Raw genomic sequence first — 70,537 nt, 5'->3', positions numbered from 1 at the left:
AGTACAGGGATGATGCTGCGAGTTTTCATGTGGTGTCCTGGGACCCCCTTCCAAGCTGTACCCCACAATAGGGGATGGCCTTGATGGTCCCTGGAAGCCAGTGCTGCCCTTGCATGGTAAGCACATTGCTGAATGGTCCCTTCCCTCCAGCAAGCACGACAGCAGTGAGAAGACAGGAATGAGCATCTCACAGGCAATCAAAGTAAACAGAGGCTCCATGTACAAGTAGGGGCAGAAGCTAGACTCGCTCTTATCGGCCTGGTACCCACCCAGTGGAGGACCTATGACTGTTCCCTGTTATATGAGCTCAGGAGGTAAAGTCACCCACCCCAGCCACCCAGCTGGTAAGTGAAGGCATCCTACTTTGCATTTGGACTGGATATGATGGCTGGAGCCTAGCACCTCCACTGAAAGGAGGCAGCCTTTGGTCTGCATGTGCTGAGCTGAGAGAGGGGACCTTCTGTGAATGTCCTAGGGGGAGAGATGGCCCCTCCCCCACATGGGATGTGTCATCCTCATAGGGTCAGCCAAGAGTGAAGGGTAAGCTATAAGGGCTGTGGGAAGAGAGAAAGATGACGTCATCACAGCTTAGTAATTCTTTGGCAGAGCCTGGGATCCCACCTTGGGAGGGGGAGGGAGGAGGAGGGGCAGTTTGTAAGCTTCAGCCAGGAGGCTGCCAAGTCCGAGTCCTCAGACATGGCTGGGCACCCAGCCAGGACTACCTCAGACCCTAGGGACGTCCTAGTGAGGGAGTGAAGCGGTGCTCCAGAGAGGACAGTCCCCCTGGTGTCTTGGGAGGGGACTCTGGGGAAAGGTGACAAGATCATACAATGTAGAGAGTGATACTCAGACTGTCTGACTGCCTGACTGGCAAGGCTAGTGGCCAGCCATGTCCTAATCGATGCCCGACTGACTGTCTGACTGTCTGACAGTCTGTTAGTTCATTCCCTCATGGCCTCAAACACTGTCTCACTGAGTTACGTGATTGACACATGGAGATGCCAGAAAGGATGGGTTGAAAGCTTGTTCTGTCTGAGATCTTGGGCTTCTCCTGACCCTCAAGCTATCTCCTCAGAAAATCCAGGGTCAAGTGGAAGGCAGGGAGATCATGAATCTGGCCCTGGTCCCTAGGAAAGCACACTCTGGCTGTTAAGACACTCACATGCCATCACTGAGTTGGGTTGTGTTGGGTAAGCTGGACGTGCAAGCAGCTGGGGAAAGTCACACTGCTTTCCAGTGTCACTTTACAAGTCCACCTCGGGAAGCTTTCACCCTTGCTCAGGTCGGAAGTCAGCAGTCCCAAGACATTTCTAACCCATCACTGTGAGATGACCAAACATCTTAGGTGGCTCTCAGTTGCAAACACTGGCTGACGATGAAAAGTGTCTGACTGGTCCCAGAGGATGGGTACAGCGCCAGCACTTGCTGCCTCTGCTGTCCTCTTTAGGCACCCATCTGGAAGTGATGGCCCTGGTAGTGATGGATGGTCTTTGCTCCTCTTCCTGAGGTCACTAGTTTCATGGGGAAGGCTGCCTCAGTTCTTCTGGGTCTAGAAATATTGGGCTATATTCGTCCCTCTGAGGACCATGTGTGACTCCCCCAGGAGCTGCTCCCCCACCCCTGGGCTTCCCACAGCCACCCTGCAAATATGCTGTCATGGTGCCCTCATGTATGCTTCATGATGGAACTCTAGGGGTATGGGGGAAGTAGAGAGAAAGGAAAAGGGAGAGGAAAAAGGAAAAGGATGAAGAGGAGGAGGAAGATGAGAAGGAGGGGCTGTGTTTGGGGAAACAACATGGCTCATCTTTGAGCCACAGAAAACCATCCATGTCTTGTACTCTAATGAGCCCCTGGGGTCCTAGTCCACCCTCCCTTTGGAGCCACTTTCTGGTCCTGCGTCTGTTATGGGTCTGATGTTGCAAACAGGTACCATATCTGTCCATTCCACCATGTCCTCAACCTGCTGACACCACATGCTGTCATCTCCTATGGTTCATGGGAAAACTTGGCCAAATCCAACAGCAGGACAGGCACTCAGGTGACTCCCTCTTAATGGGGCTGGACACTACTCACTTCCTGGGGTACCGCAGTTCCCCCCTCATAAATATCCTTCTGACCAACCTTCCTTTCCTCTTCACAAGCCACTGGCCCCATACACGTGCCCCCAGAGCTCACTACACAGCCTCTCAACCCAGCTTCTCTGGGCTCCTGTGTCACATGGTCTCCTATCTGCCAGCAGCTGTGCTCTTCCTTAAGGGTCGGCCAAGCCTAAAGGAGTCCAAACACTGCTCCAACTGGAACCTGGAAGCATCCTCAGACCCCTGCTCTCTCACCCATGACCCTCCTTCCTTGATAGATTCGTTTAGTTAGCATCCCCATCCCATCGCATGAATCAGGTTTTAGTGGTGACACAGGATAAGGAATCCCTGTTCCCAGCAGGGGCATAGCTTGCTGTCCTACTCCGTCTCCTCAGCAGCAACTGTGCCATGTGTGCTGGCCTTGAAACTAAACTCCCTGCCCTGACTCAAGCCCCTCCAGTAATCACGACACAAAGACGCTAACTGTCCCCCTCGCCCATGCCTGCCCACACTCACCCACACCTCTGAGCTCTTTTCCTCCGCAACTAGCTTCTATTCCTCCTGCTTTGGGCGCACTTGCAGGAATGGGTCCCAGAATTCTCTTCACCTCCAGGGTCTCCTGATACTGCTCCTTACCCTCGGGAACCCTGGTCAGTGCAGAGCAGCTGTGGTCACCTTCCTCTCTGATCGTGAGCTAGGGGTAAGCGTGGTTCAGTGCAGAGCCCTGAGGCTCTCGGTGAGTCCTCAAGACCCAGGAGTCAGACAGTTCTGTGCGATGCACTGGAATTCACTCAGCATCTACTTTAAGTTGGGGCTCTGACAGGCACTCATCACACAGAAGTATCAACTTTCTACATAGATTAAAGAGTCCTGTAACACACAGTCTCGGGCTCATGAGTACAACACACACACACACACACACACACACACACACACACACGAGACTCTACTTTGGAGATGTTTTCCTAGATGCTCTGCTTTGTGACACCCAGGTTGACAAGGGATATCTAACTCTCCAACACTTCTCCCACTTCCACATAGGCAGCCTCTTTCCTTTCTGGGGTCTCAAGGGACCTTCACTGAATTATAGCTCTAAGCCTGGCCTGTAACCCCATCTGTGGCTTAGCCGAACAGCTGTCTCGCTAGACCTCAGAGGCCTCCTACATGGCAGACCCGGGCTGCTCACAGGTCATGACTCTGCCCTAAGCTGCGTTATTTTGGAAAGAGTTGCCCTCTGCTGTCCAAGAGCAGGGCAGACCTAGGGTCTGGTTTAGGGTTCCCCTTGGGCCACCCCAATACACAAGACCCTAAACCTCCCTCTCCTCCATCTCTTCACTCCTAGCAGACTGACACCTCTCCTCAAGGCTGACCCCATGACAATCCTTGAGAAAATCTCCAGGTCTCTCTCCTGGCCTCCCATTCAGGCAGGAGGGCGTGTGGGCACCAAGCCTAGATAGTGGACAGAGCCCAGGGCCTCTCACATGTCAGGCAACTGTTCTACCACTGAGCTACCTACACCCTTGGCCATTTAAACATTTTATATATATATAATTTTGAGATACTCTGACCAAGTCCTATAACCCCCCTGCCTTAGCCTCTAAGTAGGTTAGCTGAGTTTACAGGCTTAAGCCACCAGATCTATATGGTGGCATGTCTTATGTTACCTGTGTGCCTATACTGACAGATGCTTATTAAAGGCTAGATTCTTTGAACCCTTCAGTCAAGGACCCAGGTCTCTAAGAAGAGGCTGAAGGGTGACTAGGCCAAGTACAGGACTGTCCACAAGAATTCCCTGTGCCTTTGCTCTTTCTGAAGCACCTTATTTCCCTCTGAAACACAGTTCCTCCCTCCTCCCTCCCTCTCTCCCTCCCTCCCTCCCTCCCTCCCTCCCTCCCTCCCTCCCTCCCTCTCTCCGTCCCTTAACTCTACAATGTATATTAAATGCTCACTACATGTCAGTCCCTGTGCTACAAGCTCGGTCAGGGCATAATGAAAAGCACAAGCCCTTTTAGCCTCCAGGGAATCTAGATTCCAGCAGAGGGTACAATCTCCAGGGCAAGGCAGGAGGCGAGCATGATTGGCTGGTTCTGCCCTGAGCGGCTCTTCTGGACCTCTCTTAGCCAGGAAGCTCGGGAACTCACAGTGTCCTGTGGTAGCTCCGAAGAACAGGGCCAGCACTAGGCCCAGTTTTGAGAGGAGAAACCAACAAGCAGAGCAGAGCTTGTATTTGAACCCGTGGCCCACTGGGCAGACAGACTGAAGGCACTCACCATAGGGAGGCCAGGCCAGGCTGCTTGCATATTCAGGGGTAGACAGGAGTTCCTCAAGGCTAACCTGTAAGAAGGAAACTGAGGAAGATTTCTATGGAGCCAGTGCTTGACATGTGGCCCAGGACAGCAGGAAGCAAGGCAGACTTGAGCACTGGCTGCCCATTTACAAATGTGGCCCATTGGGGACGGGAGGCTGGCAGGTACAGGGTTTAGACACTGAAGGGGGTCAGGATGGAGGAGTCCAGAGTCTGAGGGTATGAACTGAGCTGTGAAACCTTGCTCTCTCACCCGGAAGAAGTGAAGGTTGTCCAGAACCATGCAGGAGCAGATGAAGCTGTCATGGGGGAGGAGCTATGGTAGTGTGCACAGTGCACACTGGTAGTGCCTGCTGTGTACCAGGAGTGGGAGTTTAAAGATAAGCTAGCTGGGTGGGGTGGCTCACATCTCTAAGCCAGCATTCAAAGGCAGAAGGAGGAAGACTGGTATGGAGGATTTGAGGGCAGCCTAGATGTATAACAAAGTACTAAGCCAGCCTGGGCTACACAGTAAGAGCCTGGTGGTGGAGCTATTTCTTACTCTTGCTCAGCCATGGAACTCTTCTGCAGCACCCTGCAAGTCAGCAGTTTGATAGATCTCCAGCGGCACATGAGGTCAGAAGACCCTGTCCAACAATGTGTTCTCTCAGCCTACCAGCCCGCTTTCTGCAACACACACAGAACCTGGGGAAGTTTCTCTCTCTCTCTCTCTCTCTCTCTCTCTCTCTCTCTCTCTCTCTCTCTCTCTCTCTCTCTCTCTCTCTCTGACATAGGGTTTCATGTAGCCCAGGCTAGCCTTGAACTTGCTATTGTAGGCAAGCTTAACTTTAACTATCTGATTTTCCTGCCTCTATTTCCCACAGGTATGCTATCATGCCATCATGCCCAGCTTATACAGTTCTGGGGATCACACCTGGGGCTAGGTAAGCCATTTACCATATGAGCTACATCTGAGGTACAATTTAAAAACCACAACTATGATGGCCAGGGGGAAAGATACCTGCCTGAACTCAACCAAGCTGGAGGTAGAGCGTGGAATAGCCACTCTTTTTTATTGGATATTTTATGTATTTACATTTCAAATGTTATCCCCTTTCCTGGTTTCCCCTCCGGAACCCCCTCTCCCATCCCCATCTCCCTGCTTCTATGAGGATGCTCCCTCTCCAACCCACCCACTCCCACCTCACTTCCCTGGCATTCCCCTATACTGGGGAATTGAGCCTTCACAGGACCAAGGATCTCCCCTCCTATTGACAATGCCATTCTCTGCTACATATGTATCTGGAGCTATGGAGCCCTCCATGTGTACTCCTTGGTTGGTGGTTTAGTCCCTGGGAACTCTAGGGGATCTGGTTGGTTGATACTGTTTTCTTCCTATGGGGTTGCAATCCCCTTCAGCTCCTTTAATCCTTTCTCTAACTCCTCCATTGGGGACCCCGTGCTAAGTTCAATGGTTGGCTGTGAGGCAATGATACGTTCTGTACCTCTCTGGAGCATCCCTTTTCTTATATGTAGAGTGATCCTAGCCCACCCAGCCTGGCTGGGAGGACTTCAGGGATGAGAGAGGGCTTGGCACATAATAGGAACACAGAAAACCCATCACTAAAGAAGGAGTTGAGATTGCTCCAGTCTCAACTGGGCCTAGTGCTCCATCCTACAATTCTGTAGCTGGTGGAGGTGGAGGCAGGATAATCACCACCAGTGTGAGGTCAGCCTGGATTACATAGTTTCAGGCCAGCCAGGGCTACATAGTTAAGACCTTGTCTCAACTCTCCTCCTCCACCTTCCCCCTCCCCTAGAAAAATTAAAAGATAAAATAAAAGCCATTCTAGCAATGAGCCTTTAGGAGCCCATGGATAAATATCTGCTGATCAAATAGAAAGGAAGCAAATGCCCTATGTCAGCCAAGCTTCCCCATGACATTAGAGGCCCAGGCTGGCCACTGGAGTGCTGAAGGAGACTCGGAGTGGCTGGGGAGCGGGAGACTGAGAACATTCCAAATGACGTCAGCTCCCGTGTCCAGAATGCATCCACTCCCACAGCGCTGACATTAAGTCTTGTCAGGCAGGAGACAGACAGTGAGTCTGTAAGGATGGGTGTCTCAGTTCCACGCTGCCTCCAGCTGTCCCTCAGTCTTGCCCTGGACCACTGTCTGCTGCCTCAGTCCTGCCTTTCTGATGATTAACTGAGAGGATGTGCCTGCAAAGCTGAGATGAGGTCCCATCTGTCAAGGGCTCAAAAGCAACTGTCAGTACTGTTATATGTTGTATGAGGTCACCGTCAGATTGGCTAGTGACCAAGGTGGAGTAATTGACATTCAGGTTCTAGGCACAAAAGAACTACGGTTTATGCAAATCAGCTACAGGCTTTGCTGGCTTTCACTTGCTCCTGTGGCTGGCACAAGCGGCTATGAGAGAGCATGAGTGGGTAGCTCTGCTGGGGTGGGATGTTGCTGCCTGGATCGGGTGATGGGTACCCTACCTCTAATCTTCCTTCATGATGACCTGGGCTTCATATTAAAGTGCCTGGTGTGTGTGTGTGTGTGTGTGTGTGTGTGTGTGTGTGTAATATCTTTCTGTCTGTCACTGTGTCTCTGACTCTGTCTCTGTGTGTGTGTGCATGCGTGTGCGTGAGTGCATGTGTTCACAACCACTTGAAACTCTGGCTTAGGGTTGGCATACTGTCTCTTCCCCATATCCTGCTAGCCAAATCAAGTAACAGACCCAGCGAAGTCCCTGAGGAGCTGGCCAGAGTCATCATGTTGATCGGAAATGCAGAACAGTGTAATTTTTCCCAACAGCTGAGCACAGTACCCAGACACAGGGTAAAACCCTGCAGTCTACCCTGAAACTACCCTCTGCCCCTCCTCTCCACCTCCAGTAGAGCCCTTCTAGTGCCTTCCTCCATAGGAGATGGAAAGCAGATAATGTCACAGGGCAGGCACAAACATCCCCAGTGCAGTCGTGGGGACAGGGTGACCTCATCCCTCATCAGTCAACCCGAGCTCAAATCCTCAGAAGCAGGATGTCCTCACAGCACACCTGGATGACCCTTGTCCCTAGGTGCTGGATAAGTAAACCATTAACCCATCCTGAACTAAGCAGTTCTGCCCATCTAAGCTGCAGACAGTTCCCCTGGCCTCTTGAGGAAGGTCTTCCTGCCAGGTGCACAGAGGGGAAGCCCAAATCGGGACCCAGCTGGGGCATGGGAGCAGGGAGCTGGGGGAAGCAGTAGGAAGTTTCTCATTTGCATTCGCGTTCTGATTGGTGCACGCTCCCCCTCTCCCCATCTTGATAAAGTAGCCTGTAATGTCCTAGGCCATGGGGCAGTCAGGTGAGAGCAGCCAGTCCAGGGACTGGCTTCTTCCATTTATCATGTGCACTTACAGTCAGGGAAAGATGGGAGTTCTAATTCCCAATGCTGCCTTATGTGTCCTGAACACATAGGCATTTCCCAGTTTGTGTTTGCACTCCTCCTCCTATCCCTGGCCCCACAGACTGGGCCTGGGCTCCCTCCAGGCTGGATATAAGTAGGCACGTGACAATAGTTACTGCAGGAGTCCATGCTTCCATGGACCTTACTGGGTGTGCTGCCTCAGAAATGGCCTAGCTTCTCCATCCTTTTTCTGAATGAGGTCTTTAATTCTTGCTGGACTTGAGGACTCATGGAAAGGGCACTGACCCTGAGTCAGTCCCCCGGAGTCAGTCTAGCTTCGATGGTGGGTATGGTGCTATCACATACCGAATTATGGCTCCTCCGGTCCCCATCTTCCACCCACCCTGCTCCTGGGCTTCAGACTTTAGCTGCTCTTTCTCCCTGGTGTCTTGCAGAAAGGTCTATCCTGCTCCAGACATAGGCTGTTGCCTGAGGCATTTGAGGTGACATGGGAAGGAGGACTCTGTTCCATCAGATTCCTTTGTCTCTGGGACCAGAGCTTCGTCTCCTGAAGGTCCACAGCTCCATCTTCTTCCTGTAGACCTTGTTCAGTCATGGGAGGGCCACTTGCAGACGATGAGCCGCTGGTGCTGAGGTCACCATGGGGCTCTTAGGAAGCATGCATGGGACCTCATGTGCTCCCCCAGTCACAATGGGTTACAGCTGCTTTCCTTACAAGACCTAAGCAAAATGTTTATCCTGAGAGCTCTGGGAACAGGGGCACTTTGGACCCAACCGACTTGATTTCAGTGCAGGGACAGCAGAACTCCTGCTTCCTGCTTGCAGCTATTCCCCATTCTTCTATTTCCTTCCCCAGGATGCCCTGGGGTGTCCCACTGTGCACTTGGCTTAGCTTGTGCTCACAGCAGTTGGCCGTTGCATGCTGAGGTGTGACATGTGTGCATGTGCTTGCCTAGGTGTGCATGTCACGCTCCTGTGGTCAGGACAGGCCATGTGGGCTGGAGTAGGACTTTTTGCGTCTGTGGTTTGTTATTTTGTGGAGTGCTGGGAGTGGAGCCCAGAGCCTCCTGCAAGGCAAGTGCTATCACTCTACAGCCCCTGTCTCATCTCATAGCACAGTTTTAAAATTATTTTATTAGTTTTTCATGTGTCTTGCCTGCATGTATGTCTCTGCATCTTATACGTGCAGTGCCCTCAGAGGCCAGAAGGTGGCACTGGATCCCTTTGCTACTAGAACTGCGGACAGACTGAGCCACCATGTGGATCTAGACAAGCAGCCGGTGCTTCCCCCATCCCCCAACACATTTTTATTGATTATTTGAGAATCTTACATCATGCACCCAGATCACACTCACTTCCCAGTGCTCCCAGGTCTGCTCCCAACCTTATGACCCACAAAAAGGAGAAAAAACAAACAAGTCTAATTTATGTTGCCCACACACTCACTGGAGCATGGTCAAACTCCCAGTGGCCAGCCACTTAAAGACAACTGAGCCTTTCCCTGTCTGCACTCGCCCTCAGAAGCCGTAAGTTACAGAGAGTTATACTCCAGCATCCTTATCACAGGTTTTAAGAGACCTCTTCAATGGCTTCCTGTCTAGGCTGTTACTTTGGTGGGGGAGGAAGGGAGGGGTTGTCACAGAAGCCTTCAATGTCCCTTTCTCAACTCTGAGTCTACAGTGACCAATACCACTGCATAAGTAGCTTCATTGCCTTTTACAGTCAGCAGGAGCAGGGATCATGGTCCCAGGTGGCAGCTCGGCCCATGGCCATCAACATGACCGGCAGCTGCACAGAGCACAGGCACGGGTCCCCCGTGACATCACAGGCCATGGACATCAATATGGCTTCCAGCAGCAGCACAGACTATAGACACCTGCATGAGCAGCCAGTTTTGTTAACCACTGAGCCATCTCTCCAACTCTTGTCGTTTTTTGTTTTTTTTTTTTTTTAATGTATTATCAGTGTGTGGGGCATGCACACAAGGTAGCGTACATGAGGCCAGAGTTCACCTTTATGGAGGGATTTTATGCTTTCTACTTTTGTGCGAGTTTCCAGGGATCAAACACAGGACAGAGTATTTGTTCAGAAACAGCATTTATGTGCTGAGACTTCTTGCTATTCCCATGGCTGTATTCTTAAGAGACTCGAAATTCTATTAGTTTCCAGAAAGCACTCATGGGATGAATGGATTCGCCTTAGTTCGTGGGTTTGGAAAACCTCCAAAGAACAGCCAGACACTCCTGAGGCAGGAAGAGGTGCCAGCTTTAGCCAGGAGATGACCTAGGACCTATGTCCCACACACACCCTGTCATCTCTCTGTGGCAGTGACTGCCTGCCTGAAGGATCCCCAATCTAGAAGAGTCTGGGAACAGACTCAGTATCTGGAATACTCCTCTTTGATGGGGCCCTCCCGCCACAGTTCACAGCCTGCAAGGTCGGCGGCTGTGACTTCACCTAGCCGAGAAAAAAACTGAGCTCTTGGGGGAATCCAAGGGTCTGGCATCCAAGTGTGGTGTGTGTGCACGCACATACCCTGGCCTGATATTTTGAACAACTCTTCCCCACTGACCACAGCAGTTAGTCAAACTGAAATAACCTAACACTGGCCACTGAAATCCCCCAACACCCTCTCTCAGCCCCTGCATCTCTCTCCCTGTATATGGGTTATATACAAGACCCAATCCTAGCTTAAGCCTTCCCTTCCCATTGGTCATCGTCTATGCCTATCATCATCTTCCTGCACTGTCATTGGCTTCCTCAGGGGCTGAAAGGCACAATCCTGCCTGGCCCAGACACTACTGGGCACTACCAAGGACACCTTTCTTCCTTCAGCCCATGTGACAATCTTCTGCCCAGCATGTTCCTAGCCTGCACCATGGCGGGAGGGACAGCAGCCGGTAGGTGGCGCTGGTGCCCACTGAAGACCCCACAGGAGCAGCCCAGTGCCCTAGGAAGGGAGCAACTCAGGATTTAGGGGTTCAAGGCCAGGTCCTTCCTGACAGATTTTCACAGACCTGGAAGGAAGGGAAGAAGGTGGGGCAGGGAAGGGAGTTCACTGTGTCCCCCTCACACCTGAGAGGCTCATATAGCTCAACAGCATGACATAGTCTGAAGGGTTTTCCAGGCTCAGAACAACCCAAGATTTCCTCCTGGGAGGCAGAGCTGTGGGGCTGAGGTGGATGGAAAGAGAGCCAGTATCTGTCTGGAGCCTGCTCAAGCCACTTATACCCACTTTCCTATTTCCAGGGTCCTCTATGGAGTCATTCCCCCAGAGTACAGCAGAGTATACAGAAAACATATGGCCCTGGGTCTCCAACTACCAACCAGGTCATCTCTTGGACTGTCACCTCCTTCCCTGACAGGGGCAGAGGCCCAAGTGGCCTTTGAAGCCGGAAGTATGGGCTTCAGTCCTTGCTCTGGTGTCCTCTAGTCACCAGGCTTTAGGTAAAGGAGGCAGGTAAGAGCTACCAGCCTGGACTGAACCCCATCCTGTGACCTTAGCATATTCTTTAGTGTTTTTCAGTGTGTATAATCTACAGTGGCTCTCAGTTCCATGCTAGCTAACAGTGGCCACTCCTGTGTATGCTTGAGTGGGCAGGTATGGGTATAGGGTTGTCTTGCCTCCCTAGTCCCATTCTTATACTTTCTCTACACTCTACACTCGGGCTAAGAAGAAATTACAGCAGGGAGCAAGAGACCCACCCAGTGTACCCAGTGTAACCTCAGGGGACCAAGGGAGCCCTGGCAAAGACCCCGACATGGAAGTCTTTCCTTCCCACAGGCACTGTGAGTACAAAACTCTGCCTACCTGGCAGCCACCTTCTAGTCACCCCCACAGACCCCAGCAACTGCTGCGCCCTGCCTCCCACAGACTGGACTGGTCTGTTCAGTCTGCGGCACTGCAGGATGGGGGGAGCCAAGAGAAATGGGTACATCCTCTGACTGGGGTTGCCAAGTGACAAGCACCCCACTGAGGGCCTCACACCACCCTGCTAAATCCAAAGCTTCAGGGGGAAAAGGAGAAAACCCCCAAGAACCGTGCCAGGGTCCTGTAGCCTCCCCTGAGTTCAGTCAGCCATTTGTCACGTTAGCAGTGGCTCTTTCTCTGAGGGGGGACGGGCTACCTCCAGCCTCCCAGAGACCTCTAAGTGGATCGGACCCTTTCCAGGCCCCACACAGACCTGAGATCAGCTTAACCCTCAGTTCTGCACATGTGATGCAGGTCCCTGATGCATGCAGCTCAGGACTAACCGTGTGTAGCTGGAACTCCCATCATGCCCTGCATGCTCACTTACAGAATGGCCAGTGGACAGGAGCCAGGCCCCAGCCACTTTGTGATTAGCCTTCTCTCACCGCTTACAAGGGACAAGGCTAGGTGTCCTTGGCATAACTTCACCATTCATCAATGCCATCAAAAGCTCCTGCTCCGTGCTCAGGCAGGAGGCTGAGCTACTCCCCTCAAGCTCCCCAGTATCTGTGAAGCAGGGCTCCAGGCTCGTGCTCTTTCAATACTAACTGCTGAGTAAAACTGGGACCCCATTGCATCAGCCACTGGCCTTCCTTGCATCCTTTCATCCTTGGCAAAGAGCAACGCTCTTGTGCCTGCTGCCAGTGGGGCGCGCACAGGCTCCTTGTTTGCTTTTTTTGGCCCGGTGACAGAAAAGTTGTCCCCGGTTGGGGATTAGCAGGGAGTAGCCTTGAGTTCTGGAGTCCAGGAAGTCACCTTTCCTATCACTAAGGACAGGGTCAAGAAGGGTTATCCCTGAAATTGACAAAGCCTCCCCTTTAGCTTTCCACTGAGAAGCATAGAGGTAGAGCTTCATGGTTTGTCACAACCCTGAGAGCTTAAAAGATGATGACTGTTTTCACTGAGTTCCAACAGATTGATTCAGAGTGCTGAGTTGAGAAATCTAAGGTCACAATGAGTAATGAAGACCATTAAGTCCATCCAAAGAGCAGCTAGGCCAAGAAAATGCGATTGGTGATTGATTGGTGATGTCTGCTGAGGACGGAGCTATGTAGAGTGGTCTAGGTATGCTGTATGCATTTGCTACCTGATGAGCCACTTAGGCTGTTTATTTCACTCCAGTGCACACTTCCTCAAGATTTATTTTTCTTGTAATGTTTTATGGTTTCTGTTTGTTTTGTTTTTGAGACAGGGTCCTACTATGTAGCCCTAGCTGTCTTGGAACTTGCTACGTAGATCAGTCTGCTTTCAAGCTCAGAGATTCTCTTGCCTCTGCCTCTAGAGTGCTGGAATTAAAGGTGTGCAACGATGCCCAACTTTATATTTTAGTATGACACTTTCTAGGGCAGCCAAGGTTATCAGTGGAAAAAGCTGGGCCAGTATTACTTCGAGACACCAGCCCTGGAACAGGGCAAGTGCTCACTTCAGGTCTCTGACAGGGCCTCACGCTGCCTGGCTAAACCCCTAGCTTGAAGGAGGAGGAGGAGGAAGGGGAAGAAAAAGGAGGAGGGGGAGGGAGAAGGGGAAAGAAGAGGAAGAAAAGGAGGAGAGGAGAGGGGAGGGAGGGAGAGGGAGAGGAGTCCTAGTGGTTGATATTGTCAGGGAACCCAGGCTTCCTGGGGCCCCAGTCTGGCACAGGGTGCTATGGTGGGTCTAGCAGTGAGCTTGCATGGATGGCCTCTGACCACAGAAAGTCTCTTGACCTTCTGTCCCAGGACTAGGCTTTCTGGCTGAGTCCTATTCATTCTTCTCTCTTTGGCTCACACCCTGGCTCAGTGTCACCAAATCCTGTTAATCTAAGTCAACTCAATTCAGGAATCACTCCCTGGTTTGCACGAATGCAGATTCCTGGTCCCCTCCAGCTCTGCAGCTTCAGCCCCAGCCCCAGCCCCTACCATGCTCTTGACCTCTGGAGTTTGCATCCTCTGAAGTGTCCCCCCTGACTGAGACTTGCAGCAGGCCAGGTACCTGCAGGAAACAGGAACCATTGGTTCCCTGAGCTCCTACAATGGGGCAGCAGTGCCCCCTGGTGGGTACTGCCTGAAGCATTTCTCTTCCACAGCCGAGCCACTCACTAGGAGGGAAGAGAAGGGAGGTCTTCCCAGTCTTCCAGGGCCCTACAAGTGAATGGGAGAAGTCCCCACCAGGCCATCCCTCCCAGCTTCCGCCTGCTCCTGTGTGGGCACTCCTCATCATGTTGTTTGGCTCTGCGTTTGTCTGGGCTGAGTGTGCAGAGGCTGCGAGGGATGATCCATTTCAAAAGCCCTCAGGCTGCACAGTCTACCTGCCTGGCTTCTTATGAAAAGGTTTCCTCCTGTGAGTCTTAACGGAAGCTTGATGTTCCAGGAAGAGGCCACAAGCACTGTGGCTTCCTGGCTCTCTACAGCCCCCTTCCAAGCACCTGTACCCAGGTGTTTGAGGAGGAAGGACAGCGAGAATGAACTGGTGTCAGCTGTGACACTGTGACACAGGAACCCCACGTCATGCTTTCAGGTTCATCCCATGGCTCCCTCCTGTCACCGCCACATCCTCTTCACACCATAGTTCAGGATACTGCCTCCTCAGGCTGGATCATTATAAACCCTCCTTTAATAATTGATTCCAGAGATGAGTGTATGGAACCCCTCCCCCACCCTGCAAGGCACAGCCTCACCCACCCTTAGCCCAGAGGACAGGGGACAGCTGCCAAGAAACACCAGTCCAGATCCTCCTCTCATCCAGGGTCTTGTGCCAGACCTGAGGGACCCACACCCCTAAGTTTTCAGGTCCCTCACCAAGAGGAGCGCACCAGAGGCTACCTGGGCCAGTCCTCCAGGAGGTCCCTCAGTTCAGTTCCCTGCTGAACTGATCTTGGGGGTGGGGTGGGGGGAGAGTGCTCCAAGTGTGTGGAAGACCGCCTACCCTGTCTCCCACAGAAACATGGAAAACCCATGAAGAAAGTGTGACAGTGGGGAAAACCCCACCAACCTTTCCTGTGGCCTTTCCCTGGGCAGCTACGGGTGCTACACCCACCCTCCCTGGTTTTTAATACAATACAATATGACTTCAGGGTGGAGACCCAGCTATCCTGTGTACAGTAATACTGGGAGCCATTTCGAGCTGTTAAAATATCCCAGGCAGTAGGAAGAAAGGCCACAGAATAGCCAGGGCCCCATATTGGTGGCAGAAGGACAGGGAGAAGGGCCCAGGCCCAGAAAGCTCCCAATACAACCTTTCCAGGATGGGCCAGAGGCCTCAGTGGTGGATGGAGCAGGGCCCATGTGAGAAAAAGCTAGAGAGGCCCCGTGGGTGGAGAAATAGGACGGTGGGGACATCAGCAGCCTCAGTACTTGGGGACCTTGCTGTAGTCTTCAGAATGAATGTACCGGCACAAACATATGGACAGGAACAACCCCAGCAGCTGTGAAGGACAGAGCAAAGTCAGGAAGGCCCGCCAGGGTCCCAGGACCCTGCCCTCCAGCTCCATACTGGGTTCCAGTCACAACCACCCTGAGGCAGACAGGCAAGCTGCTGAAGGAGGCCCAGAGAGGGATAGTACCCAATCTGACGTCACACAGACAGATGGGCTGGGGTCAGGGCAGCTCTAGAAGCACATGGACCACTCAGTTCACAGGAAGCAGCAATGCAAGGGCACGGGGGCAGGGGGGCTTATTCGAGACAGAACCCAGGGCACAGCTGCATGGGAGAGAGGGACAGACCTCAATGACAGCAACACCAGCACACACGCCCAGAAGGATGCCGAAGTTCTCCTGAAGCCACGCCTGTGCCTTCTCCATGCAGCCCTGTGGAAAGACTCATGTCAGCCTCTGCACACAGCTGCAGCAGGCCTGCCCAGGACCGGCTCGTGAGCAGGTCCCTCATGGCACCTGTATACTATGGTGTGAGCAGATTGGGAGGAGGGGACTAACGAGGGAAGGAGGCTGAGTGACGGCCCTGGGCACGTCCAGGAGCTGGGATACCTGTCCCTCAGGGTGGCAGAGTCCAGCCCCTGGCTGCCAGCCCCACACATACCTCAGTGTTCACAGGCCAATCCTCAGGGTTGTTTTCGCTCACAGTGCTGTTGTCAGCCTCGCAGAATCCTTTCTTCACAATGAGCTGGTTGTCCTCTTCCTTGATCTTCTCGCAGGAGCATGGGTAAGTGGTCTTGGTAAAGCCCATGAGCTCCTCGTTCTCTGTCCAGTTGTAGTAGCTGACCCAGCCACAGCACTTGACCTGCGCAGTGGTGACACAACAGGTTGCTTGATTGGCCACTCAGCCCATCCTAAGCAGCCCACCTCCAGATGGAGACTCAGACTGGCCACTTCTGTGCCTCCTGGGGTGGCAGCTGTGTCCCACTCCCAGGGTGCTGGAGATGCATAGCACCCAAGGGCTGAACTTCAGTGCTGTGCATCAGAAGAGACTTCAAGAGGCCTCCGAGAAACAGTACAAACTACCAACACAGTGGAGAGCCACAGTCGGAAGCTGTTAGCATATGCATGGAGCAGAGGAGGTGAGTTCAAGTGAAACACCAGTCAGCACAAGTGGAATGCGTGCAAGGCTGTCAGTCAGGTGGCAAAGGTTGAACATGGGGCTCTCGGGTCATGGGTTCAAACCCCAGTTCTGTCATTTCAAGCTGAGCTGAGCTTTCCACAATGAAGACTAAGAACTAAGGTCGCTAATGGAGTGAGGGGTGAGGCAGACAATGTGCCACATGCTTCCAGAGAGCCCAGTGACAGACCAGTCAAGGCCAAGGCTACCTGCCAGTGTTAAACACAGGCACTTGAGATCTGGGGCGGAGCTTCCTGGTCACTAACATGAGAAAAGAGACAAGATCAATTCCATTGTTTCCAAAGACAAAATGCTCTATCCAGAGGGCAAGGCTTTCTGGGATGGAAGCTAACACTGTTCTCAGTGGATTCCTTGGAAATCAAATCCCAGGTGGGAGGGAGGATAAGCTATCTCCTGTGCCCAAGCTCTCATCTGAAACAGCCAGAAGGGGGCACTCCAAGCAAGTGTAGGGAAGCTGAGCTCTAGGCTATTCCCAAGCTGGCAAGAGTTCTGACAGAAAGGCAGAAGGGTAGGTACCACCGGCTCTGCCTCAGTGAGCGGACAGGCAGGCCTCACTTGTTCTATGACACCAGGAAGGGACAACCTTTCCAGGGTCAACAAAGAAGAGGCAGATCTGTGAACCCAGGAGCCGTCTCCAAGACTTAGGGGCCAAGAGCACTTGTGTCCTCTCTCCAAGAGTAACACAGTCACACCACATCACTGTCACTAAGACTCATCCTCACCTGCGCCTGCACGTAGTCCCAGGCCTCTTCGCGGCTGCTGGTGGCATTGGCAGTGTAGTTGCGAATGATGTCCATCACTGTGTTCCCCATCTCCTTCTTCAGCTGCAGAGGGAGTGTGAGCGTCAGGGCTGGACTTGAACCTGGGCCTCGGGGATGCTCACGCTCACACCCTGCCTCCTCCACCACAGCAATCCCAGGCCACGCTCATGGCTGCAGAACATCCACTGTCCTGGTAATCCCTAGTGCCCATTCGCTCAGTGCCAACCCTGTCAGCCACGGCCTACCCTTCAGCAGGCATTTTTCCTTTTGACGCTGAAAAGCCTCCCGTGGCCTCCCACAACTTTCCAGAGACATATCAATGCCCTTCAATGTCCTCTCAGAATTTACAAAGTCCCACGCCGTTTGCCCAGGCCTCCCCAGCCCTGGTTCCCTGCTCTTCTGTGCTGTGTGCCATTACACGAGGCCTCGTGCTGCCTCTGTGCTTCCCCTGCTGCTCAGAATGCTGTCCCCTGGATGTGAACATGGTGAGCTCCCCTGGCAAACTGCATCTCCTCAGACAGGCTCTACAGAACAGTGTGTCTCCTACCCCTCTGTCACCTTTCCCTGGCCATCCTTGTCCAGGGCTAAATGATGGTGTCACAGCTCATTCTCTATTTGGGCTTAGGGCAACTTTTCCCAGCTGCGGTGTGGGTGTCGGCTGGGGGCAGCTAGGTGTGGGTACAGATAATAAACCCACTTGCCCCATGGTTAGTCGTCACAGGGGCTGGGCAGAAGACCCGTCTCCTAGGAACAGTGAAAGTAAGAGGCACAGCATGTCCAATTTCTTGCTTTTGTGGAATGGGCTGCAGTCTCTCAGGAAAGGCCTGAGACTGCAGGCAAGCAGCCCAGGAACCCCAACCAGAAGACCCCCTAAGCCTCAGCCAGAGCCTCAGCCATGTGACCAAGCTGGCCTTCCCTACAGCCAGTGGCACCACGTGAGGCTGAGGTACTCACAACTGATAGAGGGGGCAGGGCGAGGATCTGTGGGGCCCTTCCATGGCTGCCCTCCCTGGGACTTCACAGTCCATATCCTGACTAGTAGTAGTAGTCCCCACCAGCTAGGGAATCCTAAATCCTGTGCTATCTGAGGGCTTCAGAGATAAGAGGCCATGGCCTCCTAGCTTCTCACCAACAGCCAGCTGTGAGGAGGGGAAAGATCTGCAGCTAGCTCCAGAGCGAGGTGAAACCCACAAAGGTGGGAATGTGGCCTCCAAGGCACTTAGTTCCTGCTGACCTCCCTCTAACACACAGCCCAGACAAGCAGGCTGCCATCTCCTGCTTACCCATGAGAGAACCAGAAAGATCACTGTGTAGTGCAACCCAGTACCTCTTGACTCAGCAGGTGGAGGAAAAGTTCAATGTCATCTTTGACTATCTAGGCATCACGAGACCCTGACTGAAAAACAAACCCAAAACACCTAAGCCAACAAAAACCAAGAAAAGATAAAGCAAAGAAAAGACATCGTAGAATTCTACAGCTTCCAGATCTTTCCAATCCACAGCTCAGCAGTGGCTGACTTTCACAGAATGCCCTTACTGAGATCTTTCAACTGACCCTCCCACCTGACCTGCGGCCCAGGGACTGGCCCTGTTTCCCCACCACAGGCCTAGAGAGACTTGTGAACTTAGGCAAGCCACACAACCATGTGCAAGAACTGAAGTTTGGACTTGAGCTTGTCTGCTCAAAGAACCCAGACCGCCAACCACCTGCAACGCTCCCGCTGCATTCAACCACATGCCAGAGAAGCTCCTGTGGTTTGTGCACCCCACAACTGGGCTGTCTGCCTGCAGGTCTTGAGTCTGGCTGTCCTGACCATCTGGGCCTAGCTTCTAGTCTCTAGTAACCAGGTAATCCCCAGGCCTAGTCACATCTCCCCATCACTTCCACATCCGCCCCTGTTAGTAGGTCCCCCCTTCGTAGCCACAGGGTTCTGTATTTTACCAGTGTGATTGTCATGGCAGCCGGACTTCCCTACCTCCTCCACAACTCTGCCACAGATGCTAACAGGTGATAGAGGCCCTGGGTGATTTCCACCAGGGTGGGTGATTTCCATGGAAATCACTCAGCATCCTGTAGTCCAGGATGTGGCTAACACAGCTAGGGTCAGAGCCCCAGGCTGCTACCTGGTGCTGTACAGCCATGTATGGGGGCCTCTGTGTTAGTGCAGTGGGTTGACAAGCTCCCTAAGAGACAAGCCACCTGAGGGGGAAAACCAACAGAGGAGTGGAGCTGAATTCGGTCAGAGCTTTAGAGACTGAGATTCATGACTGAGTCTCTTTGTCCCCTTGGTCGGTCTCTGGGATGGTGTCAACCCCTCTACCCTCCCGAACTTGTCAAATTATCCTTCCTTAGAGACCTCAAAGGGCAATGTCCCTGGCTCACATCTTCCCAGGGCATCAGACCAACCACAGGCCATCTAAGGTCAGAGCCTGTATGACTCCACAGGTTCCCCACGTCTTAGGAGAGCAAGCCTCCTGGTCACACAGCCAGCAGCAGATTCCAGAATCCAGTTCTGTGCAGTCCCCAGGGTCCTGGAGGCCTCCTGCTCTGTCCCCACCTCACCAGAGACTGTCTTCCCCCAAAGCCTACACTGTTATTTTCTATGGCTGAATGCTGTTTCAGAGTGTGAACGGCCCAGGACCTTCAAGGACAACACTGCACCCAACTTAAGACTTTCCCACACTTTCTTGTCCTCTGCTTAGATGCTACCTGTCATGGGGAGTGCAGAACCCCACAAAAGCATTCCACAGGGTGGAGTCTCTCAATGCAAGTAGCTTACCATAGCTTATTAGTCCCCACTGTCTCACTGGCATTGGTCCCCTGAAGTCCAAGCTTGGACTACACAGGAGCAATTAAGTCCTTTCCTGGGCCAAAGATTGCTGATGCCCTCTGCCCTCCTTCCCGAGGTCCTTCTGCAGGTTCCGCAGGACATGCACCGTCTTCTCTAAAGTGTCAAAACAGCCAAGCACTGCTCCCATTCAAGATGCTGCCTCTGATCCTCTAAGAGCTTTCTAGAAATGAGGCCCTCTACTTGGGGCCATGGGCAGGGCATGTCACCTCTCATCACCACCCCAAGTGATTCTAGAAGTCCACTGCTCCACAGTCTGCAGGAGTGTGTCATGCACCCAGCCACCACAGGCTGACAGTAAGTTTGTATCCCTATGCAGAGCACAGGGGCTCTAGGACTCTTGGATCTCTGGTGAGACTCCACCCACATTTCTATGACCCTGGGCAACCAACAGCCAGATGCTTTCTCTGTTCACAGCTGGGAAGAAAGGGCCATCTGTCCTAGGACTGAGACATTCCCTCCCAGAAGAGCGGACCATTCACAGGGAAGGTTTTGTCTCTGGGAACCTGGCCTACCACCTCTGCCACACACGACTGAGCACACTCGTGACTTCAGGCTTTCTGGAGTTGGGAGGGGTCCAGCTCCCTTAACGCCATCTTTGGAGCAATGTGCTCTCACCCTACCCCCACACGAAGCCCTTCTGCTTCAGGTTGTAGCTCCAGGCCCTGCACTCCAACCCAATCCAGGTTCTTAATACTTCTGTATCTGTTAATGGGAAGCTATCACTTGGCTGTCATTTGGCAGCCAAACCAGCCTGTCAACAGGGAAGCAGGAGACCTCATTTCTTTCCTGGCCCCCTCACTCTCTGCTGCCTTAGGAAGTATCAGCAGAATCCTTCCTAGACATCTACACAGCTCGGAGGGTGTGCATAACTTCACCTAGGCCACACAGCAGCCAACACAAGAGCTTACCAAGGAGCAGGACCCCAGAACGTCAGACCTGGTCTCTGCTCCCACACTGGCTGGGTGACTGCAGCCAGCAGCCCATAGATGAAGCCCCTGTGACTTCACCCTGAGTCCTGCTCACTCAGCCTGGCCTATCTTAACACTGGCCACGGTGGGTGCAGCTACCCACCATGCTTACCTGTTCGCCCAGACCCAGCAAAGTCTCCACAGCAGTGATGCCACGATGCCTGCTGACCAGCCAAGGGCCCTGGGCCTTGCAGCCTCTACCCTACCACTCTCCACCCGGCAGTGGGAGGAGGCCTTTGGGGGTTCTGACCCCTAGAAGCATTCAGATCTTACAGAGGGACTGGGAAGGTTGTGGATGTGGCTTGGTGAATCAGTGCTTTCCTGACACCCAAAACCCCTTATTCCAACTGAATAAAACTTGGGGCTGGGGGTTGGGAAATGAGGGGTGGTAATGGCTGTACTCCGAGCACTTGGGAGGGGCAGTACGGAGTATCCTAAGTTCCAGATCATCCTTGGTGACATCATAACTCCAAGGCCAGCCTGGAGTACATGAAACCTAGTCTCAGAACAACCAGAAAAGGTTGGTGACATCACAGCCCAGAAGGGTCTGGGGTGTGATTATACGCACTGACTTCCCCAGGGACACTGTCTGTGGGGCACAGGGGGCCTGATGTCTTGCTTGTAGCCTACACTGTCACTGAATGGCTGCAGCTGCTGTCTCAGAGGACATTTCTGCTACAGAGACCCACAAGGGAGAGAGGTCTGAAGTATCACTCCAGAAGAGGAAGCTGAGGCAGAAAGAGACTGCCTGCCCCGGGCCTCAGAACCAATGCTGAGTGGGCCTTTGACGAGCCGCCAGCCATCTTTTAGAAGGCCTCTTCCTCTGCCCTGAGAAGCCCTGCCCACCCCTGCCCCACTCCAAGCTGCACAGGAATAAATACCAGCAAGGGGTGTTTAATCTCCTGCTGTGATTTACAAAGTGGCTGGGGGGGTCGTTATGCTCCTTCCAATTTAGGGGTGAAGGTGCAGAACTTCACCCACCACAGGGGATTCCCCATTCTGTGCAGGAAGGAGTGGGGTGTGGAGCCTGAGGTAGTAGGGTGGCAGAGGGAAGCCCTGCGGGGCACACAGCATTGCAAAGAGCCCGACTCTTCAGACAGTCCTGAGGCACCCAGAGGCTGGACTCCTGAGCTTCTACCACAGATGAGCAGCAGCAAGCAGAACGACCGTGGGGAAATCGCTCTGAGGCTGCTCTGAATGTGTGATTGTGGCCAAAGTCACTTGGCTCTTGTGAGTTTCTGTTTCTTGAGTGGAAAAATGTACATCTCAAACAGGTTATGTTTAAGCTTGGCCTCTAATATGGGGTTGAAGTCAATCCAGAGGGTGCCGCTGTCCTCACCAAGGGATGGTGGCTCCACTAGGGGTGGGGGCGGGGTGACTCAGACCCCCTGCGAAGGCCACCAGCTTCCTACCTAATGACATTGCCAGGTACCCTGACTCAGTCAGTCCCCAGAAAAGTCACCAGGGAGAAATGAGTACCTGACCCTAGACCAGGCTAGGTAAGGAGTTTCCCTCCCCTAACCACAGGCTTCCTGCCGACATCCAGGCGAGCCTCCTTTCATCTAGCAACTCCACCATTTCCTCTCGCCTTGGCCACCTGGAGGCTCAGGCTCAGGTCAGCCCTCAGTTGTCAGGGTTCAGCTGTTATGGCCACCCTGCTCCTGGCACAGGCTCTCTTCTCATTTGGATTGCAGCTGCCCTATGCTCTCGGGCTGGGAGCCAGCCCAGCTCACCTGGAGAACAGGCTGGGTGTGCATTACAAAACCAAAGCAGCCTCAGGCAAGGGACCACTACATCGAAAGAACGTCTTATCAGCATGACCACTAAGCCAGGATGCCTGGGTTCCCATTCTGCCTCTGCTGCTCATTGGCTGTGTGAACACGAGTAAGCTGTTCAACCTCTCTGTGCTTCAGCGCCCACATCAGAAAATGAGACTCCTCCCCTCTCCCATCTCCAGCATGGTTTCAAGAAATGACCAGACTCGGTGTGTGACTAGCACAGCACCAGGCTCCTCAGTTCTTCCGAGGGCTAGCTGATGTTAGACCAAAGTTCTCTGCTTCCAAGAGGGACCGCTAGCTGATGTTAGACCAAAGTTCTCTGCTTCCAAGAGGGACCTATGGCTACACGGCAAGTCCTTGCCCCATGCTGCACAGCAGGATGGGAGAGAGGCCCCAGGGCTCAGCTGGTTCCCAGTGGGGCCTCTGAGGGCAGCAGGGGAGCCTGGGCCTCCCTGATTCCTCCACCAGCAAGATGAAGGCCTGGGTATGATCCTGCCTCTCACATGACACCGCTGGTGACAGGGTGAGCATGGAGCTTGGTCTGTGGCCTGTGTGGACCCAGCAACAGAGACGCTGGGGTCCAGGTGACAGTGACCGATGCTCTTCCTCAGCATCTACTTCTTCAGACATGCTGGCACACGCCTCTAATCCCAGCACTCAGGAAGCAGAGGCGGGTGGATCTCTGAGTTTTCGGCCAGCCAGGGCTACATAATGAGCCCGTCTCAATAACAAGCATTTGCCTTCCCCTGTCCACAGGGGACTCACCCTACAAGGCTAGTCTACATGAAGCTTCTAGACGGTGCCGATAGCATTTGACACACACTCAAGAGCTTTAATGACAAAAAAAATGCCTCAAGTGGATCAGCTGCTCACCTAGCGATGCACTGGTGGGTCCCAGAGTCCTCCTCGTTTACCGAGGGTAAGGCAGGTTCAGAGAGGGAAGTGGTCAGTCTAAGGCCACACAGCAATCCGAGTTCCATCTCAAGCTCTAGCCCTTTCTCTATTGGTCCCATTTTCAATTACAAGTGCCACAAGGGTCACCCCCCTCCCCCAGCCTGCCCCTCACTAGGGAGGACAACTCTGGCTGGCCACTCTCCAAACCTTGGACACCTTGGTGTCCTTGTGCAGGGGGCTTCCCATGACCTCCTGGGCCACCTGTGACAACCAAATGGATTCCTGCCAAAGGAACCTGTCTCAGCAGCCCTCACCTGCCGGAAGCAGGAGAAAGGGTGCTTACCTTGTCAGCGTTGAAGTAGAAGAGGACCCCTACGGTCACCTGTGCGATGAGGATCAGCAGAAGGAAGACGAAGTACTGGGGACAAAGGCTCAGAGTCAGCTATATCCCATGGGTATCTGCCCCATCCCAGGAAGAACTCCCTACCCTGGGGACCTGGGCCAGCACAGGTTCAGGGCCCTGACTCACCAGACCCAGCAGGCAGCGGACCTCATTGACAGCACCGATACAGCCCAGGAAGCCCATCACTATGGTGATGGCGCCCACACCAATGAAGACGTAAGCCCCCACCTGCAGTGAGCTGGATGAGGTTTCTAAAGGAGAAGAGCACACACCCAGTGAGACATGAACCACAGGGCAAAGGCAGTCTGGGTCCAGGTCTACTGTCTGGCTCCCCACGGCTGGGGTTGGGGCAGCCATGTTCCTACCCTCACCCGTCCTGCTGTTCCACTCCCGTGCAGCCAAGAGTTCTTATTACTCCTTTTGTTCTCAGCACCTCTCATCTGATTTTCCCTGAGATTGAATGCAGGAGGGTGGGGCTGGGTTGAATTTCCTAGGGGACCCTGCAAACCAGGCCTGGGTCAGGAGGCAGACACCATACAGGTTCTGTTGAGGACCCTGAAGACCTACAGGTGCCTATGCAGGCCAGGACATGGGCTAGGGGGAGGCTGTAGCGTGAGAAAACATCAGCTAGTGCAGGGTCTGGCTTGCTTTTAGGAAGCAGAAGCTACAGTGGGTACAAAGGCAAGAGAAGGAGGAAGGTCTAGAAGGCTGGGCCGGTGGGGGAAATTTGGACCTACCAGGGAATGGCTCTGGGGTGAGGGAGATGGGCAGACCTCATAAGGGAAGGTGGGGTCTGTGGTCAGAGGGTGGAGGGCAACGGTAATAGAGGATTTTTGTTTTTGAGATGGAGTCTTTCTTATATAGCCCTGGCTATCCTGGAACACACCATGTAGACCAGGCTGGCCTCCAACTCAGAGCTCAGCCTGCCTCTGCTGGGATTAAAGGTGTGCCACCCTGCTCACCAAAACAGAGGGTACTCTTAGTTTTGTTTTCTGAGAGAAGGTCTTACTAAAGCCTAGGCTAGCTTAACCTTATCATTCTAGTGCTGGCACACGCTAGAACCTCTCAGAGATCTCAGAGACCAGGGCCTTTGGGGCCAAGCTCTGCTGGAGGGAAAGTGAATCCTTCATTTGTTCCCCAGGGACGAGGCCAGCCAGGGCCAACTTGGGCCCTTCAGGTGGGGTGACACAGGCCTGCTTGCTCATTCCCACTGCTTGCTCACCAAGGTGGTGGCTGTGGGGTGGGGTGGGTGGGCTGTGTCTTTGAATAGACACAGAAGGGAGGTGGATGGCAGGAGGCCCTGTTCCAGAACTCAGAGAGACTCAGGCCTACAGTCCTTGCTGCCAGGCTCCCAGGAACTTTCCTGCTCTGCTCAGAATCTCCGGGAAAGTGCCCTGAGATGAGTGCCCTGAGCTCCTCACAATGGCCTCACATTCTGGGGGTTGAGGCAAGGCCAGACGCTCCAGTCTGGGCTCCAGAAGACACAAAGGGCCCTAGACAAAAAGGGTGCCATATACCAGCCCTGATTGAGGCCCTTGGACTAAAGCCTTTTGCACACCCTGACACTCTCTGGATTCATAGCCAGGTCTCCCTAGGGGTTTTCCTGAGACTTAGGGAGGCTGTGGTGCAGGGAGCCTGCCCTGTGAGACCCCAAGACCAGCTGTCCCCACTCAGCCTCAGGGTGCCTGACTCTGCCACTGAATAGTGCCTGTCCTAGGGTGTCCCCTGCACTGTCCACAGCAGCAGAGTGTGTCTGACTCAGCTAGCAGGGGAGCCAGGAGGTAGAAAGCAGCCCACAGGTACTGAAGGGACCCCAGTCAGGTGACCAAGCTCTATCAGCCTGCCACAACCAGTGGCAAGCCACTTCCTCCTTCCTCCTCTGGAAAATAGGACTTTGTGCAGTGGCTCATGGTCAAAGGGATTAAACTGTAATTCACCCAGAGCGGTCCTAAAAGCCTCACTAAGAAATGAGAGTTTCTGTCTGGTATGCTTGTTTGAGACAGGGTCTCATGTAGCTCAGGCTGGCCCCAAACTTTCTCTGTAGCAGTGGATGGTCTTGAACTTCCGGTCCTCCTGCTTCTAACTCCTAAATGGCTGCGATGACAGGTGTGTAACCTCTGTGCCTCACACAGAAGTGGGCCTCTCTGGTCTCAGTCTCCTGAGGTACACAGTACAGAGACCGAAAGTAACATCCTGAGGACCACACAGCTGGCAAGCAGCAGACCCGTGACCACTGACACCCCTCCCCCAAGCTCCCAGACCCAGAGCTCCCTCTTAACCAAGCTTGTCTGTTTTCTCTTCTTCTGAAGATCCCACCTTGAGGGACACAGGAGCCACGTGGTGCAAGAGCCAGGACTCGGGATCCCACCTCCCCCTCCCTTACCTTCTGTGTGCCCTCGGGCAGGTTACCCCACCTCCTTATGCCTGGGGGTTTCTCCTCTGTAAAGGGGGATGATGATGGAGGGAAGAGTGGAGCCCAGTACCAGGGACTCAAAGGTGCCTATCTAGTAAGGGGCAGTTACAGCATACAGCAGGTCCTGGGTCCCACTCTGACCCTCCCTTGCAAACAGTACCTCAATCAGCCTCAGTTTTCCAAGTGCCTAGGGAAGGTTTCTTTTCTTTGTATTATGACCTAGATTTCTGTTTTGCTGGTATGAAATCAAGTTTCACCCTGTATCCCATGCTGGCCTAGATGTCATAGCAGTTCACCTGCTCTAGCCTCCTGGATCCATGTTTCTGGGCCCTGGCTGCCTGGGAGCTCCTAGAGGCTGCTGTAAACAGAGAACAACCACTGGGTGTGTGATGGGTGCGACCTGGGCCTGGAATTTACAGAGCTCCTAAGAGTCAGAGCCTTTACAGCTTGCCTGCACAGGGCAGGGTACGGGCAGGAATGAGGTGTCCGGCAGACTTTGTGCCCAGGCATGGTGCCTGCTGGATGTCGGCTGGACTCATCAAGCCAGAGATAGTCCTAAGGAGGGCATGTCCCTGTTGGAGGGCACTGGAGTGTCAGGATGGGCACAGAAAACCCACCCAACCATGACTGGGACACTGAGAGCTCATGGCAGGGTCATCCCTGCTTTACCTGCCCTGGAGCCTGGCCCTGGGGACCTGGACAACAGCTGTAGACCCTCTCTCTATGTCCCAGCCAGGTTCTGTCTTATTTAAATTGAGCAGCTGTCAAAATGGCCAGAGTCCAATCCAGCTGCTTGGGACAGCTGCTGGAAATGAAGAGGGCCAGGGCCTGCCACTCACTGGGGGATGGCTGGCACAGAGTGCTCCTGGCATGTTACTATACTCCTCCCCACCCAGAACAGGGATGGGAGGCCAGTCAGGGAGGAGGCAAGGAGGTTAGGCCCTATGCCCTCCCTCAGACCATGCTGGTCACCTCTTCTTCTGAAGAACAGAAGAGGTCTTAAATGGAAGCTCATCCCACCCTGTGCTGCAGCCAGGACCAGACCTCCTGAGGATGGGTCTTACAATTTAGAATCGAGGAACTGTGTGAACTACAACCAGCATCTTAATGGCTCTGTTCCTTCACTGGTACAAGAGGAACCGAACAGGGCTACTGGGATCAGGGCCCGATGTGCACCTGACTGTCCATCATCCCTGGCTCCCTCCTATGGCCCTCTGACGTGGGAAGCAGCTTCAGCCTGCATTTCACTGCACACTCAAATGCGGGAACAGAGGATGTGAGACATTTTTCTATGTGTGAAGAGAATGAGTCCCTCCACCCCCATCTCAGTCACCCAAGGATCTGCAGACAATGGTGGCTTTGTCTCTGGGCAAGAATGTGTCCTGGAACCCTGTCAAGGGCCCCCGGTGCAGCAGTCAGCAAGGGGAGCTGGCCATGTCCCTTCCTTCAAGAGCAGGCTATCTGTGGGGCAGGGGGTGCCTTACGTAGGACGGAAATGAAGCTGTTCTTGTCTGCAAGAATCCACACCCCGAAGCCCAGGATCACAGCACCCAGGATCTGCAAGGAAAGAGGTGGTCAGCGGGAGCCCAGGAACAGGTGGGTCAGAAAGCTACCTGGGGCCCAAGCAACCGAGGGAAGGGTAGGAGGACACATAGGTGTTACCTCTGTCTAGAGAATGTCCAGTGAAACCCCACTGCTACACACACACACACACACACACACAGCTTACTGCCCCCATTAGTACCCTTCTTTCTGTGAGTACACTGGGCTAAAGTGCCTCCAAGTTTAGTTAAGCATCGAGAACTGTGGTCGTGGAGAGTTGGAATGTTACAGGTTAAGAGTCAATTACTGTGTTGTCTTTAGACCTCTATAAACATCCCTTTATTGCATACCTTGTGTGTCACCTAACATTCTTGTGACTTTTAGGAAAATCTCTTTGGAGCATATAAAGACTAGTTTCCACCAACGCAAACACTAAGAATGTATCAGATAGCATCTGAGGCCTACAACAGAGATCCCCACCTCTGATTTGCTGTAACCCACCTACCAGATGTTTCTACCAATGTATTTGAAAAGTTTCCTGAGACTGCCTCATGTCTGCTGCTCCAGGCTCCCCGCCCCGCCCCCCTGCCAATCAGCACTCTAAAAGCTCTTTGTATAGAAGTCTCTGAATACCAAACCTGGACTGACCTTGGGTACTGTGGTCTTTCTGACCTCAAACTGACCTCTTGACGATGTTTTAGAATGTAAAGGAAGGAATGGATTGGGATGAGTTTGGACATGTGTCCTAGCTGTGTCCTAGTTAGTGCTGTCAGCGTGACACAGCCTAGACTCATCTGAAAGGAAAGCCCTACTGGAGGAATGGCCTAGATCAGATTGGTCTGTGGTCACGTGGGCGAGGTTGTCTTGGTTGTTAACTGATGCAGGAGCGCTCTGCCCACTGTGGGCAGCCCCATTCCCCAGGCAGAGTATAAGAACGCTCAATGAGCACGGTCCTATGAGTAAGCTCGCAAGCGGTATTCCTCTATGGCATCTGTTTTCCATTCTTTCCTTGAGTTTGTGTCCTGGATTCCTTCAGTGATGGATGTGACCTGAAGGTGTAAGGAATAAGAACCCGGTCCTCTCCTGGGTTGCTTTTTGTTTGGTCACAGTGTTTATTAGCAAACTTGTTCCTCATTCTAATGTGCCCATGCATAATTGCAATATGGCCACTGTGTGCACAGAATTTCCCACGTCAAGGGTCAAGCATGACAGGCCATCTAGGGGTGATTTAAAGTGTAGGGGTGCCTGGGGTCACTGTGTGCATGCGCCACATGGTGACCACAGCTGCTCATCTGGACCTGCTAGTCTTTTGCTGTGAATATTCCAGAAAACTTCTATATTAGGTCAGAATTTGCTTTTTATATCATTAAATGAAGAAATAAAAATACTTGGGATTTCTTTTAAAAAATATGCTTAAATGTATGATTTTCTTTGATCTTTTACTACAAGAACCTCCTGAGGGTTTGGGAGGACGAATCAGTGGGTAGGTGAGCTTGTTCTGTAAGGCGAGGACCTGAGTTCAAATCCTCAGCACACACATAAAATAAATCTGTGCTGCAAGCCCAGCATTTGGAGGCAGTCATAGGGAGATCACGAAAGCTTTCCAGCACAGCGGAAACTAAGCTTTTCGGTCCATTAGAGACCCTCTCTATCCAGCTACACGTGCCCACAGCCTGGCTCACCTTCCCTTTCCTTTTGGCCTGCTCTTTTGTGGTTAGGACCCGGCACTCTACCAACCAAGCCCAACCCCAGCCTCAACCCTACACCCTCAGCGGCCTCTGGATACCCTGTAATGCTTGACCCTTGACATGGGAATGCTGTGCACATGCCATATTGCAGTATCTAGGGGACAGTGAGAAACAGTGGCCTGCACATGCTCAGTAAGGACACAGCATTTTGGAGGTATTTTTTTACCTGCCCTGGGTGAAGGTCACCAACACAGAACCCCGTGGCCCTGTGCTGGAGAAGGAACGAATAAACACAGTCTCCATCCACTTCCCCTGTCTGTCTGTCTGTCTGGCTACCTGGACCAATAAACAGGCAGTGAGCCTCTGCTGGGTCAGGTCCCTGGCCTCTGGTTCTATGAGTCAGCCGAGAGAAGCACAGGAGAGATACCCAGGCCAAGCCATCCACCCTCTTCTCATTTCTACGAGCTCATGGCCCTTTTCCATTGTTACCTCCCCGACTGCATAGAAGGTTCTGCCACCTCACTAAGCATGAACCCTGGCTCCTTTTCTAGTGTCCAAGGCTTGCTTGGGATATGGCAATGGCATGCTGGACTTAGCCTGCAGTCCCTTTCAGCTGGGCCTTGGCCCAGGAGCCCGGGCTCCTCCTGCTATGTCTACCTGGGCAGTTGTTCCCTAGAAGCCAGAAAGGAGGGATTTACATGCCAGGCTGGGGAGGGCTGCACCATGCTCTGTGTGCTCAGCACAGGTGGGCTCTGAGGCCGATGCCCTCATTGCAGGGCCTCAGGTCTGGTGGAACCAGCATGGTGGTCCTAGGTCCTTGCAGAGACCTAGGGTGGGGCATGCCAGGACGATCCACTTGTGTGTGCACACATATATGTGTTTGTATCATGAATTCTTCTGTAAGTACCATGTTCTGGGCTAAAGTTTTGAATGGGAATTTAGAATTATTCTTTTCAAATATTCCAAGTTCCTATAATCCTACGCACTTATGTGAAACTCCCCCCTATAAGCAACTTGTTTATACTTCAGAGAGACCCCAACACAAGCAGTGAGAGGATTATCCCTTGCCTCTCAGAGATACTCGTGTCTAGACACTATAAAACATGAAACGCAGTTGTGCCAAGTCCCTGCTATATAATCTATGTCTTAAAACTATTTAGGGTGAATCAGAACAGAGAAGCCACAGCCCTAATAGCACTCTGGGACAATGGAAACCCATTCAGGCTGCTCACACCCCTATCATATACAAGCATGCACACACACAAGCATACACCCATGCACATACTCTCAAGCACACACTCATGTATACATGAGCACACCAGGGGTTTGGCAACACCAAGGCAGGATTGTCAGTTCCAGGCCAGAGGGGAAGCCTGGGGCCCCAGGAAAACCAGCTGCAGATGTGCCACGGAGCTCACATCTGGGCAGCCCTGGGGTGGGGGAAAGACTTAGTCTGTAGGGGGTTGTGGGGGAAGAATGTCCCCTGTGGCCTCTGAGAGTTCATAGTAGGGTGTTGGGGGCCTGTTCAAACTGGAGGGGGGTGTGGCAAGGGGAACAAAGTAGAGACACGGAGGGGCTGTCCTTGGCCACACCCAGCCAGGCAGAGGGCTCTGGGGAGGAACTTTTGCTTTGTCACAGAACCTGCTGGGAGAGGTGACTTCATTCCACTAGCCCTGGTCCTTTTAGGGTCTGTGGCAGCCACAGCTAGAGCCTCTGAGCTAGAGAGGCTGGAGCCCTGGGGGTCGCATACTTACAAAGAACAGCAAGTTGAAGAGGAAGAGGAAGTACTTGGTGACTTTGACACAGCCTGCCCCCATTCTGCAGATCCTGGAGCAACCTGGGGAGAGAGGGAAGGGAGAACAGATGAGGGAGACAGGGACTGGTGGAGGGCACAGCGGGTTGAGAGCCAGGGCCCACTCACAAGGAGCAGCTGGCACTGTGCCTGTCTTCCATGGTGCTGAGGCACCGGGAGGTTGCAGGCCTAGCACAAAGTCTCAGTCAGGAGGTGTGATTCTCTGGTCCAGAGAGATGTTACTACACAGGACAGGCAGCCTTCACCTCCATACTCCCAGGATCGAGGTCTCACACGGGAAGCAATGGCAGAAGTTACAGGGCCAAGAAATCAGGGAGTGGCTGACAGACCAGACTAAGATTGGGGCTAGCTCCCCAACTTGGTGCACCTCTCTAGGACCAAGGTTGGGACTTTTAGGGACCAAGGCTGAAACTTTTAAAAACACTGAAGCTGAAAAGGTCTTGGCTTCTCACAAATGTAAAAAATATACATCACTAAGTATCAAACAAATGCAGACTAGCACAAATATCAACCATAGATCTTTCTCCTGTTGCCCCATAGCAACTGCCACCATCTTAAACAGCTACTTCCTGTGTGTGCTTTGTAGCAAAACTGTGTTCATGCCAGGGAGGGGGTTGTTGCATAATCTCTGCAAGACAGCATTCGTCCAAAACACAAAGACAACTGAAGATGTCTCGTAGGAGTCCATGCTAGTGAGCAGTACCTATTCATATTTGGGGGTTATACATCCCTCCTGAGAATTCATTTATGTGTAGGTAGTATTTTTAGAATTTGTTTGGGGGAGGTTTATGGATCCCAGGAAAATCAAGAGTTCCCTTGATACTTCATTGCAAGCCCTAGCCCATGAAGCACATGGTTGGCAGGCCACACTGGGATGCCCAGGTTGTTGCCTACTGTTCACAGTGGTCACTCTGACCCAAGCCACACTTCTGAAGTGCAGAAGCCAGTGCAAGGTACCATGTCTCTCCACAGCAGAGCCCCCCAACTCCTTGAGAGCTGGAGGGCTCAGCTAGAGGCAGGAAGCTGGCTTCTCCCCAATCTCCCCCCCCCCCCGCCATCACCAAGCAGGTGATGCAGGGAGCCATCACCAAGCAGCTGGGCCAGGACAGCTGGGCCGGGACAACTGCATGGGTAGAGCCAGGCTGGGGGGCGGCAGTATAGGTCGACTGTGCTCCTGTGGTCCTGGGGAGGGAGAGGAGGCAGACCCAGGGTAGAAGGAAAGAGGGAGTAGAGGCTGCTCACACCCTTTCTCCTCGGAATCTCCACGTGCACACACAGGTCCCGATTCTTTTCTGGACATTTTCACACTCTACCCTCCTTGCTGAGTGGAGCCCCACTTCTTCCCTGCACAGTTACAGAGACTGGAGATGGGACTGGCGCGTGGTCTCCCAAGAGAACCCCGTCAGCCTTGTGACAGCTCTGTTAAGAGAAGGTTTAGATGCCCTTTTGATTTTTTTGTTTGTTTGGTTTGGTTTGGTTTGGTTTGGGTTTTGGTTTTGGTTGTTTTGTTTGGTTTTGTTTTGTTTTGAGAAAGGGTTTCTCTGTATAGCTCTGGCTGTCCTGGAACTCACTTTGTAGACCAGGCTGGCCTTGAACTCAGAAATCTACCTGCCTCTGCCTCCCAAGTGCTGGGATTAAAGGCATGTGCCACCACTGCACAGCTAGATGCCCTTTTGAAAGGGCAACTTTGGGCACAACTTGAAGCAACACCATCCAAGGCTGCTTGAGGGTGGTGGTCTCCCATCTCAGGTGGCCCGCAAACAGTGGAAATTCATGCTCACAGGGACTTAGGGACTGACTATAGGGAAGATGACAGGAAATGGTTGTCCCTGACTACAATGTCAGGCCTGGGTGTGAGAACTACAGAGGAGCAGGAACCTTCCACTGTGAGGTGCTTCTGGTCTCAGCAGCTCCCACACAGTCTCCACAAGAGGAAAAACAAACTTTGCACGCATCAGAGAGCTGGAGTCTGCAATGCCCCAGCCCAGGCCTGGCCCAGGGAAGGTCTGCGCGGACACTACAAGGGCAGTTATTGTTTCTCCTTCCCCCAGGCCTCAGGACAGCCTGCCACCTCCACAAACACGCTATAAATTGCAGGATAAACAGCCCAAGAGGAAAGCTAGCTCCCACCAGAGCAAGGAGCTGTTCTCATGGATCTGGGAACTGCTTTTTGCTCAGGCCTGCCTATGTTTCCTTCCCGGCACATTCCTAGCAACAGCTAGACCCAGGCAGGCCAGAGGCAGTCCTTCCGCAACAGGAAAAAATGTAATGCAATTGTGTGCAGAAAGCTAAGTGTCAGGAGCTGGTACCCACTGCCTGTTAGGACATTCCCAGCGGGCACCCCTGAGGTGGGTCTGCAGTGCAATTCAAGAGTCTAGATTGGCTTCTGTACTGTTTGGCTCTAACATGGTGTAAGTAGGTGGGGTCTCCAAGACAGGCTTCCAGGGAGCAAGAGTGGGATCCAAACAAAGGGGCCTGCTAAGGGACTAGGCGTGGCCACAGTACATAGCACCTGCTATGGACAGTCACCCTCGGTTCTCATACCCTTTAATCCTCCCAACAAGCCCTGGAGAACCTGGGTCAGGCAAGCTGTGACTGGCCCAATGCCCAGGACTGAGTGAGAAGTGAGCTCCTCCCACCCAGAAGCGCTCCCTTGGGGAGGAGCTCACTAAAGAATTAGTTCTCACACTCAAAGCATTCACCTGCCCCTACCTCCGGGCATTAAAGATAAAAGTCTATACAGCAATTCCCAAGCTAGTCAGAAGTGCATTCTTCCCCCAAAACAACCAAATAAAAATAAGAACACTCAAGACAAAAAAAAAATACACAGTTTCATGTGTGACAGACTTCACACAAGCAAAGACTGGAATCTGTGGGCAGACAGGGCAGCTGGGCTGAGTCCAATGACTGTCATGATAGTGGCAAGCCTGGCTGAGAACCACCCGGTGCCCCATTAGCCTGTCGTGGAACCACATCACCATAGGAAGCTCGCTCCAGGCCCAGGCAGAGCTAGGACAAAAACACTGGCACTTTTGAGTTCCATGCAGAGTAGAAAGCTCTGGAGCTCTGAGAGCCTCCTCCCTCTCCAAACGTTCACCCAGAGGAGATGGCCTCTACCCTCAGGTGTCTGCCTCTGCCACCCACCACGTGGGCACATTTGCTTGGCCTCTTTTTCAATGGCCTCTGCCTTTAGAGCTGGTCCAGGTCTGACTGCTCCTTATGGGATCATCCAGGTGGTGACAGGTGGTGACAATCCAGGGTAGCTGCTCGAAGGAGTTCTGGTTGAGAGACCAGGAAGAGACCTCAGACTTGGAAGCACAGGACCACCCGAGGCAGGAGGCTGGCTGGCATTCCCCTGACATCGAGGCCTTAGAAACTGTGGCTGGTCTCTTGGGTCCTCACCCAGATCCTATCACACACTGGGCTAAGTCTTTCAGTTCTCTTCAAATAAACTGAGACCCAAAGAAGCAAAGTGCCACGGCCAAGGTCTCCAAGAGCACACAGGCAAGGACAGAATTCACCTGGAGGCAGGGGCTTCCTATCCTGAAACAAGAGCCAGGCAGTGCCTGAGTGGCAGGCAGCTCAAACAATTGGGATTTGGGAATCACCTTAGGAAGTATAGAAACTGAGAAGCAGCTTTGGAGCAGAGGGTGTTGGGTGGCCCCAGCATAGCTGTCCCAGGTCCAGGCCACAGGTCTTTGTGCCTGTGTAGCCGGCAGTAAGCAAGATCATTTTCATTCTGTGCACAAGACAGTGAGTCTCCATGAGAACACACAAGCCGGTCGGCTCTGGCTGGGGACTTGAGCAGGTGGCCCCGTGATGGGAAGTGGCTAGCAGCTTTAGAGAACTCACAATCACCATCAGACCGAAAGGAGGCCCAGTGTCTCAATGGTGGCACAGGGTTCTGTCTGGAACGGCCTTGCCATCTGAAAGGGAAAGATGCAGTTCTTGCCCATTAGACAGAAATGAGGGCTGGTGGCAGGCAAGGCCTGAGCAATCCCTGCCTATCCCCCTCACAGCTGGGTGCTAAGTACAGACTGACTTCCTTAGAATAGTTAAAAGAAAAAACAAACTGGGATATAGTTTACCTGGTAGAGTGCTTGCTCAGAACATCAGCAACACAGGAGGTTTGAGGCTAGCCTGAACTTGAGGAGACCATGTCTCAACAGAACAAAAAGAAAAACAAAACAAAACAACACACACATACACACACACACACACACACACACACACACACACACAGACAGACATTTTGCAGTACACAAAAATGACATGAAATTCAAATTCACACCCACCAGCCCAGAACACAATTTCTGGCCCAGCCTGGCCAGAAGATCAAAGCAAGGGTCTGCAGGAGGCAGCAAGGGAGCATGGCTGGCCTTAGCTGAGATCTTAGATAGAAAGGCAGCAGTGGGCTGGGGCCAGGGTCAGATCCTGGCTCTGCCAGCAGTCATCGGGAGGGGCTTCCTGGGGGTGGGCTTCCCTCTGTGCAGTGGGCCCTTCAGGGCATGTCTGACAGGAAAAGAGGAAATAGGGGCCTGGCGGCCCTGAGGCTGGCACTCTGGATACCAGGAATGGACTCTGTGTGAAGAAGTCAACGTGAAAGTCACTTCCCAAATGGACTGGGCTCATAGCTCACCCCCTGGATTAGATGCGCTTCCAAATCCTTCTTATAAACACCTTCCCACCTGGGTGTGTTAAACAGGAGTGACCAAGCTGTGAGCGAGCACACCTTACAAGAAAGTTCTGGAATGGTTGTGGGAAGCCATGCCAAGACCAGTGGCAGGCCCGTTGGCCATTTCTAAGCAGGTATAATTTAAACTGATGGAATGCACGGTTTTCTATCAAGTCAGTTTATACAACAAAATGAACACACCAATATTTTTTCCCTTCTGCTGTCTTGTGGTACTCATTTAGGCCTGTCCAAGACACTCCTGCAAACATCCCCTCACCACCTCCAACCCTCAGCCTAAGACTCATCTCGGCTGGGGACATCATTCCTGAAGAACTGGATAATAGAGAAGCTCCCAGAAGGGGGGTTGTAGCATCAGACCATCTAGGTTTGAATTCAGTTCTATCATCTCCTAGCTGTGTGCCCCTGGATAAGTGATTTAACCTCTCTGGCTTCACTCTACTCCTGTGAAATGGGGAAGATAAAACCTGTTTGGGGGGTTGTTTATTTGCTTTTGTTTTTTAATTTGTTTCCCAGAAGCTAATGTAGATAAAATGGTTGGTATGTGTGGGCTCTCAAACAAAGCTGCTGTCACGTAGTGGTCTGTCTCCCTGTGAAGTATGACGACCTGAGGAGAAGACCCAGTTTTCTTTATGAGTAGGCACCCCAGAGATGTACCTGGAAGGCAGTGAGACTGGATATACAGATGAATGATGAAGGGGGTGGTTTTGGATGGATGATGGATGGGAGGGAGGGAGGGAGGGGAGGAGGAAGGGATGAGTATATGGGTGGATAGATGGATGGGTAGATGATGGATGGATGATGGGTGGTTATGAATAGATGATGGATGAAATTGATGGACAGACAGACAGACGGACTATGAAGAAGAAAGGACTGCCACAAAGAGTACACAACCTCAAGTGGCCAACCACCTGGAAAGTGTCTGAGATCTACTCTGCCAGAGTCACCTACTTTCACACACAGCCTGTGTCTTTGCCCCTGATGTACGGGAAGGCATGCCTGATGGGCAGTCTGAGCCTGCTCTGAGTATGTGCCATGCTGCCCATCCTCTCTACCTTCCCTGGAACCCCTAGTGTAGTAGTGGGGCAAGGGAAGGATAGTGTCTCCAAGAGGACATTTCTGGGGAGGGAGGGGTGTTGTCACACACTGGGGCACAGGAATGTTGCCCTCCAGCCTGACCCCGGGCCCATATCCGTGTTCCTGAGTAGTTCTGGGGAGACCAAGGGTATAGGAACCACAGAGCTTTCTGGTCCAGTGCTGGGAGACTGAGTTCCAGGGTTCCACAGGCCAGGTCATGCATGACCTGCATAGGAGGCTGCCCAACCCCCCACTTCCTCCTCACCTGTTCAGTGTCCAGCCTGGAGCAGAGAAGCAATTCCTGTGGCAGTTTTTCAGATGAGTTCTGGACAATGGACACACTGTGAAGAACAAACAGCTCTGCTGTTACCTGGCCTGACATCACAGAGTCTCCTCCCAAGACTCACCGTGCACTCACAACCCATCTCAGTTCCCACGATGCACAGCGATAAACACCTCCAGCTGAATCACTCTCAACTTCCATGAAACCCCTTCCATTTAATGGCTCTGTATGCCATGTGCACACCTCTCGGGAGTACTGAGCTGTAATCTCAGCTTTCCTTTCCCAGGTCCCTTTGGGGGCACACTCCTGGCTGTAAGTGCTGTGGAATGGAGAGAAGAGGAAATGGCCCCTCATGGAACGCCTAAGAGACACACAGTCTCCTGCTACCCTGCAGCTTCCCACTGTCCCCAACCCTCCTGCCCGGGCCAGTCCAGAACTGAGCTGGGACCAGCCCCACTCAGCGTGAGCTTATCCACACTGCAGAGCGACTGATAGCAGAGAAACACAGCAAGAACACTGTCCTGTGCAGCCAGCACTCCCACTGACACACTGGCTAGAAAATCCAGATGATGTGCATGTCCTGTCCCTGTTCGGTTGCTCTGCCTTCCTCTTGTCACCCTGATCTTTCCCACATGCTTCTCTGATCTCTTTACTGTTGCCCCTGTACTCTCAGGCCCTGTCTACACTAGGGCCTTTGCACATATAGTTTCTGTTAAAATTCCTCTTTTCAGAAATTCCTAATGTGGATTTCTGAGACTTTCCCTCTGTAGTCTCTTTTCTAGTGCACTGCACAGCCAGCCATAGCCAATGCCCATGCCCAGCACTGCCCAGTTTGCACCAACAGAGGCTCGAGGGTGAGCTTGGGCCCCCAGCTTACTCAGGAACAGCCAAGTTCTACACCCAAGTATGTCACAGGCTCTCCCCACCACAGCTTCCCCCCTCACATCCTCCCTAAAACGCAGGGTCCTTCAGGGTTATCCTGAAGTTAACATTTTCTGTCCATGACTCTAGAAATGCCCAGGACGCAGTGAGCTCGTGGCACATGATCATGAGAACAAGGTAAGAGCTGGGTGTCTGCAGAGCTCAGGAAGGTCCCTTAGAGAGACACTGGTTCTGCAGAGGAGGCCACTGAACACCAGAAATGATGTCACTGAAGCTAGCTAGGATTGGACACAAGCCAGAGATCCTGATGAGTTGCTCAGAGGGAAGCCAGGAACTAGGATTTTAGGCTCTCGGGATGGAACATGTTGAGATGTACGCCAGGGTCCAGCACAGATGCTCTGCTTCTTGTGATTCAGCCCTGACTTTCCAGTGCCTCAGTGCTCAGACAGGAGCAGGTGACCAGAAACCAGTGTCATGTGATCCTCCCACTCCTTGACTATTCCATACCCTTCCAGAAATTCATTCCCCTCCTGTTACCTACCCCAGAGCACTGTCATGAGGGTCACCTAAGAGATCACTGTCTTCAGAGAGGCCAGACAGAGTAAGAGGCAACCATACAAACACAAGTCTACACCTGAATAGGCCGCATGGACCACCTCCAGCCAGCTATGTAGCCTGGAGCCATGCCTTGCTTCTGCTGTAGCTTTCCCTGTGAAATTAGCCGACTAGTGGGTTCCCAGGAAGGAGCTAGGTGAGGTGCCTGACACCTGGCAGGATTCTGCCCAGTGGTCCTGGCCTACACTGAAGCAAGGTGATGGGGGAAAGGCTGGCCTCTGGGGAGGGGCACCTCTGTCAATGAGGCCAGGCCATGAGTGTCACCTTGAGGCAGGAGGCACCTGGAGGCTGGGAAGTCTGGCAGCCATGGCAGGTAAGAGTGGCTTGTCACACATGGCAGGATGTGGAGAGAGAACTTCAAGGCTCTGGAGACCACCTGGCCCAGCCTGGTCCAACGGGCTGGCGTATGACACAGATCTCCAGCTTCTGGACTTTGCCCTGAACATCCATAAAAGGAGGCTGGTCATGGTGGCTGCTTGTACTCTCCTGTGTTGTAACCTTCTGTGACAGCTGACTTGGGGACTGCTGGATTCTTGACCTCACACTATCTTATTTTCAATCTCGGCTTGTACTTTCAGTTTGTTGTCACTGTTGTTAAAATAAGAGAGGGAAAAACAAGCAAACAAACACACATTCCCCTGGCAACAGGAGAAGCGTGGGGCCATGGAGCAGCCTGGGAGTTCAAGGTTCCCTGGGAGACCTCTTGGGAGTCCTGCTCTGCTTCTAGCTGTGGTGTGACCTTGAGCAAGAGAGTTAGCTAATGTCTCTGAGCCCCCACGGGCCTCACCTCCAGCACAGCAGGGCTGGTGGGAGCCTGTCCATTGAACCGCTGGAGGACTGACACAGCCGGAGCCTGAACACAAGCTGCTGCCCCACTCTAGCATCCCACATGTTTAGTCACAGGATTTCAAAGCACAGTCACATGACCCCATGAGCTGGGTCGACAGGTTCTCACTCTCTTGCACCTCAACACTGTAGCTAGGAGGTGACAAGCTTTAGCCTGTCATCTTTCATCACCCACAAAATTTCTCTTCTCATTGAGGCTCTTAAACAAGCTCCTAGATAAAGCACTGTCCCCATTGAGCAGATGGAAAAACTGAGGCTCAGAGGTTCAGTGACTTGCCTAAAACCAATCCAGTAAATAACCAGTGTTCTTTCCTTACCTCATGCTAAGCAACACCTTAGTGGAGGCTACCCACCCAATCTCCCTCACCAGGCTTCCTCACTAGACCCTTTTTGTCCTGACCCAGCTCTCAAGATGTGACTCTTGGCTTCCTGTCAGGGAAGGAGACCAGATCCTCTGGTCCTGGCCAGGATCTCCCTTCAATCCCTTTAATTTAGCCGATGTGGCTTAGATAGGTTTCCCTTCTTACATTCTGCTCTGAAGCCCAAGGGACATCACTGGAGGGCCATTGACTGAACAAGAGGCCACCGTGTAAGAAGTACCAGATGAGCAGCACAGACACCGGGGCCCGCCTTCCCGCCTGCCCCAGGCACCACAGAAGCTGAGCTATGGCCCCTGAGCTCCCAGCCTTCTGCAGCTCCCACACTCAGATGCACTGTGCTAGGGACACCCCAGACATCCTACCTCAGTCTCCATCTCCCAGTGAAGAGCCTGAGGCCCAGATGTTGTGAATGTTGAGGTGTATGCTGGGGCTGGGGCTGGGGCTGGGGCTGGGGCTGGCTAAAGTGGTCAGTGCTCTGGGTGGCTTCAGACCCTTACGAATGGGGTGAAGCGTTCACATTTGTCCATCACATTGGGATGTGCAAACTGCTAGGCTTGGCCTCAAACGTCCAGCCCAGGGCTCTGCCCCATCTCAACCTAACTGTAGCTTAAGTGGAAAATCAGATAAGACACTGTAAGTCTGAGGGACACTTAAGAGACTCTAGGACCAGCTATTCAGAAGTCGCAGACTCTGGGGCCTCATGTCAGGACCTAGACTCCCAAGAGATGTCTCAGGAAGCAGGTTTTAAGAACCTCTCCTCACCCCAGTAAACCAGGTCCCAGCGTAGATTCTGAATTGAGAGAGGCTTAATTGTAGTCTCACTACTCAGAGCTGTGTGACCTTTGGCACACAGCTTGCCTGCTCTGGGCCTTAGTGCTCTCTGTAAAGTGGACTATCACGAATGTCCAGGAAGAAGCCAGTCCTGAATTGCTGACACTCTAGGAGATCCCTTGGTTCCTTGAGAGGTGGGACAGGCCTGGGGTTCCTGTAGATGGGCCCAGAAAGGTCATGGTCACTAAGTCCTTGGAATGAAGTCTGGCAAAGAGCAGCATGAGGGACAAAGGGAATGTGCTCACTGCCCAACCCCCTCATCCAACCTCTAAACCTAAGCAGGACGATGCGGGCTCAGGAGGGAGGCGGGCAGCACTTGCCCTGGTCACACAGGGATAGGGTCCTGCACACTTTATGATGGGAAGTCAGGATAGCAGGGGTAAGCGGGCCCTGAACCCCTAGACTCTGAGCAGATGGGAGTGATGCCCAGTATCTTCAGGGGCAATGGCACAGCCCTGCCTGCCCTGCCCCCAACACATGACACACGGGGCTTGCTAAAACCCCAGCATAAGGCTCAGAGGTGAAAGGCTCAGGGCCCCAAAGGCAGTGAACCCCAAGTGACTTCCATCCTGAGCCCCTGGAGTCTACCAAGACCCCACCATGGGCTAACCTCAAGCTGGACACAGGACACAGATGGGTGGAGCCCCTCCTTGCCCACAGGAGCTCACAAGACAATGAACCATTAAGTAACAGGCTGTGCCTTTGTCCCAGCGGCCCTGTTCCCTCTGAGGGACAGCTGGCTGTGGGAACACAGACTACGGTACTAACTGATCACAGGTGGAGCATCTGCAGTTATCCTTGGTGGAGACACTTGCTACCCCCTTCCCATGACACAGCTGGCAGACTGTACCCCAAGGGCTGATCCAGACCCCCTCCCTGTGCTAACAGCCATGTTTCATGGCCAGCAGAAACCGCTTTTTTTTTTTTCACAATAAAATAATCCAACCAAGGCCAAGTCTAGCTAGGGCTGTAGCCCTGGCACAAAACCTAACCAGCAGTGGATGATACAACGGATACTGAAGTCCGGGGAGGAGACTCACCCACCCATGCATATGGCTGGCAAACTCGCTGGGCCAGGGCCAGGGTTCCTAAGACAGAAACCGGGTGTGGACCCTGAGTGGGTGATTAGGGGGAGGGAGGGGACTGTAATCAGGGATCCCACATGGCAACAGCCAGCAGGCTCAGGCAGCTCCACTGTCCCCTCCCCAGGCTGAGCTTAGGTGGGAGGGGAGGTACAGCTGCAAGGCCACTTCTTGCAGGCAGCCCTCCCAGATCCCTCCGGCGCAGCCCTGCCACCTCCACAAGGGTTCAGATAGGCTCAAACCTGCTCCTTTTGCACTTCCCAAATGCTGTTTAAAAAACAAAACAAAAAGAAACAAAAACAAACAAACAAACAAACAAAACCTCAACAGGTTCTCATGATCTGAGCCCTGCTGTCTCCAAACTTACTCTGTAGCCAGGGATGGCCTTGAACTTGATCCTTCACCTTCTGTGTGCTGGGATTCCAGGCTGGTGCTACCACACCTGGCATCCCTGGTGTTAGAGGCCCTACAAGACTCTGTGCACACTATGCCACAACTGAGCCACACCCCCAGTCCCCTCGACTTACTTTCCTGAGTCTCGGCTTCCACCCCTGGAAATGGCCCAGATTACCTGCTTCCCCTCCCTTTAAGAGGTGTTTGGCCTGTTGGGTGGGGACACAGCATCACACACAGGAAGCTGGGGTGAAGGCAGATGCACTACTTAGAGAGGATCTTCCTGACATCTAGCTCCAAGCACTAGCCCAGGATGGGGGAAGAGGAGAAGATGAAGCCCGCTCACCTCCCCCACCCCCTGAAGCTAGCACACACCTGCCTATGGTCCTTTGAGCCTCCTCCACTCCTTGCCTCTGGGGCCACCTCTCTGGCAACCCCCAAGCAAGCCTGTGAACACATGGGTCAACAGCCACCTCACCTAGCAGATACCTCAGACACCAGCCATGTCAGTTCTCTGCGGGGTGGGCACCAGGCAGTGGCCCTAGACATCTGAGACCTGGGTGAGGGCTGTGTCCCCTCCCCCAGCTGCCAGCAAGCAGTGACAACTGACACAGCACAAGCAATCAGCTGTTAAGGCACAAACACATCCTCTGAGGAAGCTAGAGCTTTCTGCACTTCCCCACTGGGACCCCCTTGGGCTTCTGGGCTCTGTGGGATGGCTGAGGTGCTAAGGTCATGAGACTTAGCAAGAGTGGCTGTAGGGTTAGCCAAGAGAGCTGGGCACAGACACTCTGCTCACACAGGTACAGAGGAGTCACCACTGGGGACTAACAGGGAAAATGAGGGGAAACGAAGGAGAGGTGTGAGGAGGGGAGAGTGGGGAGGAAGAGGGAGGGGGGAGAAGACAGACAGACATCAAGGTGACAAGAGCCTCCTCTATCAGACTTCAGGTACTCTCTGGTCCCTGCAGGTATCCAACCCCAGGCCCAGCTGATCTACCAGGAGTCAGACCCCAGGCCTTGAATTTCTGCTTGTGACATGTCTTGTAAAGAGGGGCCTGTGTCCCCTTGGGCTCCTAAGGGCATCGTGCCCCTCCGGCTCTGCCTTTCCTCTGCTCTACCTGCACCCCAGCTTGTTCTCCCGTATCCAGGCTGTACCCTCTCCAGACTCCTGAGAAATCCTCTTGGTGAGTCTTTATCACCAGACAGGAGGGGAGCCTGGAGCCAGGCCACCTACCACATCCAAAGTAAGGAGAAACAAACAATGAGAAGGAAATGTTGGGGGGTGGGGTCAGGAAGTTAAGACAGGGTCTTGTTAGATGGCCAAGGCTAGCCTCAGACTTGTGGCAATCCTCCTGCCTCAGCCTTCCAGATGCTGTGCTTCCAGATTACAAGCCTTCCAGAATACAAGCTTGTGCCATGATCCTGTGAAGGAGCCCCGTGTCAGCCAGACAACAGGAAAGCCACAGAAACACCAAGTCCCACAGAGCCTGTGGTCAGGACTCCAGAGAGGAAGAAAAGACCAGAAACCAGCTGGACCAGCTCTTTCCTTCATCACTTCTGGTCCCAAACCTCAACTTACCAGTGTGTGACACCTCCTACCAAACTCCTAGAGTTGGGGCAGTGGGGAGGGGAGTCTGGGCCCTCCACCCTCCACATCCATGCCTGGTGGCTTCCTCTGTCCTCACAAGACCACCGCTTCTCTCCCGCCCCTGGTGGAGGGCAGGCCAGGCCTCTGGGATGCAGATGCTGGCAAGGCTTGAGGTAGTGTGAGGGTGAAGCTGGTAGGTCCCAGCTGTGTAGCAAGGCCCTGTGCTGCCAGGGTGGCTGTGCTCACTCCTGCGGTAACAAAGTCTGGGGAGCGAAGGGACCATACTGACTAGCATGGACAAGAACTCATCCTTTCAGCCTGAGAACCCCCCACTCAGGTCTGGAAACTGAGGCCTGGGAGGTCAGGACTCAACCTACCTAACTCCCAGGTTAGAACTGGCAATGCCTACACACAGCTGTAGTGCTAGCATTCACCTTGTCCTTCTGTCCCTGTCCTGGTCGCAGCACCAGGGAAGAACATCCTATCCTAGGGTAAATGCAGGGTGGGGAGCCACTGGTGTTTCCAGAGAGCCGGGACAACTCAGGGGTGGTTAGTATTCATCACCCGCCAGGGGCCTGCAAGTCACTGTGGGAAAACATCCTCTTCCTTGAAAGATAAGCGATCGCTCAAGGTTAAGACTTAAGAGTCACAAGTCTGAAGCACAAAGACCCAACCAAACACTCTGAGCCCCAGGCCCTGGCCCAACATCTGCTCTAATGCTGTGCTCAGGCCTGGCTGGAGAGGCCACTTAGGCCACCAAGTAGCCGGGCTAGCCTTGTCACCAGCTACGCACACTTGAGATTAGAAGCTTATGCCACCATGCCCAGTGAGGAGAAGAAATTCAGTTGTCAGCCTAGAGCAGGGACATTATAACAAGACCAGGTCCTAAGCTGTGGACTCTCCTCCGCTCGGCTTCCAGGGCCCTAGGGAGGAGGAACAGAAACCAGTTGGACCGGCTGCCTGGTCCGAGGAACAAGTTTTCCTCCAGTGGCCTAGAAGGAGGAGGACAAGAAATGGCAGACATTCAGGCAGAGCAGTAGGCCCCAAACCCTGATGTGTGAAAAGTCTGCAAAATCCTGTTCACAGGACACACAGGTTCTAGGAAAAGCCAGGGGTAGAGGGTGCCCAGAATCCCTCCCCTCCCCTGCCCCCACCCTGTTTCTCCCATGGCAGAGCTGGAGACAGCCTGGACCTTCCCACCACATGGGCTCCACACCAAATGAAGATCCTAGTCTGGTTCTTCATGGGGTATTAGCTCCCTCACATCCAGGCCCAGAGTCCTCCCTTCTTCAGGAGCCAGTGGGGGGCGTTAGGAGGGAGGACAGGTACCAAATGGGGTTGACAGCACAGCCAAGACTCCTGAGCTGTGGTATCTGGGCAGCTGGCTCAGCACCCTGTCACTGTGAGAACTATGTAACACCTCACCTCTCTGCCAGGCTCCCAGGGAGCCTGAGGGAGTGTGTGAGAAACTATCTGTGGTCAGCAGCTATAATGCACAGGGTGTCATTATAAGAAAGGAGGAGTGGGCACCCCAAGGGAAGTGTGGGCTTGGAGTGCCCCGCCCTGCCCTCTCCAGTTGGTCACCTGAGCAGGCCCTCCCACTCTTCTCTCTCAATTTCTTTTTGGAGAAATGGGCACTGATGACCTCTACCTGGGAGGCTGATCTGGTACAAGAATTTCCTAAAACCAGCCCCAGGCAGGCCTAGCTCACACCAGATGCTTACAGAAGCCCAAAGCATCCCCCTTCTGCTGCACGTGACTGGCAGAGCCCAGCTGAGGGAAAGTTTCTGGCTTCCAGAGCACATACTGGCTGGGGAAACAAGAGACATGGACTCAGATCACATTACTGAGGAGTCAGTGGGGAAGCAGAACAGGGCCCTGCCTTAGGAACAGCGGGAAGACTCCGGGAGACTTTTCCAGGCATCTCTGGGGATCTCCCTGGGTAGGCAGTGCTGGGGAAGGTATGGCAGCTTCCCTACCCAGAAGGAAGGTGGGGTGAGGGGGATGACAGGGGCTAAAGGGTGCTGTAAGCCAGTATTCAGCTAGTTTGTGTCCTCACACAGGGACCCCACCAGCTCAGTGCTGAGCACTGGGCTCTCTGTGGCTGAAAGGAGAGGGCCTGCACCAAAGCCTCACTTCTCCATTCTGTAAAATGAGGGCTCTCCTGTGTATAAAATTCCCCACTCGCACGGTGTCTATATGGGATGGGAGGGGCAGTCATTAGGCGTCACTGGGTGGGCTTTTATTAAACTGTACATAGCCCTGCCTCCATACCACTACAGCTGGCTTCACCAAGGGCTGCCCTGCTTAATCTCCTGGGTAGACGGTGTGTCAGGAATGTGTCAGGTGCCAGCACACTTGTTGGGTGTGTGCAAGTGCCTGGGTTCAATCTCCAATGTGAAAAGGGGAGGGGGAGCCAGAAATGCACATTCTCCGCCCAGCAAGTGATAAGGTTCAGCAAGTGACGCCATGCAGCCAGGCTCCATGTGCTGGAAGGAGAAAAAGGATTCCCACAACGTATCCTCCGACCTCCACACACATCCTCCCAGCCCTCATGCATATACTAACACACAAATTATAAAAATGTAATAAAAAATACAATGTACACTCACAGACCATGTCCCCTGCCCCCTCCTCAGCCACCAGAAATCCTGGATCCTCTCCCAAACCTTCCAATGACTGGCATGCATACCAGTCACGCTGTGAGAACTACAGCCCACCTCCCTCTCCCAAGACATCCTGCCAAGGACCCACTTCTCAGAGCCCTTGTTTCCAGAAGGAGACAGGCAGGAAGAGTTGCCACAGGGACAGGGCATTAAATAGTAAAATGATCCCATGACTAGTTAATGATACCACAGGCTCCATGGGGGGTGGGGGTCCAAAGTCACACTGAAGAGAGACCTGCCTGCCTCTTGTGGTCTTAGACTCTTTTCCAAACACAACAAACTCACCGCCACACAATGCCCTTCCTGTGACCTTGAATCCAGAGACCATCAGGCCCAAAAGCCACCTGGAGGATTTCACTACTGTCTCTGTGGTGGTCAGAAGCGCTGAGAGCAGGATGCAGGTAAGGGCGAGGTGACTACTTCAGCCTCTGAGGTCATTATGAAATATTCAACTGGGGCAGGCAGGGGCTCAACAGGGGAGGAAAGTGTCTCCTCTTCTCACTTCCCAGAGCTGGAAGCCAAGCTATGGCAAGCCTCTTCTAAGCCTCAGGAAGCAGGGGTCCAGGCTCACAGGAAGCCAGTCTGATGGCACAACCCCAATCTCAGGGTGTAAACACATCTTTTATGGTTTGTTTTTAAAAGCCGAAATTGTTCACAGTGGTTATCTCTGAGTAATTATTTCCTTTAAGCATATGGTTCTGTGCACTGCCATCTTTTTCCACAAAACCACTCTTCAGTAATTAGAAAAGTTTTCCATTTGGTTTGGATGGAAACAAAGTTTTTGGGTTGTTTGTTTTGGGGGATTTTTTTGCCACTGTTGTTTTGTGGACGTATAGGTGTATATGTTGGCCTGTGTGTATGTGTGTTCACATGTTTATGGGCACACGTGCAGCTGAAGTCCGGTGTCTTTCTGAGTCACTCTCTACTTTATTTACTGAGCCGGATTCTCGCTGAGCCTGGAACTCCTCCTGTCCAGCTAGTCTAAGTCTATGCAGGCAGCTCACCCCAGGGACGCTGTCTCTGCCTCCAAGTGCTGTGGTTATAGGCAGCTGCGATACCTGCCTGGTTTTCATATGGGTCCTGGGAATCCTCACTCGTACAGGGCCCCATGCGTTCTCCACTGAACCATCTCCTCAGCCCATGAGGCTGATTTGCTTTGGTTTTTAAGTCTAGGCAATCACCCCCACCCCTTTTTAATGTTAGAATAATTACTGGGGTCCTCTCCACAGCTGAGTCCAGGCTGGGCTTACTCAATCTAAACACTGAGTCCACAAAGGTTCAAATCCCCAGCTGACCCTTGCCACTTCCAGCAGCCCTAGCAAGTACCCACCCTCCAGCTCAGGGCTGCCGGGTTCAGCTCTCATTTGCCACTATCACCACACTTACTAGCTGCTGGCTTCATGAGGGTGGGCTCTTCTTGCCACTGGGCATGTCTTCACTTGGCCCACATGGAAGCCAAGGCTGAGAAAGTGCTAGAAGGCAGGCTGGGTGTGAGAGGCCAAGGCAGGTGGATCTCTGTAAGTCTGAGACCAGCCCTGTCTACACAGTAATCCAGGACAGCCAGAGCTATGTAGAGAGACTCTGTCTCAAAAACAAACAAACGAACAAATAACCCAACCAATCAATCAATCAATCAGTCTGGCTAACGTGTGCAGTTCTGGGGTCTGGAAGACTCACGGTATGGGGAGCCCCTAGTAGTTCTCTGCTTACTGTTTACAATGTACACAAAGCAAAGAACCAGGCACCATGGGATACTGCTTCCTGGCAAAAAAAGTGGGTCTGCTGCTCTACTCTGCCAGTGATGGTTCAGCAGAGAAACTGGGCTTGGGGATCTTTTGGACAGATTAGAGCAGAACACACATCCACCTTGCCTTGGCTAGTGTGCATGTGCACACACACACACACACACACACACCTAGAGGCCAGGGTTCAGAGAGGAAGACTGTCTACATGACAGAGCATGACTCAAGGCCTAAACACCTACTCACTCGTTCTATGACTTCAAAGACCTGCTCTTCCAATGAGTCTGCCGTGTTTCTCTGTCCTCTATAGTGAAGCCTCGTCCGTCTCCCTGCAGGCACACTAATAATCCATCTCCCGAGACAGCCAGCGGGAAAGGTTTTGCTCCCCGTACATGTGCAACTGCTAACTGTTGTTACTATCAACACGTGGTGGATATGTATGCACTAAGTGCTTACTACACACCAGGGATTGTTTTGAAGGGCCGCACATGCACGTGTGTGGGAACACATACTCTTCTCTCCACTTGTTTCACTGTGGAGGGACCTCTATTGAGTACACACTTTCAGCCTTGCCCCCACCCCCACTCTTCTTCACTCCCTGCCCCAGATCCAAGGGTCACTTATCTGATGGGCTCCTCTAGGAGCCACACTAGGCTTGCTAGGCCAGGCTCCACCTGGTGCAGAGCCAGGCTGCCTGCAGAAAGCTGCCATCCAGCTGTTGTCGGCTCTTACCACCTGGTCCTGCAGCCAGGCAGGATCTGGCCAAGTGCCATCTGTGTTCAAACAAGTGACTCCACCAATTCCATAACCGACAGTGTGCAAGGCCCTTGCCCAGATCTGAAGCTAGTCCTGCCACAGGCTTGCACACCTGTGAAGCTCACTGAGCCCTCACCTGATGCCCTGGTATAAGCTTTATCAGTCCCATCCCCATTCCACAAGTGAGCGTGTTGAGGCTTAGACAGGCAGTTAAGCTGCCCTGGTGACCATGACAAGCTCCAGGAACTGCACCTAACTCCTTGGTGGGTCACACCTATACTACCTAAGACACTGTCACATATCTGGTGTTGGCTGCCCAAGCGGGCTGTGACCCAGGCACTCCCAGGGAGTCTCCTGGGCCTTGACAAGCTGATATGGACTTCAAACGAACACTCCACCCTTCCTCTGAAAGCATGGGATTGATTAACAACCAAAACCTCAATGTGACCTCAAGCTCACATAATCCATTTTCTTCAAATATGTTTCTTTTATAACACTGTTGTGTGAGTACGCTCCCTTTTCAAATTAAGTATCAAAATAATATGGGCTTCTGGCATAAAGTTCAGAAAAATAAAACTTTAAAAGGCAAAAAAATGTCTCTCATCTGCACATCTGATTATAGTAATGCACGTATCTATTTACTTGGGGAATTTATTTAGTTATTTATGTGCTTGAACGTTTTGCCTCTATGCCTAGAAATGTACTGTGTGTTGTTTGATGCCCACAGGAGCCAGAAGACGATGTCAGAACCCCTTGGAACTGGAGTTACAGACAGGTACAACCTACCTTGTGGGTTCTGGAAACCAAACCTAGGTCCTCTGAGAGAGGAGTGGGTGCTCCTAACTGCAGAGCCGGCTCTCTAGTCCCTGGTTGGTGGTTTCTTCTTGTTATTGTCACATCAATCTATCCATCCATCCATCCATCCATCCATCCATCCACCTGCCCACCCACTGTGTGTCATTCTACCATGTAGTTCCTGGGGCTTGAACTCATATCGTGAAGCTTAGAAGTGAGCGCCCTTACAGGCTGAGCCACCTCTGGATCCTACTGAACATATTTAAACAGGTGTTTATCTGCACTGGGGCCTTGGTGAGGAGTCACAGAGAGCAGCCCCTACCATTCTGTGCCTACAGAACCTCCTGGCAGCTGCTGGGAACTGGCAATCCCCACCTTCCTCCTGGGCTGGCTTGATATGGGGTAAGGCCAGCACCCAGATGTCCTCTCCTTGGGAAAAGCCCTGATCTGCCCATGTGCCTGGATGACAAAGCCACACACAGCAGCTGCAGGATAACAGTTACAGCTCTGCAGTCTGGGAAGGGCTGTGACCGTCTGAGGTTTCACAACAGGGTCTGAAAGGCAAGCTGAAGTATGAACCCAGATGCCTAGACTTGAGGTTCAGAGCAGCCTCAAGGCTCCAGTCTCCCAGGGACTTAAAGCCTGTTTCTTGTCAACAACATTGCCCAGAAGCAGCTCGTATGCAGACTGCACGTATACAGGTGCCCAGGACAGTCAGACTCTTTCACAAACATGAGTGCCTGTGTCATTGTCAAACAGCACGGCGGTCCCTTAGTGCCTAGAAAGGATGTCAAACCTGGGGATGCCCAGAGTCCCTTATGAACAGCAGTGTAATGTATGAACTATCTAAGTATTTCCGGTATTCTTTGTCATTTCTAGTTGTCACTCTGTGTCATTAGGAACTAATGACAGCTCCATAAAGCCTTCCCACACGACAGTTTCCTCCAAACACACTGGGTCTACAGCTCACTGACTGCAGATGTGGAACGCCTACTTGTGGGATGGTTAATCCTAGCTGCGAATGAGACATTATCTAGGTCACCTAGGAGACCAGCCTCTGGGTGTACCTGTGAGGCATTATCTAGACTAGGCTAATCAAAGGGAGAAAATGCACCCAGTAGGCAGCACCAATAGATGGCCTGGGTTACCACTGTAGGAAAGGAGAAAGCTAGCTGCGCACAAGCAATCCTCTCTCTGATTCCCAACTATACATACAATGTAACCAGCCACCTTAAGCTTCTGTCCTCACAGTGGCCCCTACCATGGCAGGCCGTGCCCCTTCAAACTGTGAGCCAAAATACACCCCCCAACACACACACACACACACACACACACACACACACACACACACACTGCTGCTTATCAAGTATTCTGCCTTTGCAATGAGAAAATAATGGACACACTGTGGACAAGGAGACCAGCTCTGTCTGTCCTCCCACAGGAACTGACACTGGCACTAGGGGCTATAGATGCTTGTCCAACGTGGCATTCAGCTGGCAAGCAGGGGCAGTGGCAAGCATGCTGGGGAGGTTTACGTCCATAGTCTCTGACCTGGCCTGGGGTCCCTGCACTCCCCTAGGGGCTTGGGAAGCTTCCAGAGCATGGGCTGCCTGAAGTAAAGAAATCAGCCATAGGTCTTCTCCCTGCCCCAGGTTCCTCAAGAGTTCCATAGCAGAGCTAGGATCTAAACCTAGGCCCAAAGGTCCACCCTCCAGCACCCTGTCTAGAGATTCCAGGCTCAGAACTCAGAGCTGCTCCATGGTGGGACTCCAAGCTTAACAAGGAGAGTTGGGCTAGGGCCCAAAGACACAGAAGCTGCAGCACAGGCCAAGAATTCGGGGGGTAGCACTTTCCAAACTGCCCGGGTGACCTGTGGATAATGTCCGGTCTAAGCATCCTGGAGGGCACCTCTGCCTCCCCCTAGCCCAGACACATACACAGTAACTGCCAGCTGCTTCCAGGAAAGTGTCTATGGCTTAGTGAGGGTTCACTGAGGGATACAGAGGTCCCTCACTAGGCTGGGACTGTAGGAAGTCCTCATTCCCCTCTCTGTAGAGTAAAGACCAGACTTCATGGGGAAGCAGAAGCCCTGTGTAAAACCATGAGAGCCCAGGCAGCCTACTTCCCTCCTGGTGTAGGTTCCAGGCCCTGCTTCCTCAATGTGTGGTTTCTCAAAGGAGTCACTAAGGATCTCACAGGGAGCTGAATCCAACTGAAATGCTCCCCCAAACCCCTTTATTCTGTTAGCTTCATTTCCTGAGGGTCCACAGTAGGCCCAGACACATAAATGGACAAGGTAGTCCCCTCCCAAGAGGCCTCTTTTTACCACAAACCAGCAGGACCAAAGGGAAGTTAAGTCACGGGGAGACCCAGGTAGAAGAGCCCAGAAGCACCCGGCACTTAGAAATGACTAGCGTTGTGGACATCTCATGGATGAATAATGAAGGGGCACAGAAGGCAGGGCAGAGGGCACACTGAGGAAATGTCCCTGGTAGAGCTGGAGCAAACCAGCCAGATACAGACCCTAACCACAGTTCTCAGCCACTGAGCATCTGCACTGTGCTGGGTCATCACCACCATTTTCCCGATTCACACACAGTCTCAGAAACAGTTACAGAGCTAGGAAATGAAACTCTAGAGTGTAGTGTTGGGCTATATGCCATATTATGTGCTGGGCCATGTGCCATACTATGTGCTCAAGCTCCATCGGGCAGAATAAAGGGACAGAATAAGAAAGAGTACAGTTACTCACACTGAGGGCCTTGCTCAGTCCACTGCTAAGTTCTGGGTGTGCATGTGTGTGTCACCTGAACACCAAGGAAAGGCTGGTTAGCAGCAGAGCCAGGAAGGGACTCCCAGAGAGAAGTGGGAACTTATCTACATTCACACAGTGGACAAACTACCAGAGCTGGACTTTGTGACAAGACCAGAACGCAGGCCTCTGATCCTCTCAGCTGCTTTTACATGTCTGTCCTGTGTGTCTGTCATCTGCTAACAGGAAACACACTGTGGTGCAGGGGAATCCCAGGAGTGAGTCAGGAGTAAGTCAACTGGACAAATCCCAGCTGGACCCTGCAGGCCACTGGCTTCGGGGTTGACTCTCTCAGTAAGACAACATCAGTGGCTAAGGGGAGGAGAGGAACAAACATATCCTGACCACTGGGCCCTGTTTACCTCTGGGCTTTCCCTTTTGGCTTCTCAGACCCAGGCTGGCTCTTTCCTGCTGAGATTAAACAGGTCACAACCCCATCCTGTCCCACAGAGGGGTCCAGGCTGAGCAGCCTGGGGTCTACCCACCCTTCCCGCCAGTGGCCTCTTGCAGAGCCAAGTCCTGACTGTTTGATGCTACTGATTATATCACAGCTACAACCCAGCTTCCCACAGAGGAAGTGGGCATAATGGTTTAGAGCAGAGGTCTAGGCTAAACCTCTCGACACAGGAGAACCAGCAGGCCTCAGACCCTTTAAATCCAAAACCATGCTCAGGGCTTATGCTGCTGGGTCAGGTGCCACTCCCCCCACCCAATGTATGATGATCTGACCCTGTTTGGCCCTCTAGGGAAAATGGATTGGTCCCCACGGTGGAGGGAGTTGCCAACCAGTGGGAACTTCCACTTCTAAAATAAGGGGCTCTCCTGCATGTCAAACTTCAGAGCAGCCTCGGGGAACCAAAATCTACCCCTTGTGGGAATCTTCTGCCCAAATGACTGATCCTTTACTCCTGCCTTTTCTGGGCTGAACAGGGAAGCCTAGGTACTTTTCCTTCCCATCCTGATCACCGCTAACTGGCACAGGCTCCCTGACTGGTCCCAGACTCCACTCCTTCATGGGTGAACATAGGATGTTCTTGGAGGCTACATCCTGTCACTTAACAGCATTCACCCTCCCTGTGACTACCACCCACTTAGTGTGGTTGCCTTCTGAGCCCTGACTGTGCCCCATGGGCAGGGCATAGCTGGATTCCACCACTTTGGGCTGTTTGCCATTCCTAACCTGTGGCCTCCTCTCACCAAAAGTCCCTTAGACTTCCCAGGTCCTCTACCCCTGCATATCTAGCACACACAGTGTCAAGATTTGGATCACTCCCCTGCCCTAAAACCTTCAAGGCGCCTCACTTCCCAAGACACAAGGCCAAGCTTTTCTCACTGGCATTCAGAGCCCATCTGGAGTTTATCCTTCCTACCGTTTCTACTTTAATACTTGGAGAGCCCAGCCTTAGCTAGACCAGTGGCTCTCAACCTGTAGGCTTGACCCCTTTGGGGTTAAAAGACCTTTCACAGAGGTTGCCCATGGGCATTGGAAAACACAGACACTTACATTACACTTAAAAGTAGTAGAAGTGTAGATATGAAGTAGCAATAAAAATCATTTAATGGTCGAGGGTCACCATGACATGAGGAATTGTATTAAAAAGTTGCAGCCAACTGTAGCAACCACCGAGCCAGACCAGTAACCCAACCATTTCTCAAGATCTCCATTAAGAAGCTGACCCTGCTTTTGAGCATCTCCCTTTGTTCAAAAGACCTTCTGGCCCACCTTTCTGGTCCTTAAGGCCCCAAAGGTTCCTCTCATCCTTCCTTCAAATATCTTCTGTCACATCCTTGACTCAAGCCCCTTTCCAGACGCTGAGTGACCGAAGGGTATGGGCCATTGTTGTGCCATTACTTGGCATTTCACATCACAGAATGGGAGTAGTGGGGGGAGGGTGCTGTACACACCAGGCACCGTTGGTGCTGAATGTCTTCTTCTCCTACGGGTGCACCCTTCCTCACTGCAGCAAAGTCTCATCTAATGCCACCAAAAGGCTGACAGCCATGGAGCAGGCAGTGTGCAGGTCAAAGATTAATCAGGACTGGGGAGTCCAGGCAGAAAGTCCTGCTCAACTCTAAACCCCATCCCTGCTACCCACTCTGATTCCCCAGAGATTCCTCACATATTCTGTGCCCCCCACCACCACACACAGTCTTTTCCACGTGGCCCGGCCTTCAGACAGGCTTTCCAGAGTACTTTCCAGCTGACTCTACAGCAGGGGCTCATCTCCCACCAAAATGCAAGGATTTCCCATGGGGCACCTTCCAAGTCTTCTGTGCCCAGCCCTGCTCATGCAGACCATGTGCCCTTCCTACCCTAAACGGAGCTTGCAGTGAAACTAAAGCCTCATAGACTACTGGGACTTCCCCTGAGCTAGCCCAAGCTGTGAGAGAAACTTCCCCAGGAGGGAGACGGGTTGGGGAGCCTCATAGCACCTCAGGATGAGGGTAATGCTAGGCCCATGGACTCATTAAGCAGTTTTTTTTTACAAGGGGGTGGGGGTCGTTTAAATTCAATACCCATCATCTCCAAGCTATGTTAGGGACTCAGGCCCTCCTTTGTCTAGGTAACACATTTCCTGACCCACAAAAGAACAAGATGACGTTGACGGCTGGTGTCAGTTTCTGACTCTGATGAGGTCAGGGATGGGACAGCTGCAGCTACCCACAAGCCTTCCAAACCAAGCCAAACCCCAAAGATGTGTTCATTTCCCAGAAGGAAGACAGCACACCACCTGCTCACTGACATCACAGGAGCTTTGAAGTGAGGCTTCTGGGCACCCAATGGCCTGTCAGGCACAGTACACATAGTTTCACTTAATTCTTGCTACTACTGTTTGGCCATTGCTCCCCAAGTTACAGATGAGGAAACTAAGGTTTGGAGGGGAGTGGAATTCAATTAGTCTGAATCCAACAGCCTAAATCCTTGGCACAGCCAGGACCCAGGACACACCCCACTATCAGAAGTGGAGCCCCTTCTGCACAAATACCTAATCCCTGGCACAGCAAGGAGCTCTCTTGGGTTTGGCTTGATTCTGAGCAGGTTTGGAAGGGTTTCCCCTTCTTCTCCCCATGCACCCCAAGAGAGAGTTTCTTCTGATGCTATCCCTCCAGGCTCCTCTTCCAAACCAGCTCACCTGGAAAAGTTTGGCTAGGTTTCCACTCTTAAGTCCACCCAGTTCAGTGGTGCGCTCAGAACGTGGAAGGAGGAAAAGAACGGAAACTGCCTTGCTTTGGATTTTGAGTTCCTTCCAATAACCCAGGGCAACTTAAATCGTTTCTCTCAGTGACATTTTGCGGAAGTCGCTGAGGTCTAGCTACGCAATCTGAAAGCGAGTGTACTCACACACCACTGTGACTGTCACCTGTTAGCCCTCACATTCCGCTCGGAAGCTCAACTCAATCAACTTCCTCCTTCTGGAACCCGAGGAGCTCTGGACTAGGGGCAGGGACAGGCCCGGGGCCACAGGGCTGGTGTGTGGAGCAGCCAGAACTAGGGAGTTCGGGACTCGGAGGTGAACGACCCTTTTCAGCTACTAAGTGCTCCAGCCTGTTACCTGTTGCCAAGCGGGCCCCACGGGCTTGGCGGAATGGGTCCTGCTAGGAAATCCGGGCAAAGCTAAGTTTGCTTCCGATTATCCTGTCCCCTCCCCCAGGCTTCTCTTACCTGGTGCCTGGGTTCTGGCTTTAAGTCCCGCGTCTTCAGCTGGCGCCCCAACCCGAGTCTGACTGCGCAACTTGGCTCTGTCCCTCGGTTTTCCCCCGCCACCCCCTCCCGAAGTCAGTCCAGAAGCTCAACGGCCTTGTCAGGCCACGCCACGCTCCCCGAGACCACGCCCTCGACACGCCCCCTATACAGCTCCCCTCTGGGCCCTGCGGGAGGTAGCACCGGGCTCCGCCCACCACAGCCTCCTGGTTCAATCAAACAGCCACGCCCCTTACACAACACAGGGCTGCCCTTTGCCAACCCTCCAGCTCTGCCCAGCCCTGCAGCCTGGTTCCAGCTCAAGTTTAGAGGCGAGGCCACGTACGCGCCTTGGTCCGCCTGCTTTGGGCCTCCAAGGGATAAGGCTGACCTGGGACCCCAAGTCTCTGCCGCTCCAGTCTCTTCCAGCTTTGCGGAGTCTCACCCCCTATGGTCTCCCTCATCCTTCCCACTTCCCAACTACGCCGCTGGCGGTCCTCCGAAGCCCTTCACCCCTTTGCGTCCATCACTTTCCCCAGGGGCTCACCCTTAGGCCTCCAACTGGGAGGCAACTCCCTGGCTCCGCCCTTCCCGGGGGATTCTCTGCTCCGCCCCGAGCCTGTTCCCCTTAGCAACCTGGCTCAGGGCTATAAGCCTTGGGGCCCCGACGTTGGCATTCTAGGACGGGCGTTTCCTGGTGCAACCCGGGAATGGCGTGGGAGCGTTCGCGTTCCAAGACCAGGTCTCCGTCCATGTGGAGGCGGCTGGAGCCAAGCACTTTCTGAAAATACTAACAGCTACCAGTGGTTGAATTTTTGCTAGAAGACAGGATGAAAGCCAACAGCTGTTAAAACTCTGATCTTCAGTCCCTACCACTCCTGGGCTACTTTATTTGTACCCATTTTATTATTTGCTCCCATTTTACAGATGCATAGCCCAAGCTTTAGAGAGGGGAAGTCGTGGGCTAGAGTCTAACAGCAGGGTCGTTCATGAACCATTCCAACATCTCGAATCATACTTAATACTTGTCCTAGCTTGTCTGGATTTTGGCCCTTGAAGAAGTGGCCCAGACCAGCCAGCTGTGGTACAACAGGCTGATGAAGGGGTGGCAGGAGAGGGCAGAGGGCCTGAGACCTCCATGGCTGGCTTCTTCCTTGAGAAAGTGGACTGCCAAAGATCTCCAGATGTCTGACACACCACCCTGCACTTCAGACCGAGGATCTGCCTCAGGCAGTTTACCAGGTTAACAACCAGGGCCAATAACCTGTGAACTGCTGAAGTTCTTTAGCAACACATCTCACTGGCATAGCAGCGCAAGCCACTGAGGGGAGGGTGTGAATGTGCTTGCTTTGCCAGTGGGGCGCTGGATGCAAGGCTGCCCAGTGGTTCTCAAAGCTGATCTCACCCTAGAAGCCCCATCACTGCCTGGGAACTTGTTAGGTTCATGTTTGGGGTTTGAGGCACCCAGAAACAACTCGGTGGGACACTGCAGTGGTTTGCTTTCACAAGGGTCCCAGGTGATTTCGAGTCAGCTTCGTGGTTGAGAGCCACTGTTGGGAATTGGGTCGGCTGAGACTCACTCACAGGGCCTAGGCGGACCTAGCATCTGTGTTACCCAGGGCAAAGTAAGCGCTCTTAAGAAGGGACCCACAAAACCAAAGCCAAAGCAAACAAAACCCTAATCTAATAAAAACACATTATTGATTTATGAGAGACAGACAGACAGACAGACAGACTGGCATGATGGATCAGGAGTTTGAGGCCAACTTTGGCTAAACAAGTTTGAAGCCAACTTGGGCTGCATGAAAAGGAAACAAACAAACAAACAAACAAATAAACAAAGATTAATAACAAAAAATATTGTGACGGTGGCCATTGAAAATAACTTTTTATTTACTTTTGGTCTCATGTAGCCCAGGTTGTCCTCTATTTCCTGCTGCTGCTGCTGCTGCTGCTCCAACTTTCTGAGTGTGGAGATGAGAAGAAATTGTATTTACCAAGAGCTCAGCCTAGTGAGGGACTAAGTCTGGGATGATGCTAAAAACGGAAGTCCCTGCACTTGGGAGGTAAAGGTGAAAAGATTGGGAGTTCAAGGTCATCCTTGAAAATGGGTTTTCCACCAGTGCAATGTAGGCCAGATTAGACCAGATTAAAATAGATAAAGGCTACTCCTACGCAGGTTCACCCTATCCCAAGGAAGTGGACCAGGGAAGTCACGAAGCAGGGCTCACACAAGGGGCTTTATAGGTCTTAGGTGACAGATGATGATGCGTCAGCTAGGAGCTGGGATCAAGCCCATATATGGTCAAAAGCTGAGCTCCTGGGTGGGGCACTCTTGGGTGGGTTGCCAGAAATGAAGAGCTGAGGGGTGATGAATTACGCCAGAATTTTCTCCGATCAGGTGGGGTTAAGGAACGAGAGCAGATGGGCCAGGGTGAGCAAGGGTTCCAACCACACAGTTAGCGATAGTCCCAGGTAATGAATTAATCAAACAATTTATATACTAAGCTTAGGAAACAGGCTAGAGAGATGGCTCATGGGACAGGAGTACTTGCTGCTCTTCCAGAGGCCCGGAGTTTGTTCCCAGGACCTAAGTTGGGAGGCTCAGGACAGCTTGCAATTCCAGCTAAGTTTAGGGAACATAAACTGCCCTTCTCAGATGACTGCCATTTATTCCATAAGATGCCAAGATGCCAACCTTGTTCCCTGACACTATGGATGCTCGAGCCACAGAGGCACAGTGAGAGAACAGGGTGCTGTGGTGTCCTGGCCTGGGTGCTAGATCTTGACCTTGTCTAACTTTTGCCAAGCGGCCATAAAATGCCTTCCTCCCCACCCTTCTCTGAGACCTCCTTGACCCCCAAGCTAGGATGTTTGCGATGGTGACTCACAGATGGCTCTTTGTGTGACAAGACTTGTCCTGAAGGGCTTCAACGTACACATCAATTCTCCCCAGGTAGGGAACCCACAACAGACCAAAGCATGGATACAACCCAAGTCCAACGTGGTGAACCAATGAATCTCCAAAGCACAACCCAGACACAGGTGACATCTCTGGGAACCTGAGCATAAGACACAGCTTCAGCGAGCTCAGCAGGTTGATGAGTGTCCAAGTGATTTAGTGGTCTAAATCCCTTCCAGGTATCTCAGCCTGTTTCTTGGTCTGAGTCTTCTTCTCCTTTGTAGTTAACTTGTCTGAAACTCTTTGCAGCTTTATTGCTTACTCTGAGAGGAAGGGGCTTAGTGAATCTGGTCAGTTTCAGGGACTTCCTGAAGCTATTTTGAGTTGTTTGCCTTCTTGCTTAACTTGATTCCCTGAAAGATGGGATGTTTCAACCTGAGAGGAAAATGGTACCCAATAGACCAAAGACCTAGGTCCTATCAGTCCCTCCCTAGCCCAGATAGCTCCTCCATTACCAATTTGCCCCTCCTATTTAAATCTTGTTGGCAACCCTTTCCTGTTAAGGCCACTCTAGACTAGAGATGGGGGCAGTCTAGAGTGTCCTGTGGGAAATAGGGAAGTAGATGTGCAGCTTCTGGAATTCCTGCCACACAAGGTGCACTGTCTTCTGCACTCCTGCTGAGGTTTTCTCCAAAGGCACTGACATCCTGGGGTTCTGGTCCTAGTGTGAAGGCCTCATTTAGCACAAGAAACCCAAGCTTAGAGTACAGTTTCAAAAGCATCCTCTTATGCTGAGCAGGTCACAGACCAGACAACAAAAGGTTCATCCTCCTGCCTGATCATCATCCATCCATCAGCAAGACCATGCTCCAGTTTGGACTTCCTGGATTCTGCGCTTCATGCAGGAGTTAGAGCATGTGAGGAGATCAGCTCAGGTCCATAGCTGGGTCCACCTGACTGCTTCTCTTCCTGTCCTCAGTGTCACAACAATACAGGATTCAGTCGTGAGGATACCCCAGCCCATCTGCCCATTGCTCCACACAGCTACTGCCTCCAGGAATTGAACACCTGTGACAGAGCCAATTATCTAGGGATAGAGAAGTCAGGAGGCTTGGGTTGCCCTTGAGGCTGTATTTGGGCCAGCTGAACAGAGACTCCCCCGTGTTTCTACACAGAGGCATGGTCAAGATGATCCTGTAGACATAGTTACCCCTCTTATCTGAGTCTGTATCCTTGTCCCTTAGAACTTGTGCACAGTATCTGGGACTGTAAGGGCTGGGCCTGGGTGGATATAAACCCAGCTACGCATTAGCTAAAATGGATGGATGTCCCAGTAATGTCGACTCCCTTTCTTCCAGCCTTACCTGGGGGCATTTTGCCAGGAAGATAAACAGACTTCTAGTGAGAGACTCCCATCTGGTATGAAATCCTTAGGCCATTCCAGAGGCAAAGCCAAGGAGGCTTAGAAAGCTTAGCAGAAGATCTCAAATGGCCGATTGGAGGGTGTGGGGTGGTGACTAAACTTTTAAAGAAGTATGGCCTTAGAAGAGTCCACTGTCCCCAAGATGGTCTGAAGTCACTGACAAGAGTGTGGGTATCAGGTTCTCGTCTGTGCCTGGATTCATTAAAGACCCCCAAACTTCTGCACAGCTCAAATACGAGAGGAAGAGAGTATTTTTCTCTCACTGTTATTATATTCACCCATTTTGTATTATTATAACACAATACCCGAGGCCAGGAGACTTATAAAGAACTCTGTTTCGAAACCACATCTGGTGATGTTGATTTTTGACAGGGTCTCTACCAGCACAGGGCAGCACAGGGCAGGGCAGGGCAGGAAATGCACAGTGTGTTGTCTTGGTCAGTGTTCTAAATGTGAAGAGACACCACAGCCATGGCAGCTCTTAGGAAAGCATTTGCTTGGAAATTGCTTTCAGTTTCAGAAGTTTAGTCCATTATCAAAATGGCACGGAGTATGAAGGCACACAGGCAGACAGGATGCTGGAGAAGGAGAGCTCTGTATCTGGATCTGTGGACAGCAGGAGAGACACTGGGACTGGCTTGGATTTTTGAAACATCAAAGGTCAGTCACTCCAGTGAGACACACTTTCCCCAACAAAGCCATACCTCCTAATCCCTCTTAAATAGAGCTGCTCCCTGTTGACTGAGCATTTAAATCTATGAGCCTATGGGGGGCCGTGCTCATTCAAACCACAGCAGTACACTTCCCTGTAGTCATAGAACTCAGGAGGTGGAAGAGAGAGCTTGAGGAGGTCAGGGTCAGGGTCAAGAAAGGTGGGAAGGGGAAGAGAGGAAAGAAGGAAGGGAGAGAGGAAGGGAGGGGGAGAGGAAGGGATAGGACAGTCACAGTGCTGAGCACAGGCCTCCCTTCCTGTCCCTGAGGCCTCCAGGCAGTTTGGTTTTCTCATAGCAAGGCTTCTGGTTTCTGAACACTTGGAGGGTGATGTTAAAGCTGCGATGTCTTGATCCAGCCTTGGAAGTCAGGTTGTGTCTTTCTTCTCATTCCATAGTGGAGATCATGCAGGAGCACTGTGCTCAAAGGAGAAAATGGTGGAGCCTCCTCTGAGAAGACCGAGTTCTCTCGGGGGTCCTCAAAGACATGGGGTGGAATTCCCTTTGACGAGAACTGGGAATCTAAATGAAAGTGTTTTAGAGCAAGAACAAACAGTCTTTTAGAATTTTCTAGACAGTGGAAACCCTTCCTGCCCCTTGGCCAGCCCTGTTTCCTCGGCATTGTGAACGTGAACAGATTTTTTTTTCAATCACCCTAATAATGTTCATTCTTAGGATGCCTGCTTCCCACGTGTGGGGACAGAGGTGCAGAAAAGCATTTGCCTGATATCAAGATGACAACATGACCAACACTGTAGCATCTCACAGATGATTTCTACCAGCCTTAGCTACAGAAACCGCACTCCAAGAAGAGCTTTGAATTAGCCATATCCAGAGACCTGATTCTGCGCATCCAGCACAGAACAAACACCCTTTCCCCAGAGGTCCACTCTGGATGAGAGAGCTTCCCCAGGGTGTGCTAGCCACACCTAACCAGCATCATAAAGGATGCTGGCCCCAGAGCTCACAACACACCTCCATTGCACCTCTGTGCCTGCCCCATGTCTGAGCCCATGAGTTCTCATCAGTATTGCCTCCAGTCTTTTGGGCCTGCCTGGGACCTTTACTTTCTTGGGCTGTGGAACCATAATGTACTGACCTCGAAACCCATCCTGGCTGGGTTACAGCCAGGACAACAAACTTGTTTCCACTGGAGAGCCTGGGTGCATTCTAGTAGCAGTGATTTAATCAAAGATCATCCAGACCTGATTTTACTCACTGCCCCTTGCTACCTCTGAAGGTCTGGGGGAAACACCCACCTTGGCCTGAGGTGTGTGGCTATTAGCCTTTCCAGCAAAGTGACGGTGGCAACCTTGGTTATAAAAGTGACCAGTTACAGAACCTAGCAGCCTTGCCTTCTGTCTGTGCAAGGGTGGAAGCCAGCGGCCCGAGCCGACCAGAAGATCGCCTGAGCCGAGCAGATGAGCCAGAGCCAATCAGAGGAGCACCTGACTCCCAGCTTTATATTACCAGTTTTTCCTTTTAATTTCTTCTTCTCACATATATTACATCCTGACCACAGTTTCCCCTTCCTCCCCTCCCCCTAGTCTCTTCTCCTTTCACCTTTGCTCAGAAAAGAGCACACCACTCCGGAACATCAACCAGACATGGCACAACAAGCTACAGTAAGACAGACCAGTCACATATTCTCACATTGAGGCTGGGCAAGGCCACCCAGTAGGAGGAAATGAGCCCCAAAGGCAGACAGAAGAGCCAGAGAGAGCCCCTGTTCCCACTCTTAGGACAAGACCTAGCTTAGACCCCTGCAGGCTCCCTGATTTCTGTGAGCCAGCCCCATGAGTCCTGGTCAGTTGATTCTGTGGGCCCTGTTTGTGTGGTGTCCTTGATCCCTGCGGCTACTCCAGCCCTTCTTCCCCCTCCTCTGCAGGACCCCCGAGCTCCGCCTAGCGTTTGGCTGTGGGACAGTGCACCTGTTCCCATCAGTTGCTTCATGAAGTCTCTCTGGTCTCTCTGGGGACAATAATGCCAGGCTCTGGTCCCAGCACATGCTGCAGGAATGACAAACCTTAGGTCAGGGGTTTTGTGGCTGGGTTCGTGTCCCAGTCCCTCCACTTGAGGCCTTGGTTGGTTGCAGAGGAAGCCAGTTCTGGCTCTGTGTCCCCCATCACTGGGAATCTTCTCTGGCGTCACCCTTGTAGATTCTATGGGGTTCCATTGTACTAGGCTTCCACTTCACTCCAGAAATGTCCCCCAATTCCAGTCATACTTTCCACTACTCTCTCCCTCCCCGCCCCAACCTGATCCCTCCTGTTCCCATCCCCACCCACCCCCAGTCCACCCTGAAGTCTGTTTCCTCTTCCCAGGAAGATCCTTGCATCCCCCACGAAGCTCTCCGAGTTTAGTTTCTCTATCTGTGGATTATAGCACGACGGTCCTTTACTTTGCAGATAAAATCCACTTGTGAGTGAGTGCAGTCCGTGTCCGTGTTTCCCACCAGGGTCTCTTATGCCTAAAAAAAGAGACAAGTGTAAGCATGTCAACTAATTTAATAACGGGATGCTACACTCTGCATTTCATGAAGTGTGTTCATTATTTGATGATCTCTGCACCTGGGTCACTAGTCACCTGGGTCACTAGTCACCTGGGTCACTAGTCCATCAATGCCTTCATTCACAGTTTCCTGTCAAAACTGCTTTTTTTCCCTTCGCAGGCATCAGCTGGTCCCCAAGGTGGGGTCTAGGCACTCCAAACCTTCATGAACCCACACCTTAGTAGCTGTGAGTTTATTTATTCTTTTTGTTTGTCTTGAGACTGGCTCTCTTTATTGTGTCGCTCCGGCTGTCCTGGAACTCACTATGTTAAGCAGAGTGGCCTCACAGAAATCCACCTACATCTAGCTTCTAAATGCTATCCTTTAAAAAAAAAACATATTTATCCATTTATTTATTTTGAGACAGACCGCACTACATGGACAGAGTGCTGGGATTAAAGATGTGTGTCACCATGCCTGAACAAGATCTGTTTCTATGATTTTTATTTAATGTGTGTGTGTGTGTGTGTGTGTGTGTGTGTGTGTATGAATACCGTTAAGTGTGTGGGCTCCCAAGGAAGCTAGAAGAGGGTGTGTGATCCCTTGAACTGCAGTTTTAGACTGTTGTGAGCTGTTACCGTGGGTGCTGGGAACTGAACCGGGGTCTTCTGCGTGAGCAGTACAAGGTTTGAACCCAGTAGAGCACGCCGGAAGCCACAACCCATGGCCCTCACGTTTCCTTGTGAGGGCTGCTGGGGTAGCAAAGCTGACACAGAGGAGCCCCTGCTTTGTGGCTTTTTGTGGGCACATGTGAGCAAACATCTGTTCACCTTAGCGTGGGCACACACAATACCAGATCAAAGAAACAGATCCAGCCAGGAGTTACTCCAGGGAGCAGGAGTGACTCTTAGGCAGCTGTAGCAGCAACAGAAGCCCTTCTCAGCAGGGGCGGAGTCTCAGGAAGGCTGCCTCCTAGAGCTCCTAACACACAAGCAACTTTACTGGAGTCTCCTCTTCCTGGCAAAGATACTTTATAACTGCGGGGAGGAAGGGGCCTTGGGAATCCTGCATCCCGCAGAGCATCAAGAGCCTGGATCGCCTCCTTAGCAGTCTGAATCTTCCCAGCCTCCTTCCTCCCAGTGGGAGGGGATGTTTCAGTTCAGAGGAAGCAGCTGCACAAAGCTCCCTTAAATAATTTCATGCCCAGTCCCAGTCCACCCAGAGGTAGATGAGAAGGTGTAGGAGAGGAAGAAGCAGGAAAGACAGCCCCTGCTCCCCCCAAACACCTGAGCTGGGGGTGGGTGCGCACAGCAGGAGAGCTTTCCCCAAGCCAAACCCAGGGTCAAACAAAACACCCTCAGCCTCCAGCTGGTACTCGCTAATCCCCGTGATCCAGAGAAGGCAGGCCAGCCTGGTCTACGTCGGTAGTGTCAGTAGCCCCAAAGCCTATGGTGGGGCCACATAGACCCCCGAGACTTGAGTTGGGAAAGTTTTGAGTCTGTTGCCAGCATTTGAAAACTGGGAGATTTCACATTAATATTCAACTGTATGTTTTCTGCTGTGGGAAAAAAGAAAAGGAAAAAAAAAAGGAAAAGAAAGAAAGAAAAAAAGGACTCTCTTGATGTGAGCTGGGACTGGGTAACAGCTGCAACCTCTTGGTAGACCCAGGCTACTGCTGGACAGACAGACCTGGGCTACAGACAGACAGAGGGGGCTGCTGCAGTTGGCCCACTCCAGTTGCAACATCCGGGGTCCAGATGGCCACAGCTTCTGAGCCTCTCTCACTCACTCCAACCATGTCTCCTTTCTGTCACCTGCAGGGTTCCTATGGGACATGAGTTCCTAGAGGAATCCATAGATACTGGTTACTCTACATACTGTGTCATGCAGAGTTCTGGTGTGGGATGGCTCTCACCCAGGCTGTTTTCTTACCATGTTACTCCGCACTGGCCCCTCTGTGCTGGTTTCCTCACCCTGAGCTCTTGCCCTTTACAGGAAATATGAGGGAAACAGCTCCTTGCTCTAAAACGAGGTCATCTACCTCCCCCTAGTGTCCACAGTTGTCAGTGCAGCCAATCTTCTGGCCTGTATCTCTATCATCAGGGTGTTTGTGTGTGTGTGTGTGTGTGTGTGTGTGTGTGTGTGTGTGTGTGTGTGTGTTTGTATGTCTTTTGTGAGAGACAGACAGGGAGACATAAAGGGATAAAGACAGAGTTTGTGTTTCTGAATGTGTTGTCATCTCCTTCAACCAGTTAGGGTCTCATATTAACTCCGTATGGCTGAGAACCAGAAGAAAGAATTTGGACCCCACCTAAGGCTCCAACTGCAGACATTCTCCCTGTCTCAGATCTTGGTCACACAGGTCAGTGCTGGTCTGTGCACAGCACAGTGCCCTGTGCCTGGGGGTGATCACAGCAAGAAAAATGCAGTTACAGAATAATTGCAGACACATTTGAGTCATTGAGGGGAGAAGCGGACCTGGGTAGGAGAGCTAGGTTCAAGCCTAGGGTAGAGGAGGAAGTCCTCAACCACAAGATAACAGTGCAGAGCAGATGTGACAGGTGTGTCACTGTGCCTATCCTCTGTCAGGAGCCTCGGGAGGGGAGAGTGTGGCATGACCATTGCCTGGCACAGCCAGTAGGGCCTAGGAAGCCCTCTGAAGACCCAGTTTCTTCGTGACATTCCCTTCTAGATCCCAGCCTGGGCGGTGGGTCTGTGGGGCGGGGGAAGCCTGCACTACTGCATCCACATGGCTCTCTAGAAGGCCTAGAACTCGTTAGTCTCCTGCCTCAGTCTTCCATGTGCTAAGGTGACAGAGTTAAGCCTCCATGGCTAGTTAGATCCATATTTAAGGACCTTCCTTGCTTTGCAGAGGAGAAAACAGAAGGGGGAAGAAGTCCAAGTCTCTGACGGGGTTAAGACACTTGGCTCCACTGGAGGTGGTGTTCAAGTCCAGTTACCTTGATTCCAGGAGCTGTCAGCCATGTCTGGTCAACCAGTCAGTACCCTCGGTGGCTGGTGTCTGACAACTTCTGGGTCCCCAGAGAGGAGATGTGTGCAGGACTAAACAGCAAGCCATGAAATCCCAAAACTGTTGAATAAATAGATCTTTTTCTCTTTAGGGAGAACTTCATCTCAGGTGTTTTGTCTGAGAGCCAGGAAGCTGACTAACACGGCAGGCTCCAGTCCTCAGAAGGCCTGAACCAAAAGCTCGGCCATGCACGCCATGCGCAATGGTCTCTTTCCATTCAAGGAGCCTCCTCTTTGAGCTCCAGACTTCTTGTAAAGCAGTGTCATATGTGGGGCTTTACTGCTGTGAACAGACACCATGACCAAGGCAGCTCTTTTTTTTTTTTCCCTTGGTTTTTCGAGACAGGGTTTCTCTGTGTAGCCCTGGCTGTCCTGGAACTCACTCTGTAGACCAGGCTGGCCTCGAACTCAGAAATCTGCCTGCCTCTGCCTCCCAAGTTCTGGGATTAAAGGCGTGCGCCACCAACGCCCGGCCCAAGGCAGCTCTTATAAGGACAACATCTAATTGGGGCTGGCTTACAGGTTCAGAGGTCCAATCCATTATCGTCAAGGCAAGAAGCATGGAGCATACAGGCAGGCATGGCACAGGGGTAGCTGAGAGGTCTACATCTTCCAAAGGCAGCTAAGGGAAAACTGGCTTCTGGGCAGCTAGGATGAGGGTCTTAAAGCCCACACCCACCGTGACACACCCACTCCAACAAGGCCACACCCACTCCAACAAGGCCACACCCACTCCAACGAACTCCCGGCACTGGCATCTTGAGGAAGACTTCACTTTGGCTCACAGTTTGAGAGCACAGCATGGAGGCACAGGTGTCAGGCTCTCTCTCAGGGCTGTTGTGTGCCCTATACCTGGGGAACCTGTCTGTGGGCTTGGTACTGTCCACGGCCAGAGAGGGGCTTCCTTTCTCAGTTAAGCCGTTCTGGAAGCACCCTCACAGACCTGTCCAGATTACGTTTCTCATCAAGCCGATGAAGAAACGCAAGCGGCAGGTGCTTATGACATTCTTGGGTCATTTGCCGCCCTCACCCCACACCGTCTCTCATCCCTCCTCCCACCGGTTCCTTTTGTCTTTCAAGATAGCCTCCTGTGTTTCGTGGATTTTGTTTGGTTGTTTGTTTGGTTGGTTGTTTGTTGTTGTTTTAATTAAGATGGGATTTCATTATGGAGCCCTGGCTGTCCTGGAACTGGCTGTATAGGCCCAGCTAGCCTCAAACTCACAGAGATCAGACTGCCTCTGCCTCTTGAGTGCTGGGATTAAAGGTGAGCACTCCCACGCTCAGCCTGTTTTCATGGTTTTCAAAGCTTTATTTCACATATGAGAGAAAATCAGTGGTGCTTGTTTTTCTGAATCTGAAATTTGCACAGCGTGATGATCTCTATTCTTCGAGGCCAAATATAAACTCCATTGTGTTTCTGAACCAATTCTTTTCAGCCCTTAAGCCTTTGCACTTCATAGTCTATTTATCCCCGAAGGGACTGAGGTTAAGAGGGAGGGAGGAACGGAGGGCCGGCCTAGCATCTTTCCGGCAGCCCACAAAACCGTGTTATGCTCATATGATACCACGAGGTGGCGCCCAAGCCCTTACAAAACACACGTGATCCAGGCTGCAGAGACCGTGCTGGGATTATTGCCAGCTCTGCACCAGAACTTTGCGATAGAGCTGCGGAGGGCTCCTCCACACAGGGGCAGTCAGTCACACAGGGACTTTCAGTACTCAGGTGTGGGTTCTGGTCCTAGCTGTGAGACCAGCACAATCCATTCAGGTATCTGAGCCTCAGGTGAGTCTCCATCACTCTGGGACAGGAAGTAGGTGAGCTGCCTGGCTTAGGCCTGAGAGTCCATGGAGTTTGATTCAGCTTCTCAGTTCGTACTCTGTTTTGAGTTGACACCAATTGCTAGGAAAGCCTGGAGCCTTGACAGAGATCCCTGCTTCACAGATTCTGTCTCTCTGGGTGGAAAGGAAAGGAGATGGGGAACTCTTCAAACTTGCATCTAGAAAGTAGACTCCAGGACTGTTGGGCAATCAAGGCAGTGCCAATTCTTAGAGAAGATGCCCTAGGGATATCTCCCCCTCCTTCCTAACCCTCCCACCTCTCTCTCTCAGCCCACCTACCCCTACCTCCAGCTACCCCTAGCCTTGCACCTTGAACTTCTCTAATCCTGCTTCCATCTCCCAAGTGATTAGATTTTTCCCCAGGATTCTCCCCAGGGCTGGGGATGGAGCCAGGGCTTACTTTGTGCATGGCAGGCAAGCACTCTGCTGGTGGAATCCCACCCCAGCATCAAGTCTGGCTTCTGAAGAGGCACCCAGAGCTACAGGGATAAAGGGTACGGGCCCCTGAACCTCTCTCACCTCTGTTCCTGAGCCTTCTCAGCTGTACAACCCAGGGAAGCACCCACACACACCCCCACCTCACCCCGTCCCTCCCGGGCTCTATGACACTGCTACAACCTAGGTAAGTCTCCTCAATGTGGAATGGGAAAAGGCCAAGACCAGGCCTCTGCAGGATGACCTATAGCCATATCCTCTACTGCCTCCCCCATTGTACATAGGAGCTGGAAATGGAAGTAGATAATGCAAAGTCTGTCCTGGGTGGGGGACAAAGACCCCCGTCTCAGTGAGGCCCTCCTGGCTGGGATCCATAGCCTGTCCAATAGCTGCTGAGCTGGGCTGCTGCTCTGGGTCCTGACCAAATGCAAGTCTTGTTGACCCTAAATCTCTACTGTCCTTACACACCCCAGCCTCCCCTTACACACACACACACACACACACACACACACACTCCCATCCCTCTGACCTTGGAAGGGATTCCAAGAGGATTCTGTAAGCTCTGTCCATCCCCATCACAGATGGGCAATATGGGTGACAGGAGCCAATGGGCTGGTCCTAGATCCTTAGGCTGTCCACCTGTCTGTAGCCAACCTCCACCCAACTCAGAGCCACTCCCTAGTTTCCTGAGAGTGGACCAGATGTCTGTGAGGGGACACTAGCCTGAACCCCAAGGTCATCACTCTCAAACTGTCCTCCCACTGGTAATTAACTCTGGGCCAGGCCTCCGTGGCTCCCAGGACACGCAAGCTGGGACCTCGCCCAATGTCCAGATTCCAGAAGAGAAGTGAAGCCAAGCCCCTGAGGTCATTGCCGCCTGTGCTGGTCAGCTCTGCTCCCACACACTCTCTTCCTAGGTCCTCATCCTATGGAGAAGGAGCTGGAAGCCTCAGAAGGTCTACATCTGCTGCTGTCAGCTTTCAGCGGTATGGCCTAGAGAAAGCCGCTTCCTCTTTGACCTTCAGACCCCTTTCCCCTGAGACCCCTGACTCTTTATCGAGATAGCATTCATGAGTGCCTGTCCTTATGTGTCATCGATAGATTCTGCTGTTCTTTCAAGTGTTCCCAAAGAAAGAAACAGACACTTCTTTTTCTGGAGCCCCAGGTTCCTCA

At 52.4% G+C, this 70,537-nt stretch overlaps 1 protein-coding gene and 1 long non-coding RNA gene across 3 annotated transcripts; one reads left to right on the top strand and one right to left on the bottom strand.

Annotated features, from left to right (window-relative positions):
* Positions 1-14,320: 14,320 nt before the first annotated feature.
* Cd82 (CD82 molecule) lies at positions 14,321-57,045 on the bottom strand. Of its 2 annotated transcripts, none has more exons than XM_085834635.1 (10): positions 56,926-57,045; positions 37,445-37,520; positions 31,351-31,433; positions 27,851-27,923; positions 24,080-24,204; positions 23,894-23,968; positions 17,020-17,121; positions 15,761-15,961; positions 15,448-15,531; positions 14,321-15,149 (listed from the first exon to the last, which is right to left on the bottom strand). In XM_085834635.1, exons 3-10 carry the CDS (start codon positions 31,411-31,413, stop codon positions 15,072-15,074), a joined length of 801 nt encoding a protein of 266 aa, XP_085690761.1. In that variant the 5' UTR covers positions 31,414-31,433; positions 37,445-37,520; positions 56,926-57,045; the 3' UTR covers positions 14,321-15,071. The 2 variants fall into 2 exon arrangements, with proteins under 2 accessions (XP_085690761.1, XP_021040520.1); XM_021184861.3 differs by lacking the exon at positions 56,926-57,045 and adding an exon at positions 56,517-56,658.
* Positions 47,002-63,096, top strand: LOC147005866 (uncharacterized). Its single transcript, XR_015046509.1, has 4 exons — positions 47,002-47,148; positions 49,973-50,020; positions 61,374-61,519; positions 62,245-63,096. It is a non-coding gene; the product is annotated as an uncharacterized LOC147005866 (long non-coding RNA).
* The last annotated feature ends 7,441 nt before the right edge of the window (positions 63,097-70,537 follow it).

This window comes from Mus caroli, unplaced genomic scaffold (genome assembly GCF_978045245.1).
Source record: "Mus caroli unplaced genomic scaffold, Mus_caroli_1 scaffold_2, whole genome shotgun sequence".
Lineage (NCBI taxonomy): Eukaryota > Metazoa > Chordata > Mammalia > Rodentia > Muridae > Mus > Mus caroli.
This window is presented reverse-complemented; position numbering and strand designations above follow the sequence as displayed.

Bases quoted from the DNA above. Each gene is read 5' to 3' on its own strand.
- Cd82 (XM_085834635.1), bottom strand. From the start codon at position 31,413: ATGGGGGCAGGCTGTGTCAAAGTCACCAAGTACTTCCTCTTCCTCTTC. The intron at 24,205-27,850 runs GTAAGGCACCCC...CTTCTCCTTTAG, and splicing joins CAGCTTCATTTCCGTCCTAC to AAACCTCATCCAGCTCACTG. The intron at 15,150-15,447 runs GTCTGTCCCTCT...TGTCCTTCACAG, and splicing joins CTGGTGTTGCTGTCATTGAG to CTGCTGGGGTTGTTCCTGTC.